Source organism: Schistocerca serialis, chromosome 9 (assembly GCF_023864345.2).
Source record: "Schistocerca serialis cubense isolate TAMUIC-IGC-003099 chromosome 9, iqSchSeri2.2, whole genome shotgun sequence".
NCBI classification, from domain to species: Eukaryota; Metazoa; Arthropoda; class Insecta; order Orthoptera; family Acrididae; genus Schistocerca; species Schistocerca serialis.
Window position 1 is genome coordinate 404,098,806 of NC_064646.1, and position 72,089 is coordinate 404,170,894.

The following is a 72,089-nucleotide window of genomic DNA, read 5'->3' on the forward strand; positions in this document are numbered from 1 at the left end:
CCGCAGAATTCAAATGTCCCAGGTCGGAGTCCCTTTCCGACAGACAGTTCTGCTTTACCAGAAAGTGACAAATCAGCGCACACTCCTCTGCGGAGTGAGCATTAATTCTGGAAAGCAGTGGTTAATCAGTGAAGACTGCAAGCAACGCACAGAAAAACGACGCCAACAGCATACAGGTTGCTATGTTGTAATCTGCGGCGACTGAGTGTTGCGTTACAAAGCACCGCACTGTCCCGAGGCCGGAAAACGCGAAGGGAACGTGACGTGAACGCGCTTGCGTTCAGTGTCCTCTGTCACGCATGTGGCTCGCGATTTCCGGACGAGGTCGCGAGGGCGTGGCCTGCAATAAAACTACCGTGTGACGCGCAAACACACACACACACACACACACACACACACACACACACACACACACATATGTGCACGTGGTGTGTTTAGCGGCGGTCGTTAAACGGGCCGCAATGCCCGCAACATTGATTGCTCTTTAAAGTCGACGTGACGCGTCAAACAGCAGCGAAGCGCGAACGGTAATGGAAGTTGGCGTTACCACAGAGAAAGTGATACAATTTATTCGAAATATGTCTGGTGTAGAGTGACAGCTTCAGTGCACCTCTACTTGCGTTACATCGTGTTGTTTTTGTACTGGTGGTATACTGACTTCTGACTGTATTAGAGGGAGTCATTGAAATAGAGACCTGTTTCTAAAACGAATGCCTGAAAAAGCATACTCGTCGCTTTGTACCGCTTCAGATGATGTAGGTAGCAGGCAGTACCGGTGGCGCAAGTCATGGCAGAGATGTGGAATGAATGATCCAGTCGATTGCATGGAATCATTGATGTATATGTGCAGACTAAAGCGACGAAAGATAATTTATGCCAAGGCCAGGATTCGAACCCGAGTCTCGTACTTACTAGGCTGATGCCCTAACCACTACGCCACCCTGGCTTTGCACAACTGCACAGTCTACCAAGGCATGCCTCCCTTCTCAATCCAAATTCCTATCCAAGCCTTAGCCCACTTGGTATTCCTCTGGAATAGCGCCTCGGCACTGAACGAAGTGGGCGATTTTTATTCGTTTAATTTGGTTGTGAATGCAATTCTCTTCTTACATTTAATTTCTGATCCTTGAATAATCATTTCAGTAATTACATTTATTTTATTATTGTACACAAATATAAGCAAGTGAAATCGCTTAAAAATGTGATTAGTGTAAGGCAGTGTTTATATTTTCTCGTAGTGCGAAATGAACGTATGTTTCAAATGGTTATTTGACGATAACCATCCAAGGAGCCCGCCCTGTTTGCCGTGCTGTCTAACGCACGGCTTTCCGGATTGGGAAGGAGCGCCTGGTCCCCAGCACAAATCCGCCCGGTGGACTTGTGTCGAGGTCCGGTGAGCCGGCCAGTCTGTGGATAGCTTTTAGGCGGTTTTCCATCTGCCTAGGCGAATGCGGGCTAGTTCTCCCTATTCCACCTCAGCTACACTATGCCGGCGATTGCTGCGCAAACAAGTTCTCCAGGTACGCGTACACCACCATTACTGTACCACGCAAACTGGGGGGTCAACCGGGGACCGAACCGCACAGTAACCCTGGGTTCGGTGTGGGACGGCGGAGGGGTGAAGTGGACTGCGGTAGCCGTCGTGGGGTTGTGGACCACTGCGGCTGCGGCGGGGACGGAGCCTCTCCGTCGTTTCTAGGTCCCCGGTTAACATACAACACAATACCACTTGACTGCATCTGTCGGTATAATGGATCCCATACTATTGCATATACAACGTGCACAACTATTCCAAGCCGGCCGGTGTGGCCGTGCGGTTAAAGGCGCTTCAGTCTGGAACCGCGTGACCGCTACGGTCATAGGTTCGAATCCTGCCTCGGCCATGGATGTGTGTGACGTCCTTATGTTAGTTAGGTTTAATTAGTTCTAAGTTCTAGGCGACTGATGACCTCAGAAATTAAGTCGCATAGTGCTCAGAGCCATTTGAAGCCAACTATTCCAACCGACAATGTTACTTTTCCTATGAATACCAAGCCTCTATACTGGTTTCCAATAGTGTAGCAAAGGAGTGTCATGCAGTTATTTTGAAGTGTGTATATGACCACATAATATATACGTATTTATTGAAATGACTACAGACTGTAACCAGGGCAACCTGCATTTACTTACGTTGTTTCTGGCCTCAACAGTCGCACCATTTCTCCAAAACCTCGTGTGAGTGGTTCATGTACGTGAACGTTAGTTACAGGCACCGGCCAATGACGGTCAACATGTGTCGATGCACTTATGGAGGCTAGTTTACAGTCTGCGGGGTGAGCGCGACAGACTGCAAACCCAAGGGGCCCGGGTTCTACCCCGGCCGGGTCGGAGATTTCCCTGCTCGGAGACTGGGAGTTGTGTCTTCCTTAGTTTCGTATCGTTATAACTGACAGAAAAATTGCCTGTTTGGCGTCACATTTGACCCAAATGAATCTCCTGAGTTGTCGTAACAGACAGTCATATCGCATTTCCACTGTTGAGATGGCTGTATGGACACGTCCGAAAGCCAACACCTTTATTTTATTTATTTTCTAAAAAAAAAAAGGCTAATTACAAGATGACTTTAAGTTGCGGAAACAATTTGCTTAAACCAGTATCACGAATCTAGTTTCGTGTATGACCGTAGGCACAGCGACGCCAATGTACATTTCACTAACCTCCTTTGGTGAATACCGGAGTCGTCTTCAAAATAATTGATCTTTTAACACGATTGTCTGCCATAGAGCAAACCAGTTGCAGCCATTGTTTTGTAAAACTTAAATTTTGTGTCTTTTCTCGTATGTTTCTATGTGATTTTATTTAAAGTACAACATTTGTGTGAAAATTATTAATTCTGTTCTGTGCGTAGGTATCTTTATATGAGTCCATAGCTTGAAAGTCTGAAACTGTTGATCTGTCCCATGACCTCTTCTTAAATGAAAATTTCCGATCGGACTGGATGTTTTCCGTAATGAGCCATATCGTTAGTTTTAGCGGTAGATATTTTCAGACTGTAATATCTAAGTTTGCTTTCTTATTCTGTACGAAGACTATATGATCTGCATGCACACCCGGTTAGCCGTATGGTCTAACGCACGGCATTCCGGACTGGGAAGGAGCGCAAGGTCCCTAGCACGAATCCGCCCGGCGGACTTGTGTCGAGGTCCGGTGAGCCGGTCAGTCTGTGGATGGATTTTAGGCGGTTTTCCACCTGCCTCGGTGAATGCGGGCTGGTTCCCCTTATTCCGCGTCAGCTACACTATGTCGGCGATTGCTGCGCAAACAAGTTCTCCACTTACGCGTACACCACCATTAGTCTACCACGCAAACATACCGGTTACACTCGTCTGGTGTGACAGGTTCCCTGGGGGGTCCACCGGGGGCCGAACTGCACAATAACCCTCAAAAGTGGTTCGGTGTGGGGCGGTGGAGGGGTGAAGTGGACTGCGGTAGTCGTCGTGGGGTTGTGGACCACTGCGGCTGCGGCGGGGACGGAGCCCCTGTTTCGTTTTTAGGCCCCCAGTTAAAATACAATACCATCCAAGGAAATGTACATTTCTTTACCAAAGTAAAGTTTCGTTTTATCCTAAAATTTGAGGCCTAAAGCAAATTATAGACCTCTTCCTAACATTTAATACGGGCCCCTTGTTGGCTTTTCCAGCACTGGCCAGTTTTTCCAAGAGATTTTGCGGGCCGGCTGTTGAAGGGGTTCGTGATGTGTAAGAGTAAAAACTGAGGAGTATGACTAAAATTTGATTCAAGCGAATGTAGGTTGTAATAGTTATGCAGAGATGAAGAGGCTTGCACAGGATAGACTAGCGTGGAGAGTCCTAGGACTCTAGACCACGGCTGCAAGAGCTTACCTTTCTGTGGTCTAGTGGTTGGATTACAAGGTCCCGTCTCAGTTCTTCCGAAGCTATTATCTCCCAACGTTGCAGACGGCACGACGGCGAATCCCGGGCCACTGAGCCCTCGCTAGCAGGTGGCGCTGGGCCTTTGTATGGAAATACCGGCGAGGACGCCCGCTCCAAGGCTCGTAAACATTGCCCGGCTGTCCTCTTGCTTCTTATTTGGCGCCGCGTATTGGCCCTCCGGTCTGCCTTCTGCGCTTCCTTCTATCCTCCACTTCCCAGCACCACGCTGCCGAATTCTTAAGCACCGTTAACACGGCCGTATTTTACGGCTGCAGTGGTGGTGTCGTTAATATTGCTGTAATGTGGCTGCACTACACGGCACTATTACGCTACGGCTGAGCAGTATGTTTCATAGAGCTGGCTGTTGCTACTAGATGCCGAGGTATGGCCGGTGTTGCCTTGTGTACAGAATTTTTCGTACGGCTGGTGCCACGTCTAGCTCTGTCTTTAGAGTAAAATCATCCCTCTCAGATTTGCTTCCCCTTTTTCACGCCGACAGCACTACGGATCCAAGTCACGTAATATCGGCGGGGAAAGAACATTATTTCGCTTCAATTATAAACCTGGTGCCCGTAGATAGAGGAACAGAAACTACACTCCTGGAAATGGAAAAAAGAACACATTGAAACCGGTGTGTCAGACCCACCATACTTGCTCCGGACACTGCGAGAGGGCTGTACAAGCAATGATCACACGCACGGCACAGCGGACACACCAGGAACTGCGGTGTTGGCCGTCGAATGGCGCTAGCTGCGCAGCATTTGTGCACCGCCGCCGTCAGTGTCAGCCAGTTTGCCGTGGCATACGGAGCTCCATCGCAGTCTTTAACACTGGTAGCATGCCGCGACAGCGTGGACATGAACCGTATGTGCAGTTGACGGACTTTGAGCGAGGGCGTATAGTGGGCATGCAGGAGGCCGGGTGGACGTACCGCCGAATTGCTCAACACGTGCGGCGTGAGGTCTCCACAGTACATCGATGTTGTCGCCACTGGTCGGCGGAAGGTGCACGTGCCCGTCGACCTGGGACCGGACCTCAGCGACGCACGGATGCACGCCAAGACCGTAGGATCCTACGCAGTGCCGTAGGGGACCGCACCGCCACTTCCCAGCAAATTAGGGACACTGTTGCTCCTGGGGTATCGGCGAGGACCATTCGCAACCGTCTCCATGAAGCTGGGCTACGGTCCCGCACACCGTTAGGCCGTCTTCCGCTCACGCCCCAACATCGTGCAGCCCGCCTCCAGTGGCGTCGCGACAGGCGTGAATGGAGGGACGAATGGAGACGTGTCGTCTTCAGCGATGAGAGTCGCTTCTACCTTGGTGCCAATGATGGTCGTATGCGTGTTTGGCGCCGTGCAGGTGAGCGCCACAATCAGGACTGCATACGACCGAGGCACACAGGGCCAACACCCGGCATCATGGTGTGGGGAGCGATCTCCTACACTGGCCGTACACCACTGGTGATCGTCGAGGGGACACTGAATAGTGCACGGTACATCCAAACCGTCATCGAACCCATCGTTCTACCATTCCTAGACCGGCAAGGGAACTTCCTGTTCCAACAGGACAATGCACGTCCGCATGTATCCCGTGCCACCCAACGTGCTCTAGAAGGTGTAAGTCAACTATCCTGGCCAGCAAGATCTCCGGATCTGTCCCCTTTTGAGCATGTTTGGGACTGGATGAAGCGTCGTCTCACGCGGTCTGCACGTCCAGCACGAACGCTGGTCCAACTGAGGCGCCAGGTGGAAATGGCATGGCAAGCCGTTCCACAGGACTACATCCAGCATCTCTACGATCGTCTCCATGGGAGAATAGCAGCCTGCATTGCTGCGAAAGGCGGATATACACTGTACTAGTGCCGACATTGTGCATGCTCTGTTGCCTGTGTCTATGTGCCTGTGGTTCTGTCAGTGTGATCATGTGATGTATCTGACCCCAGGAATGTGTCAATAAAGTTTCCCCTTCCTGGGACAATGAATTCACGGTGTTCTTATTTCAATTTCCAGGAGTGTATAATGAAGAACCAGACTAACTGGTACACCTGCCTAATATCGTGCAGGGCCCTCGCGAGCACGCAGAAGTGCCGCGACATGACTGAAGTCTGAAGTAGTGCTGGAAGGAACTGACACCAATAATCCTGCAGGGCTGTCCATAAATCCGTAAGACTACGAGGAGTTGGAGATCTCTTCTGAACATCACATTGCAAGGCATCCCAAATATGCTTAATAATGTTCATGTTTGTAGGAGTTTGTCGGCCAGCGGACGTGTTTAAACTCAGAAGAGTGTTCCCGGAGCCACTCTGTAGCAATTATGAAGGTGTTTGCTGTCATACTATACTGCTGAATTTCCCGTCAGATTACACAATGGGCATGAATTTACGCAGGTGATCAGACACTATGCTTACGTACGTGTCGGCTGTCAGAGTCGTATCTAGACGTGTCGGGGGTCCCATATCACTCCATCTGCACACGCCCTACATCATTACAGACCCTCCACCAGCTTGAACAGTCCCTGCCGACATGCCGGGTCCATGGATTCGTGATATTGTCTCCATACCGTATACGTCCACCGGCTCGATCAATTTCAAACGAGACTCATCCGACAAGACAAAATGTTTCCAGTCACTGACAGTCCAATGCCTATGTTGACGGGCTCAGGCGAGGCGTAAAGCTTTGCCTTATATAGGCTTTGCGACCGCCGCGCCGTATTCTGCCTGTTTAAAAATGGTTCAAATGGCTCTGAGCACTATGGGACTTAACATCTGAGGTCATCTGTCCCCTAGAACTTATAACTACTTAAACCTAACTAACCTAAGGACATCACACACATCCATGCCCGAGGCAGGATTCGAACTTGCGACCGTAGCAGTCACACGGTCCCGGACTGTAGGGCCTAGAACCGCACTGTCACCACGGCCGGCCTGCCTGTTTACCATATCTATATTTCAATACGCATGCCTATACCAGCTGCTTTGTCGCTTCAGTGTATTTTTTGTCTACTGGAATTTAGAACTGGGGTCAAGAGAGGAACATGAATTTGACAAACTTGATACACTACGACAAAGCTGTGGAACGTAGAAAGTAACATATAAACAGATTGCACTGGGAAAAACGCCGATCTTGCTGCTACCATCGTAACAGAACATATCAAGCAATGCTCAAAAAAAAAAAAATGGTTCAAATGGCTCTGAGCACTATGGGACTCAACTGCTGTGGTCATAAGTCCCCTAGAACTTAGAACTACTTAAACCTAACTAACCTAAGGACATCACACACATCCATGCCCGAGGCAGGATTCGAACCTGCGACCGTAGCGGTCGTGCGGTTCCAGACTGTAGCGCCTTTAACCGCTCGGCCACTCCGGCCGGCAAGCAATGGTCAATAACTATAGTTTACGAAGGGTAGTAAAATGTAGAAGAAACAGATGGACTCCTTCTTCTAAACTGTTGGAAAAGTCTGGTGCGAAGCGATGAGAAGTTCTCTTTAAAGGTTTACATCAAACTTCTTTATGTTTGTGAGTGACCAGTAGCCAAAAACCGAATCATGACCGCCTGTCTAGTTGCACATGCTATACAGACTTTCATGCTCCTATATTTCCAACACTAGGAGCAGTTGCTTTTACTATATATTAAAATCGGTCTAACGCACGGCTTTCCTGGCGGGAAGGAGCGCCTGGTCTCCGGCACGAATCCGCCCGGCGGATTTGTGTCGAGGTCCGGTGAACCGGCCAGTCTGTGGATGGTTTTTAGGCGGTTTTCCATCAGCCTCGGCGAATGCGGGCTGGTTCCCCTTATTCAGCCTCAGTTACACTATGTCGGCGATTACTGCGCAAACAAATTCTCCACGTAGGCGTACACCACCATTAGTCTACCACGCAAACATACCGGTTACACTCGTCTGGTGTGACAGGTTCCCTGGGGGGTCCACCGGCGGCCGAACCGCACAATAACCCTGGGTTGGATGTGGGGCGGCGGAGGGGTGAAGTGGACTGCGGTAGTCGTCGTGGGGTTGTGGACCACTGCGGCTGTGGCGGGGACGGAGCCTCTCCGTCGTTTCTAGGTCCCCGGTTAACATACAACACAATATATTAAAACTGTGTTCAAACGTTCTAGAGAAGACATGTATCCAGCATCAGTTCACTACTTAAAGCTTAGGAAGTACTTCGATGACTTAAAAAGCAATGCATTCACACAGACCAATTACTAGATCAGTTGCTAACTCTTTTCTTTTTGGTATGCAAAAGAATGAAAGCCGTCTTCGCTTACAGCAGCCAGGTATCTTCCGTGCTGCTAATATTTCCCAGAACCAATTGCCAGCAACGGTGCTGGACATGTGGCTGCTTTTCGTGTGGCTGGGAATGTTGCAGAAACTTCACAGGGCTACACTGATAGGTGTACTCGGTATGCAATGGTCTTTGTAAACGCATCTTTAGCCTGGTGGCGTACTATTGCACCGCTTTAATATTTAATACCAACTGTCCACATGGCGACTCAAAGATTTTAGGTCAACATTACGCCGATAGTAAAGGATGCTAACCTGAGTGTTTTGGCACTGGGAACCAAGCTCGAAAATGTATTTCAGGCGGTACAGAGTTTTGCGTAGATAATGCACCTGAATGGTGTGATTTTTACGTTGCGTGTGTTCCATACTGAAAGTTCTGGTTTCAATTCTGGTTAGAGGCGACGATTTTGTGCCGTGCCGAATAGAATAGTATGGCAGCACTCACCCTCTACTCGGGTCAGGGCTTGCGCCTTAGACTTTATCTTTACCTCCAGTAAGATGAGAACTGACGCATCGGCACTGACGGCTCTGCCATGAATAACTGTGGAGATTAGCACTGTTTGTAGTTCGTGAATGTGTAAGCAGACCGGCTGTCAGTCGGCTGGGATTCACTTACCATTTGTTAAGGTTTTGGCGTACTGTTAGTTCACCAATCAGCAACCTGCCGCCTCTTAGGTAAGTATCAAGAGCAAGAGGCTGCAACGGGTGCCTCTTTACTTACCTGCTGCAAGTGACGTCGATATGCTCACAAAAATTGTTCTTCCCCTACAGTACTCTCAAAAAACTACACTGACGGGAAAAGAATCCCAACGCCAAGAAGAAGTTGTTCTACATAAACGAAAGTAAATAGGCGTGTTTCTTCTCCTGGAAGGTGGTGTGTATTCAACTGTCGCGCCAGTCGCCTGAGAATGTAGCTAGGAGTACCACTATGAGGATACAAATCTTGTTTGCTTTAGATACACGCTGTGACGGTCGTGAGCGTTACTTGCCTTTGAGATTGGACGTGGTGAGGTGATGTTACTCACCAATGTCTTTAAGGGGATAAAGACGCCATTGTTAACACCCCACTGAACTTGAACGGAGTCGTGTAATAGGGCTACGGGAGGCTGGATGTTCATTCTGCTATTCTGCAGAAAGACAGAAAGGAATGTAGCAACTGTACACGATTGCTGGCAGCAGTGGTCACGAGAAATTTCAGTCGGAAGAAGGTGGGGCTCTGCATGGTCACGTGACGCCACCGAGAGGGAAGACCAAAATCATTCTGGGTATTGGTGTGGCGCATCGTACTGCATCTGAAGCAGCAATTTTAGCAGCTGTTCGCACCACTGTGGCACAAATAGCTCACAAATCGGTTACTTCAAGGACAACTCCGAACCAGATGCCCTGTAGCGTGCATTCTACTGACCCCAAACCAGCGCTGTATGGGATCTGAGTGGTGTAAAGCGAGAGAGCTCATTGGAGGACAGGGTGCAGGTCTGTTGCGTTTTCTGATCTCAGCCGGCCCTGCCTTGGTCGCAGTGATGGCCGTATTTTGGTTAAGAGAAGACCAGTTGAAGCCCTGCAATAAACCTGTCTGCATGCTAGACACACTGGACGGAGCACCTGGAGTTATGATCTGGGATTTGATTTCGTATGACAGCGGGAGCACTCTCGTGGTTATCCTACACAGCCTGACTGCACGTTTGTACGTCAGTGTGGTGATTCGGCCAGCTGTGTTGCCATTCATGAACACCATTCCAAGAAATCGTTTTCCAACATGTTAACACTGGCTCACATACCGCTGTCTTAAGCCAACATGCTCTACACAGTCTCGACATGTTTCCCTGGCCTGCTCGATCACCAGGTCTCTGTCTTCAGACGACCACATATGGGACATCCTCGAACGAACACTCCAACGTCATCTAGAAGCACAATTAACTTTCCCTGTATTGACAGACCAAGTGCAACAGACATGGAACTCTGTTTCGCAAACTGACATCTGGCACCTATACAACACAATGAATGCACATTTGCATGATGACATTCTACATTTTCGTGGTTGCACCGGTTATTAATGTTCCAACACTTCACATTTGCAATAGCTTATCTCACTCCTACATTAACCTGTGATATTGCAGTCTTAATATCTTAAATATTTTACCTTGAGAAATCACCTACTTTTTTTGTTACTGCCTATGTCCCACATCATGCACAGGGTGGGCAGGGCTAAGTACGGATTTGGCATGGTTAATTTTAAGGGGTGGTCAGAAGACCTTCCTGACAGTACAGTGATTGATTTTAACAAGCAAAGTCACACAGTAGCTCCGATACAGTCAACTTTAGCCAAAACTGCTCAAGACGGACAACATAGGCCGCTTGTATGCAGAACGCTCAATTGCCAACTATACTCGGAAAGTTACGTTGATGTCGAAACCTCAGCAACTTCGTCAAACAGTTACAATTAAATGAAAGTATATTAGACAGCCAACGGAAGGTAAGCTGTCCAAAGCAGCGAGAGCTCAGTCTTGTAACCTACTCCGACCAAAAGGCGAGAGCCGACTCTGCCAAGAGCACCCGTACAAGCCGAACACAGAACATTGCCACCCCCACCACAGTGGCCGTGGATGAACGTGCCAATCAGCTACTCGAAAAGCGGTAGAAAATTTCACTCTATTGCCAAAGCACTACTATTCCACCAATGGAGATACTTGGCGCCAATTTCTGCACCGATTTTGCTACGTCACGGAGCGATCCCCTGGGCAAGCCAATCACAGTTATGATTTTGCAGAAAACGCGGGAATTTGCCCGCCAAGACTGCCTGGGAACACAAATCATTCCCACGCCTCGCTGGTAGCCTGTCAGAAAGTGTTTTCACTAAGTTTCTGCGAAGTAACGGAATGTCTAACCCCAGCACTCCTTCAGGCCCTTGTGGGCGTGTCGCCCCCGCTCTTATGACAATGTCGGCGTCTGGACAGCATCAACTCGACTCCTTCATACCCATCGGCGTAACCCTTTCGAGATCAGCAGTTCCAGCCTGTCACCGGACCACCCGGGTGACGATAGACGCTGAGTGGGAAGTCTGTGTGTGAAGGAACAGCAACTTTTCACTGCATGAAATTAGAGAGGAAAATATTCATATCTTCTGACTTCTCAATACTAGAATTGTAAAGACTGTACTTGGCTATACTTCCGCAAATCGAATTAATCAGAGTAAGATATAAATATGAGAGGGGGACAAGTCACTACGTGCATCGTAAAGGCATGCCACCTCTCTCCATTCTGTCTGTTCAGTTATTTTTCTTATTCTGTCGCACCTTCCTCTCTTCAGCCAGCAGGCAGCTGCTCAGTGGCGAATTGGAATATCTATAGGGAAAACTCCCAGTACACGCAAAGTGCCTCAATCGAGGTCGTGTCGAAAGCCTCCGAGATTCTGAGTAGAACGTTCCTCTGGCCGCGTCCCACAATGATTTCATGCGTACCTAAGCATAATCGATGTGCCCAAGCACTAGCCGCAAAATAAGTTATTGACTCGAACATTGCTGTGTAACAGGTCCTGCACAATAAGAAACAGACCGCGGATGGCGCTGAACGGTTGACGATAAAGCAGAGTAATTAGGGGACACTTGCGGCGGCAGGTGAGCTCCGCAGCCTTAGCGGTCAGCAGCAGCAGCAGAAGCAGCAGGAGGTGGCTCCTCTAATGGCCAGACCAGACCAGACCGGGCCGGTAGAGGCGAGGCGGCCTCCGAATTATTTAAGGGGCGCGTGATTTCCCGGGGGGCAGCAGCGGCAGTGGGGATGCTCCGCCACCACTCATCTCCGGCGCGGGGAAACCCACCGCCAGCTCCACAGCGCGCCAGCCAGCTCGTTCCGAAACAACACGAACACCGAGCCCCCACTCTCATTGTCCCTGCCCTCTCCCCTCATATTCATTTCCTCTACGCTGTATCGTTACACACATAGAAGTTTGCGACTATTCGAATATCTGCATTAATAATTACTTTTTTACTTAAAAGTTAAAGGGTGATTTCAGTATTTTGGATTTCGTCAATTTGGGTTACTTTCCACCGACCTTAGTAATAAAAACAATAATAGTAAAAGTAGTGAACAGGGTGGCGCAGGGAAATGTTAAATTGTTTTGAATGTTAGTGCTATAAACACTGGAGTTGTTCGAAGCGATGCATATTTGCAGTGAACGCATTCTCTTTCGGTAATCATGCTGCACTGGAGTGGTGTGAAACGTGTTATTTAGGATTGCCACATTAAACTGACAAAATTACCGAACATTCCCTGGAGAAAGCATTTGCTAAGCTGCGGTCTGAGGATGAACGAACGAAACACTTGGTAAAAATTAACAACTATTTTTATTTTTATTAGTCACAGCTTTGAAAATTTTTTTATCTCCTTCATGTGTTTGCCGGCCGAAGTGGCCGTGCGGTTAAAGGCGCTGCAGTCTGGAACCGCAAGACCGCTACGGTCGCAGGTTCGAATCCTGCCTCGGGCATGGATGTTTGTGATGTCCTTAGGTTAGTTAGGTTTAACTAGTTCTAAGTTCTAGGGGACTAATGACCTCAGCAGTTGAGTCCCATAGTGCTCAGAGCCATTTTGAACCTTCATGTGTTTTGCACGCTGCAGACTTCAAGTCGCAACGAATGCATAATCCGCGTTTACGGTATGGACACTCAATTTCTTTCTTGCGTCAGACCATAAATGAATCATGTGACTGAAGACTCCTTCCACGCCGGCCGTTGTGACCGAGCGGTTCTAGGCGCTTCAGTTTGGAACCGCGCGACCGCTACGGTCGCAGGTTCAATTCCTGCCTAGGCATGGATGTGTGTGATGTCCTTAGGTTAGTTAGGTTTAAGTAGTTCTAAGTTCTAGGGGACTGATGATCTGAGATGTTAAGTCCCATAGTGCTCAGAGCCATTTGAACTCTTTCCACTAAGGCCTTCCTGCATGGAATTGCTATTACTCTTTTCATAATTTCTTATATTAGGCGTTTCTTCTCCATTTAAAAACATTTTCTCCGAAAACTAGTAATTGTTCAAAAATTTTATTTAGCGTATGGATCTCTTCGTATGAACTATAGTGTGCACATGTCTAGACCAGATATCCATGCGATGCATTGCACAAAGCAATGTCAAAACGCAACTATGTTCACCTCTGAGTTTCCGTTGATTAACGGGTGCGCAGCGTAGTCTGGCGGACGGCAGCAGCTGAATGCAGAGAAAGAAAGAGACGGACAACAATCAATCAAGGTCGTGAATATAGCACGCGTCGGCTTGCAACAGTGCACTAAATTTTTGCTGACTTGATTTTCCAAACCATTAAATAAATTAGTCATATTAACCGAACTCTAAATATACTGAACCACTCATACATCAGCAACGATCACCGATCGCGGGGCTGAATAAACTCCTGGCAACCAAGGTGCTGTCGCTGTGACAGCGATTTTACAGCCAGGGTCGTGATCTGACTGCTGCGCATAGGGTATTTCGACAACATTACCAGCTAGGACTTCCTGGACGGGTTCCATCTTCTCATGTGATTACAATGTGGGTGTGTTATTTTGAAGAAACTCGTTCGACCTTGAAAATGAAGCATCCAGCTGGCGTTCTAACGGCAAGTACACGAGAGTACATTGCAGCCCTTCGGGTTTCCTATGAGAAGAGCCCTTAGCACCCCGTTCGGCAACGTGCATGTGCATCAGAGATTGAGCGACGAAGCGTGGAAAGAACACTGCAGGAATTAAAGTTCTTCCCTATAGGTTACAGACTATGCAGCAATTAAAAATTTGTGGTTAGATAGTATGGGACCAAACAGCTTAGGTCATCGGTCCCTAAGCTTACACACTACTTAATCTAACATAAACTAACTGTGGAATAGACACACACCCATGCCCTAGGGAGGACTCGAACCTCCGACGGGGGGAACGCGCGGACCGTGGCTAGACGCCCAAGACCGCGCGGCTACAGCAATGAAATCCACGAGAGATTGTGTCAAGTACGGATGTTGGCGAGATAATGTTGGCTAAAATCAACAAGGACACAACATTTATTAACATAATGTGGAAGTCAGACGAAGCTCACTTTTACCGTCACAGATATGTTAACAAGCAGAATTTAGGTTTTTGGACACTGGAAAATTCTTGTGAGTTTCACAAGCGTACGTTTCATAGTGCCATGGTTACAGTAAGGTGTTGTTTATCATATCACGGTGTCATTAGCCGCTACTTTCTTCAACATGAGGATAGCATTGCAACAACAAAACACTCGTTCGACCTATACTTGAGTATTGCTCATCAGTGTGGGATCCGTACCAGATCGGTCTGACGGAGGAGATAGAGAAGATCCAAAGAAGAGCGGCGCGTTTCGTCACAGGGTTATTTGGTAACCGTGATAGCGTTACGGAGATGTTTAATAAACTCAAGTGGCAGACTCTGCAAGAGAGGTGCTCTGCATCGCGGTGTAGCTTGCTCGCCAGGTTTCGAGAGGGTGCGTTTCTGGATGAGGTATCGAATATATTGCTTCCCCCTACTTATACCTCCCGAGGAGATCACGAATGTAAAATTAGAGAGATTAGAGCGCGCACGAAGGCTTTCAGACAGTCGTTCTTCCCGCGAACCATACGCGACTGGAACAGGAAAGGGAGGTAATGACAGTGGCACGTAAAGTGCCCTCCGCCACACACCGTTGGGTGGCTTGCGGAGTATCAATGTAGATGTAGATGTAGATTCACTCGGCATGTTTATATGCTTGAAACCTTCTTTACAGTGAGACTGCACGACCTAAACATCGAAAAAATGTGGCTACAGCAGGACATACTGCTCGACAATCGATGGAAACCGTTCGCAAAGTGTTTGGAAGGCGCATCATTTCACGTAACAGTGACATTCCATGGCCAGCGAGAACTTGTGATCCTAGTATATGGGATCTCTTCCTGCGGAGACATCTTAAAAGCAACGGGTACCGCACACGTCATGCAACTATCCATGAACTGAAACAGATGCCTGAAGACTATTTAAGTGTGAACGCTCAAAGGGAACGCGTCTTTCCGATGTCATCTTTAATAAGTAAAGAGACATGAAACTTCCAGGCAGATTAAAAATGTGTGCCCGACCGACTCGAACTCGGGACCTTTGCCTTTCGCGGGCAAGTGCTCTACCATCTGAGCTACCGAAGCACGACTCACGCTCGGTACTCACAGCTTTACTTCTGCCAGTATCTCGCCTCCTACCTTCCGAACTTTACAGAAGCTCTCCTGCGAACCTTGCAGAACTAGCACTCCTGAAAGAAAGGATATAGTGGAGACATGGCTTAGCCACTGCCTGGGGGATGTTTCCAGAATGAGATTTTCACTCTGCAGCGGAGTGTGCGCTGATATGAAACTTCCAGGCAGATTAAAACTGTGTGCCCGACCGCGACTCGAACTCGGGACCTTTGCCTTTCGCGGGCAAGTGCTCTACCATCTGAGCTACCGAAGCACGACTCACGCCCAGTACTCACAGCTTTACTTCTGCCAGTATCTCGCCTCCTACCTTCCGAACTTTACAAAAGCTCTCCTGCGAACCTTGCAGAACTAGCACTCCTGAAAGAAAGGATATAGTGGAGACATGGCTTAGCCACTGCCTGGGGGATGTTTCCAGAATGAGATTTTCACTCTGCAGCGGAGTGTGCGCTGATATGAAACTTCCAGGCAGATTAAAACTGTGTGCCCGACCGAGACTCGAACTCGGGACCTTTGCCTTTCGCGGGCAGGTGCTCTACCATCTGAGCTACCGAAGCACGACTCACGCCCGGTACTCACAGCTTTACTTCTGCCAGTATCTCGTCTCCTACCTTCCAAACTTTACAGAGCACTTGCCCGCGAAAGGCAAAGGTCCCGAGTTCGAGTCTCGGTCGGGCACACAGTTTTAATCTGCCAGGAAGTTTCATATCAGCGTACACTCCGCTGCAGAGTGAAAATCTCATTCCCGTAAAGAGACAGCTTGTGTCTGTTTCTAATGCTACTTGAATGACATCCTGCATACGTCCACTTTCGTCAGTAAGAAATGTCTTCCCTGTGTTTTTATTCGTGCAAATTACATTACTTCAAAATTACCTGTCTCCCCACCGCATCCTGTAATACTGTACATATAATTTCTTCTGACTGATTTGATGCGACCCGCCAGCACTTCCTCACCTGTGCTAACCCGTTTTTCTTACTAAAACTTGCCCCCGACACCCTCAGTTATTTGTTGGATGTATTATAATTTCTTTCTTCACCTACATTTTTTACCCTCTATACTCCCTCCCCCTTACTTTAGTACCAAGGACGTTTCTCCTTCATGTCTTATCACATGTCCTATCATTCCATCCTTTCTTCTTGACAATGTTTTCCACATGTTCCTCTCCTCAGCGAGTCAGCAGACAATTTGTTGATTCCTTACCAGTCCACCTAATTTTCAACTTTCTCCTTCAGCCCCGAATCTGAAACACCTCGATTCACATCTGTTCTGGTTTTCCCACAGTCCATGATTCACATCAAGGTAGTGCTGTACATTTTTAGAAATTATTCCTCAGATTAGGACCGAGTCTTGAGTGATGGCTTGTTTTAGCCAGGGATGCCCTCTTTGACTGTACTAGACTGCTTGTTACATCCTCCCTCGTTCGTCTGTGATCGGATATTTTGTTTCCTACGTAGCAGAATTTCCTGCGTAGCAGGATTCCTTCACTTCGTGTACTTAGTGGTCAAGTTTATCACTAATCTCATTTCTGCTACTTCACATTACTTTCACATTTCTTCGATTTACTCTGAATCCCTAACATGTGCTCATTAGACTGTTCGTTCGATTAACAGGTCCCACAATTCTTCCCCACTTTTATTGAGGGTAGTAATGTCATCAGCCAATGAATAATTGATTTAAGTCTCTGTTATTAAGCACTTAGGCAACGGCCTTGCCGCAGTGGATACACCAGTTCCCGTCAGATCACCGAAGTTAAGCGCTGTCGGGCGTGGCTAGCACTTGGATACGCTGTTGCCGTTTTTCGGGGTGCACTCAGCGTCGCGATGCCAATTCAGGGGCTGCTCGACCGAATAGTAGCGGCTCCGGTCAAAGAAAACCATCATAACGACCAGAACAGCGGTGTGTTGACCACATGCCCCTCCTATCCACATCCTCAGCTGAGGATGACACGGCGGTCAGATGGTCCCAATGGGCCACCTGTGGCCTGAAGATGGAGTGCTTTTATTACGCATTTAGGATGGTGTGTCACTATATCAACTTGGGTCCACAGTCTTTTCTTAGCTGAATGTATTTTAACTCTAGCTGCCCAGCTACTTACCTTACTACATTGTTATTTAATACGATCACAAATTGAATATTCATTTAATTCTTTTATGGCGAAGTTTCGACATTCCCACTCTTTATTATTACTCCAAATTACATGGTCATGGACACTTCCTTGTTCTGATTATAATTTTTTGTCTATCATGTGATATAACGGTCTTATTCTTAGGACGTAAAATATTGACAAATCTGTTTCACTTGCAGTTTTACGGAAATTCATCACTGAAAACAGATAAATAATGACTAGAGATTCCCAAATAACCAATTACAGAAATAAGTGAGGTTTTTATCTTCCTCTGGCATCAGTTGACTGTTGTGCAACTGCGAAGTCATTCACACAATGGAATTGCTGTAGATCAGCATCCTCGTATCTCAAAATTTAGAGATGAATGCCTGTCTCTTAAGGGATTTATGTGTAGGGAAATGTCCAGTTTCAATACTGCCTCATAGAATTTGGCCTGCTGCATGGGGATTGCGCGCTGTTCTGGACATCGACAAGTTCTAAAGATGTCGACACGATTTCCTCCACAATTCAACGTACATCTTATTTATGTAGAACCAGTAACTACTTTACGTCTCATTCAAAAAAAATGGTTCAAATGTCTCGGAGCACTATGGGACTTAACTTCTGAGGTCATCAGTCCCCTAGAACTTAGAACTACTTAAACCTAACTAACCTAAGGACATCACACACATCCATGCCCGAGGCAGGATTCGAACCTGCGACCGTAGCGGTCGCGCGGTTCCAGACTGTAGCGCCTAGAACCGCTCGGCCACTCCGGCCGGCCACGTCTCATTCATTTCTCTTTCGTTAACTTTAACAGAATTCATGTACGTAATTTTCGACATCCACACGAAGGTACATGAAAGTTGTTCTAGGGCACCTCATCCTTTGAAGAAAGCTTCATCATAGGTTTAAGAGTAGTTGAATCATAGCTGATAAGGAAAAGCTGAACGAAGCGAAAAAGAGCGTAAAGAGAGCAATGAGAGAAGCATTCAACGAATTCGAACATAAAACATTGGCAAACAATCTAAACAAGAACCCTAAAAAGTTTTGGTCATATGTAAAATCGGTAAGCGGATCTAAATCCCCTATTCAGTCACTCGTTGATCACGATGGCACCGAAACAGAGGACGACCGAAGAAAGGCAGAAATACTGAATTCAGTGTTCCGAAACTGTTTCACTGCGGAAAATCGTAACACGGTCCCTGACTTCAGCCGTCGCACGGACGCCAAAATGGAAAATATTGAAATAAACGATATCGGAATTGAAAAACAACTGCTATCACTTAGTAGCGGAAAAGCATCCGGACCAGACGAGATACCCTTAAGATTCTACAGTGATTATGCTAAAGAACTTGCCCCCTTTCTATCAGCAATTTATCGTAGATCGCTGGAAGAACGTAAAGTACCTAGCGACTGGAAGAAAGCGCAGGTCGTTCCCATTTTCAAGAAGGGTCATAAATCAGATGCGAATAATTATAGGCCTATTTCGCTTACGTCAATCTGTTGTAGAATAATGGAACATGTTTTGTGTTCTCGTATTATGACGTTCTTAGATAATACAAATCTCCTTCATCATAACCAACATGGATTCCGCAAACAGAGATCATGTGAAACTCAGCTCGCCCTATTTGCCCAAGAAATTCACAGTGCCGTAGACACTGGCGAGCAGATTGATGCCGTATTCCTGGACTTCAGGAAGGCATTTGATACGGTTCCGCACTTACGTTTAGTGAAAAAAATACGAGCTTACGGAATATCGGACCAGGTTTGTGATTGGATTCAGGATTTCCTAGAAGAAAGAACACAACATGTCATTCTTAACGGTTCAAAATCTGCAGATGTAGAGGTAATTTCGGGAGTACCGCAGGGAAGCGTGATAGGACCTTTATTGTTTACAATATACATAAATGACTTAGTTGACAACATCGGTAGCTCCGTGAGGCTATTTGCAGATGACACGGTTGTCTACAAGAAAGTAGCAACATCAGAAGACTCGTACGTACTCCAGGAGGACCTGCAGAGGATTAATGCATGGTGCGACAGCTGGCAGCTTTCCCTAAACGTAGATAAATGTAATATAATGCGCATACATAGGGGCAGAAATCCATTCCAGTACGATTATGCCATAGGTGGTAAATCATTGGAAGCGGTAACGACCGTAAAATACTTAGGAGTTACTATCCGGAGCGATCTGAAGTGGAATGATCACATAAAACAAATAGTGGGAAAAGCAGGCGCCAGGTTGAGATTCATAGGAAGAATTCTAAGAAAATGTGACTCATCGACGAAAGAAGTAGCTTACAAAACGCTTGTTCGTCCGATTCTTGAGTATTGCTCATCAGTATGGGACCCTTACCAGGTTGGATTAATAGAAGAGATAGACACGATCCAGCGAAAAGCAGCGCGATTCGTCATGGGGACATTTAGTCAGCGCGAGAGCGTTACGGAGATGCTGAACAAGCTCCAGTGGCGGACACTTCAAGAAAGGCGTTACGCAATACGGAGAGGTTTATTATCGAAATTACGAGGGAGCACATTCCGGGAAGAGATGGGCAACATATTACTACCGCCCACATATATCTCGCGTAATGATCACAACGAAAAGATCCGAGAAATTAGAGCAAATACGGAGACATACAAGCAGTCGTTCTTCCCACGCACAATTCGTGAATGGAACAGGGAAGGGGGGATCAGATAGTGGTACAATAAGTACCCTCCGCCACACACCGTAAGGTGGCTCGCGGAGTATAGATGTAGATGTAGATGTACCTCCGCTTCATGACCTGACTCCAGTTTGCGTATCACATACGACATGAATACTACACGTCATGAATTCAATGAACCTCTAAGTAGTGTACAACGCAACGTTATTACACTGAGAAGTGTAGCACGTTAACTTGATTTACAACCAGAATATGAAAAATGTTTGAAGAAGGGGAGTTCGTTTTGGATTATCGCCAAATTGGGGGAGACCGTGTTACCTATCATTGGCCCCAATCATTGAAACAAAGATTTCTTCGTTACTGTGCGACCTTTCTATGTCATTAAAATCAGAATCTTGTTCCTTCGAACGCCAAAACTTTTGCTGAACCTCCCCTAATAGGGAGAAATGATAATCATGATAGAACAGAAGACATCAGAGATCACCCGGAAAAATTAAGGTGTTCAATTTTCCCCACGTAGTTTTCGAGAGTGGAACGGAAGAGAAACACGTAACTGTAAATTACAGAGTAATCATGTGGGTGTAGATGCAAATTTGATATACGAATTACATTACAAATATATGACTTTCTGCAGTGTGTGACAACTTGGAACGACTTTATTTGACTTCCCAGTTTTGCGGAAATATACCGCAGAGAAATTCACAAATTTCGGTTACAGTAATTACGACAAAACACGGGCGTGTTTTATTGTAATGAAATGTGATGGTGGTCGCGCTCTGTGTCCTTCGTGAGTAAAATTTAAGTTACGAGGTGCGGCTTAGCAGACGAGACTTACGAGCAAACGCAAGCCCGTAGTCAGAGCGCCAGCGAACCGAGCGGATTAAAGTGATTTAAAAGATTTTAATATCCGCGGATGCGAATAGAATACTTACAGATGGTGACAAGGCACTTGCGTATGCGAAAATAATGAGGATAGCGTTTGCCTTAACCGTGCAGATCTCTTATCTAATGAGCAGTGGTTGCCGCGTGGGGATAATCATTTTCTGAAATGTAAAATGAAATTTTCCGGTTAAGGAGAAGGTTTTCTTAAAACCAAAAGAGCTCTATATTGTTCACTGATAAAACCAAATTGTTTTTAAATAATTATTTCTGTTATGCCAGAGAACACGAGACGCAAACAATTAAAATAAGGTAACACAGTGGGCAAAGCTGACACCATTCACAAAAAGTTGGCGCACGCGACTTTCCTGCCTTAGGTTACCTTGACGACCGTGGCTTCAGGGAGGACAACCGCACACAAAATTAAATAACAAAATTAAATCTGACATGACAAAATCTGGAAAAATTGGACCTAGTATTGGACGGAATAAACGTCAGGGAAAGCTGTATGTACTGCGTCTCTCTCTTAAGAGTCATAAACAGCACGTCCTGTGATGTTTCGGCAGATACATGAAATTTATTTTTTGCTGTGTGTGCATGGACTCAGCCAAACAAATACAGCTCATCGTGCGTCAGTGAAAAGTTTCTACTCGTTTCTCGATACCAACACTATTTTTCAAAGTGTAGTTTACTAGTGCAGCCATAAATTTGTGTAGTGCGGTAATAGGTTTATCGATATGTGTTGCCAGGAACAGAAAATCACGAAAAATAGCCAGCATTCCAGCAGGGACTGAGTATCGCTCCTGCATGGGCATGACAGACGGATAGCTCAACGCGGGCCAGCAAATAAAACGGAGAAAAAAAATTGAAAACGAATGTTTCACGATTTTGATAAAATGCAGGAATTAAGCCTTCTGCTGTGTTTTTGAGCACTAAAACACTGTAAATTATCGAAGACGCTGTATTATCGTTTCGGATACCTACATTGCAACAGCAAGATACTGTAACGCGAGGTATTAGTACTGTGACGTCATTACTCGCTGGCTAGAAAAGTAGAAAACAACAGACACCAAGGAGCGGCAAAACTTTTTCAGAAGTTCCTTTTCGGACTTGTTCCCTTTTGTTTTTTGAGCCGGCCAGCGCTACGGCTAAGGAGTGGCGTTACCCAAACGCTGCTGGAGTGCCGGGATGTTCTTTGTATAGTAAAGGGGTTGGACAAAAACATGGAAACAGAAAACGCTGCAAAACACACTCCAGTAGTCTCGGAATGGGTAACTACAGATTCCTTATGGTTTTCAAAGTAATATTATGCCATTCTTCCTGGACTGTACTGGTAAGTTCGGATAACGATGGATAGGGATCACTAACCCTCTCTCCGAAGTAGACCACAAAGTCTCAATAAAATTGAAATCTGATGACTATGACGATCAGGGAAGATGTGAAAATTCACCATCGTGCTCATAAAACTAGGCCTGTGCCGTGTGAAAGTGGGCCATACCGTCTTGGAACACAGCTTCACCTTTCGCGAACAAACGTTGTAATACGGGATTGACCTGATCAGTCAAAATGGTCTAATGCTTGGCAGTAGTGCGACGTCTCCGAGTAACTATGGCGCCCATTCAGTACCACAATATGGCTGTCCAAAAGATCACCGAAAACCCTCCATGTTTCAGTCCTGGGACGAAAACTCGCCAGAAGTTGGGAATCGTGTGCGGCAAGATTGTCCGACCAAATGACTTACATCCACTGCTCTATAGTCTCGGTTTTATGGCACTACGTTTTCCGGTACGGTCATTTGCAACATTGATGATGACTTCGGAATTCCAGCTCGCCCTCGAATTTCCTGTTTACGGCGCTTCCCCGGTGTTGTCAAGGTGCTGACAGAGTTAGCTAGTTCAGTGCAGTGCGACGTTGAGTTCTGCATTGACTTTTGCAGCTGCCGTCCCCTTATCGTTCGTTACAATCCTCTTCGAGGACCGTTTGTCACAATCATTCAACACACACCTTCTTCCGCGTGTGTTTTAGCATATGATGGTATTCCGCTTTCCCTGTTCGCGGTATAAATCTTCGATACATTGCCTCCTTGTAACACCAAACACTTCAACTTCCTTGGTTACCGAAGCTGCGGCTGGTCCCGGCGGAGGTTCGAGTCCTCCCTCGGGCATGGGTGTGTGTGTGTTTGTCCTTAGGATAATTTAGGTTAAGTAGTACGTAAGTTTAGGGACTGATGACCTTAGCAGTTAAGTCCCATAAGATTTTACATACACATTTGTTACGGAAGCAACCATCATACAATCTTCCACAATTTGCCCACGTTCGAAGTGATTTAGCTCCAACATTATACCTCACAACTGCATACAACACTATTCTGACAACGACTGACGTTTGCAACGTGTTGAGAACAGTGCGCAGGTGCTGTTAGTGCTAACACAAAGGGCGTTCAAAAAGTTTTGGAGAGTGGTCTCTAACTCTTTTTTTTTTTTTTTTTTTTTTGTTTTTGCAGGAGGAGAATGAAATTTTTTGTGAACATACTTGAAACATTTAGTTATACAATTAGCCTACTCAATGTAACCTCCATCTGCTGTGACGCATCTGGCCCAACGTTGTTTCCATGATGTAAGCAGGCCGGAGTGCCGTGCGGTTCTAGGCGCTACAGTCTGGAACCGCGTGACCGCTACGGTCGCAGGTTCGAATCCTGCCTCGGGCATGGATGTATGTCCTTAGGTTAGTTAGGTTTAATTAGTTCTAAGTTCTGGGGGACTGATGACCTCAGAAGTTAAGTCCCATTGTGCTCAGAGCCACTTGAACCATTTGAACCATGATGTAAATGCACTTTGGTAAAATTCTGGGGATTGACTTTTACACCATCGTTTGACACAGGAAATAAGGTCTTTCTCACTATCAATGTTTTACCGAGCAGGTGGGCCTTCCAACGACCAAAGAGGTAAAAATCAGGCGGAGCGAAGTCCGGACTGTAGGGAGGATGCGGAACAATTTTCCAACCAATTTTCCTGAATTCCTCCTTCGTCATAATGGCTGTATGGAGTTTGGCATTGTAATGGTATAGTCTGATAAGCTGACACTGAAGCTGTGGTCTGTGGGTCTTGGTGGTATGCCGCAGCGCGTCCAACGACAAACAGTAAAGTCCCAGTTAATTGTGTAGCCAGGTTCCAAAACGTTAATGAAAGTGGCACCACACTGATACTAGAAGAGGGAGGCCATCACCTTTCGGCCTGCTGTTTCTGGAAGTCATGGTTTCTTCTTCCGAGGGGAACCCGGATGACGCTACTCCATGGATTGGATTTTGCTCTCAGGTTCGGACAAAAACAACCATGTTTAATGCTGGGTAATGACGCCGTCAAAAGACTGTTTCCACTGTTCAGTAAAGGTCTTCATGAGACCCTCACATACATTCTTCCTCATCGTTTTCATTTCTCTTGTCAATAATTAGGCACCCAACGTGCACAGATTTTTCTGTACCCTAGTGGCTGTACCAGTGATACCACACTACCCAATGACAAACGAGTCATTTCAGCAAGCTGTCGTGTCGTCACACATCTGTCATTTTGGATTTGATCAGTGGTCTCCTTAATCACATCACTCACTGCTGTCGATGGTCTACCGCATCGTGGATTGTCCAGTAGAGAGAAATCACCTTCTTTAAAACTCTGCAACCACCACTGGATACTGTTGCGATCTACTGTGTCCTCCGCATAAACAGGGAGCAACTTATTGTGAATCGATGTGGCAGAGTCTTCGCTGGTCTTGAATAGGAACTCCATCACCGACCGTTGTCGCAACCTGACATCTACTTCACAGTCCATTATGGCTAACCTGTAAATGAAAGAAAATACTTTTATATACCAACTTATAGCTAAATGTTCCAAGTATGTTCACAAAAATTTCATTCTCCTCCTGCAAAAAAAAAAAAAAAAGAAAAAAATAAAAATAAAAAAATAAAAATTATAGACGACTGTGCAAAACTTTTTGAATGCCCTTTGTAGAACAGTGCACCGTGCAGGGTTCAGTAGCATCTGAATTTATGTTGATGCATGCATTTCTTGTCGTGTTTCTATATCTTTGTTGAATATCCCTGTTAATACGTTAAACCGGATATTTCTCTGGGCAAATCTTGCAATGTACTAGCAAATGGTCAAATTAAATTTCCCTATAAAACATTTTCTTTGTAACGAGAAACGTATCGACGTCTTCCGTTGACACGGAACGTTGTATAAAACACCTGATAATCAACATTTGTTTCGGCTGACGATATCAGCACATAGCAAAAAATTAATTTTAAAAATTTGGCTGAAGCAACAAGAGAAATGCCCCTTATGACATTTTGGAGACACATCCGTACACACACACACACACACACACACACACACACACACACACACACACACACAATGATGAGTGAAAGACAATTACAACCTCAGCCTACGGCGACACTGAATACCTGCTCGTGGCGTTGCGGACAAGCGAAGACAACAACTGATCTCATTACTCCTCTTTTATTTTAGCTATTAGTTTATTCGTTTCATTAAACATGCCGCAAGGCTGGCAATGTCTTATACAGGGCGTCCCAGGAGGAATTGCCAATATTCAGGGACATGATAGGAATGATCGGTCAAAGCAAAACGGCCCATTAAACATGGCTTCTAAAAGGCATGCCTTAAAAGCTATGAGCACTTCTTTTTGGATACTGTGAAACAGATCTCTTCTACTGCAAGCTCTTTGCTTTCCGCATTTTAGGACGAGGTAGTATGGACTTAAAAACGAAAAAAAATGTGTAGTTAACGTGTCCTCTATGTGAGCCTTGAGAGCTATGAACACTTCTTCAGTAGGAGAGATTTGTTGCACAGTAGCGAAGATGAACAAGTGCTCATAGCTCTTTACGTATGCATTTTAGCGCCCGTGTATACCAGCATTCTTTGCTTTGAATGTTCGTTGTTCCCATCATTTGCCTGAATATGGACCATTTCTCGTGAGACACCCTTTATAAGTGGGGAAGCAATCAAAAGACTATACGGCCGCGCTTGGAGAAATCCACTAACATAAACGTGTCCGAAGGCCACAATCGTTGTATAGCGTTTTAAAGAGTATTATAGCGAACTTACATTGGTGTACTGACCACCAAACGCGTCTGTCTGAATCCGACGCAACACAGTAGGGACTCTATCAGGTACGAGCTCTACGCCCACAATCCACCGACCCGAAATTTATGGAAAATGCGTGACCAGTGCGTAGACATTTGGTGCAACATACCTCAGGAAAACGAGGAAGGGCTTGTCGAGTACAGGCGATGCAATTTCGCTGCTGTATTACGTTCCTAAGGTGAATCAGCACGCTCTTATTTATATGGTCATAATGTTTTGGATTATCAGTTTAGGTTGAAACCACACAAAATTAGACGACACATTTCTCACCTCCGAAGAAGAAAACACACTGTCTGACAAATTGCAGTCCACAAAAGTCCTATAGCCACGAAAATAAAATCCAGGGCGCAGCAATAGATTGATTTTTGATAGGAATGATGTTTATCATATCTACATTTATGTCTGTTCTAGAGATATGACACAACTATAACATGACCACACTTCTCTTCAGGAAATGTAGCTATATTAAAAATGATTCATCTTGAACTTTTTCAATTGCTATTTAACACGACAGTACAGTTGCTTCTCGCATCATAGTTTCCAATGCCTACCCTCATCTTTCCAATCAACCGTCTACAAATTGTTCTCTGACACAGCTCTTCTGACTCCCTCTTCCAATATTTTTTCCGGCCTTTGTCTTCTTGCATTAGTTGAAATACATTCGATCATCTTCTTGGGCCATTTGTCCTCACTCAAGCGGCATACATTCTCATGCCACCTCATTCGTTTTGCTTCGATTATATCCGTTACAGTGGTGCCCAGATTATTTCTCTTAGATATGTATTCATTTTTAATTTTATCGCGTAAAGTCAGCCTATAGCAACACCTCCACAATCCTGTCTCCGTTTAATTTCTTCATTTTACATGGTTCTGTTCCATATGTTGCTATACTTTCTGTCATATTTGTAAATACATTAGACTTGGTTTCTGGTGTAATTCGTGCGCTCCAGAAAAGTCCATTCAACTGTCTGGTTGCTTCTCTACCTTGCCCAATGCTGTTTTAATTACGCCTTTACTAGATTCACCAGTTACTAATGACTCCTAAATCATCTTGTTCGGGTTGGAAGCTCATGTTGACGTTTTTTACATGTTTGCGAATTATATTTGTGTTTTTTAAAATCCTCCTTACGCAAACGAAATGTATTTTTTTTTCAGTTACCCATACATGTTTCGATGACACACATGTGTCGAAACATGCCTGGGTAACTGAGGAAGAAATGGTTTGTGTTTACCTAAGGCAGAGTTTAAAAAAACTAATTTGACTCCCCGATGTACTATGTAATCGTTCCACAGACCTTACTATCCAAAAATCGAACGTCAGGTCTTGACTCTTCTCCAGTAACCAAATATTCCATTTTCTTTCTGTTAATGGTGCAACTTTCTTACCTTGTAGTTCATGTCATCCTTATCCTCCCGTAAAATGACTTGGCTGTCAGAAAAATGTAAATTGAAGAGGTTGTCATCATTTATAGACACACTCAAACTATTAAAATATTAATACAGTGCAACAAAATTCATGCATTTTACGCCGCATAGGCCTAAAATTTCACTTTGTTCCCTTGCTTATTCCTCCTGGGAAGGTTACAAGCACAACCGCAACTACGCAGTGTACCACATGAGCCGTAATTGAATAAAATCAATGAACACTCTTATGAAACGACTCTACTTCATCGTTGCATTCTGCCTGTTTTGTAATACTGGGAAAAATATTTTAGTTTTGAGAAGGTAATGGTCAGTACTATATTGTGCACCTCTATACGCTGTCACGTCGTGAAATTTTCAAAATTCCAGTACTCCTGGTTTGCCAGGAGAAGTATTGTTCCTGCGTAGGCTGTTCCTTCGTTTTAAAATAACACTTCGTCATAAATACGTCGTTTTCCTGCGTAGACTTTTATATACTTTTAAGTAAAAACTTTCTTATAGTAATGAAGGAGAGTGTTTATCTTAAAATTAAGGAAGAGTTTTCCTAAGGAAAACGTCTTATTGTTAGAAATTTACAGCGGCTGTAGACCTATAGGGGAACTCGGGGCAGAACGGGATAGCGGGGCGCGGTGGGAAATTGCTCTTTTCTAGATTGTACAGTGCTGCAACGCGTTGTATGGGTATGTAATTATTTCTGCGAGTGGAAGGGAAGTGAGGGCAGCCATTTTGATTTAGTTTGAAGTGCGAGATCTGAGTGAATTGTTGTCCGTCACGTTACAGCTTGCGTTGTTCTAATGTTTGGTGAATTTCAACGCCAGGTAAGCTGTTAATTGTTAATTGTATACCCTAAAATAATACATTCCCTTAAAGTGCATGGCATTTGTTATACTTTAGTTTTTTAATGTGTTTAAATGCGTCAGTCGTTACAGTCCGTAAAAGTTGTTAACCTCAAAAGTGCTCTTGGGGCGGAACGGGTCAGGGCACAATGGGATAGTGTCCCGTTCTGCCCCGTCATATTTTGATGCAAGTAGAAAGCAAACCCAGCCTGGATGTTCGTGGATGCCAGACTCTTCCAACCAGCTATGTTCGCCGAACAAATCGGCTTTCCAGATATCGCCCGAGGCTGTCATTCCAATCCCACTAATCTGTCAAAATACTCTGCGGACTACAAGATGAAAAGAAAAAACCGTCGTATTAACTGATTCTCCTTGCAAGAAGGAACTGCAGAATGCTGTCGCACTTGAAGTAGGCCTACGGAAAGGAGGAGGGTGCACAAATCTGAACAATGTCAGGACAGAGACGTCAGGTGCAATGCAACTTAAGGCAAAAATACCAAACTGGACACCCAAAAAAAAAAAAAAACCAAAACAGTGGGTATCAAAGACCTTAAGAAAAATAAAAGGAAGAAGATGATGGAGAAGAGAGAATCAGAGGGAGAGGATGCTGAGTGTCTCTACTGTGGGGACTTCTACTCCGTTTCTAATGAGGGCTGTGTCGCATGCCAGAGTGGGCACACAATTCATGTGCTGGCATAGACAGTGAAGATGAAGAGGAAATACTGATTTGTGACTATTGTCGAAAGGGCTAGTAGTTAGTGGTTTGGTGATTATTAAGCATTGTACATTTTTCAGAATGACATTAAAATATTTACTTATTTTGAAGAATGACTTTTTAATTGTTTAAATTGTACATTCCTTAGTCTGAATTGCCTTTTACACAACATTTTGTCATAATTTAATACGATATTCGTAATTCAAATTAAACGTTTATGCAGAAATTTAACAAAAATTAACCTTATCTCATTCTGTCCCGTTGTTGGGGCGGAACGGGAAAAATGCAAGACTTTCTTTGAAAAATTGCAAAAAATGCTAAATGTAGTGTTTTAAGTGATTTTAAAATAAGGTACGTTAGGTTACACTACAAGGTGTTTTTTATAACTTTAAGAAGTGTTTCCTTGTGTGCCCTTATTTCATAGAAGTTGTTAAACATTAAGTATCCCGTTCCGCTCCGAGTTCCCCTACATACAAAAGTCTAAGGCCGTTCCGCTGTTTGGTGAACACCTCCCCACCTTGTGGGAGAAGACGTGTACAGGGATGGAACCCAGCTGTGGCGGCCCTCGAAGGAGCTCTTCGGCCAGTGCTTCTGCCGTTCGCCCTCTGCCGTACGTGTGGTCTTCAAAGGAAGCCCTCCCACCAACCGCCCAGTTTCCTTCTAACGAGATGGAGTCTGCGGCGGCCTCTGCAGACGCAACTGCGAGCTTCGGAAGAAAAGCACCGCTCCTGAAAGCAGCGAGAGCGCCCGAGTGCGGGATAACGAAGAGGCCGCGCCCTAATCTCGTTACGGGCCTCCAGCGAGGCTTAGGTTTTTACACGCTCCGCCGGCGGTGTCTACCGGGAGGCCAGAGAAATTGCGAAACGAGGCAATCTCTAATGAGAAACGAACGTCCCTCTTTCTCGTCCTTACACGCTTGTTTGGACTCTGCTTGGGGTTTTACAACACGTGTCCCCGCTCCCACCGTGCCAGAGTAGGTGTAGTTAACAAATATGCTGCATTCGCGATCGAGAGGAACAACCGTCAATATATAGGTTTGGAAAGGGTAGGGCCGAATTTCCTCTTCATTACTTCCCCATTTCGTGCCTCGGCTCTGTCACTAATGACCTCGATGTCGAGGCAACGTTAAACCGTAACGATTCTTTCAATACTTTGCCCCGTATACAAACTACCGTTTCTACGAGTTATACAGTTCCCTCTGATGCTTTGAAGGAATGCTGCGGTGCCTTCTTCCCTTGCTACACGCTTTCACTATCGTTTAAATGGGGAAGATATAGGACAAATATTGTACGTGGCTGTGCTCTGCAGCACTTTGCCCCACCATCCTGCACTGTAACCATGCGGCAGTTCCAGAAACAATCAAGTGTGAATTAGTGCCTCTCGGCTCGTGAACATGAATAATTTTCAGTAGTCTAGACGTCAGTGCCTGGGAATCTTCAAGACATGGTTTTCGGTTTCGTCCTGAAGCAAGAATGGGGAAATCGATAATTCCACTTTCAATATCTAGTCTGCCAGACATTATCCACTCTTTGACCTACAAATCACGAAATTTGCGACCCTGTATTCCAATGACACCGTCAAGGGATGACGCGCTAATTTGTACAGTACAAATATGATTGTTTTATTTATTTTACATTCCTTACATGTCTTATGTCCAAAGGGAAGACACGCTGCATATTTGATGCAATTCTAATTTCTTCCTTTTTCCATTTTATTCTCCTGTGTTTTTAATATTATGTCACTTTCTGTACATGCGTTCATTCTTTAATCTGTCTGTATGTGTTTTTAATATTACGTCACTTTCTGTGCAGGTGATCATTCTTTCGCCTGTCTATTCCCTGTTTCTCCTATTCTTTTCAGTGGATGTATCGTACTAAATTTTGTATTTAATTTCTAAAAACGTTTTTTCTGTTAATACCTATTCGCGAATATTGTGTCATTACTTTTTTGGTTCAAATGGTTCAAATGGCTCTGAGCACTATGGGACTTAACATCTATGGTCATCAGTCCCCTAGAACTTAGAACTACTTAAACCTAACTAACCTTAGGACGTCACACAACACCCAGTCATCACGAGGCAGAGAAAATCCCTGACCCCGCCGGGAATCGAACCCGGGAACCCGGGCGTGGGAAGCGAGAACGCTACCGCACGACCACGAGCTGCGGACTACTTTTTTTTTTTTTTGTTTCTGTAATTCAAGTTATTGTTAATTTCTGTTTCCAAAACTGTTTCCCTTTAATCTGACGTAATTTTGTCGTGTAAAAACGTCCCGGAAGGTCAGTCTTCTATTTCTCATTAACTATAATCTATTAAAATTTCTCATTTTCCGTTCACCTTTTGTCTGTTTCTATTATTATTATTATTATTGTTATTATTATTATTATTACTATTATTATTAATACTATTGATATTGCTAATTTACTTGCTTCTTGAAGGTGGGAGAAATTTTCTTCGCTAATACCAAGCTGGCACGGAATGGAGGTCGTGGCATTAAGTTCATGATCGGTAGAATTTGCGCCAATGTCCTTCATTACATTCCATTCATCTCTTTAGTGGACTGAGGAAATAAGACCCTGTTGACAATGATGATCGTTTCGTTGGATATGGACGTTAACCTCAGGTCATCCTCTTTCAGCCATTCTTTTTTCCACCAGGCTTTCATCTCTCTTTCGATGTCCCTTTACCTGCATTTTCATCCTCCTACTGAACCTTTCGTTTATTCTCAGCATTGTTTCTCCGATACACAAGTTGCACAGTACGGAAACAGACTGCTGCATCCAGCAATCCGAGCTCCTGTTTGTTGGTCTTCGCTTAATATTGTTTTCTCTTTATTCTCGAGAATAGTGCACGTTACCCTGTCCCAGTAAGGGAGGGCTAATTATCTGACATACAGGGCGCTCAAAAAATACGTCGAATACTTTGAGTGGTGGTAATACTCATCGAAACAAGAAAAATGCATACTTTCTGAGATAAGTCCAATGAACATAGTTCCGGAAATGCAAACTTCCCGCGATAGACATGTGCTTACAGGAAGTATTCAGTGTTTCGTCCATTCACGACAATGCACCCCTCTGCCCTCCGGCGTAAGGAATGACGCACCCTTTGAATTATACCGGATTATTGCTGTACTTGCTGGCACGCACTGGAGACGCGACCTTGTAGTGTCTGCACGTCGTTGATTGGCATGGCGTATACCAATTTCTTCAAGTGTCCCCAAAACCAAAAGTCCAGAGGATTGAGGTCGGGAGGGAGAACGAGCAGGCCAAGGTGTGGTACCACCCCCCCCCCCCCCCCTTACGCCCCTCCCGTTGATTGAGAATCGGTGTTGATGCCCTCTTCTCTGAATTACTTGGGGATGTACAACTGCCCATACATGCTGGTCATGGAAATTCACAACACCATCTCTTGTTAACCATGTCTCATCGGTAAATAAAATCTTGGGTCACGTCTCAACCCATCTCTACCAGAGAATCACTCGCCCACTCCATTCCCTCCAGCACTGTCATAATGCCGAGAGCTTATGTTTCGAGAAGACTCGGGTAACGTATTATTTCCTCCAACACCGGCCGTCTGGAATTTTACGGCTCAACCAGGGGCTCAGTGACAGTCGCTCTATCCACTAACAGTTTTAAAAAAAATGTTCAAATGTGTGTGAAATCTTAAGGGACTTAACTGCTAAGGTCATCAGCCCCTAAGCTTACGCACTACTTAACCTAAATTATTCTAAGGACAAACACACATACCCATGCCCGAGGGAGGACTCGAACCTCCGCCGGGACCAGCCGCAGAGTCCATGATTGCAGCGCCTTAGACTGCTCCTCACCGTTTCAAAATGAAACACGGAAGTCGGGGAATGGAAATGTTAGCACCTCAACAACATCCCGTAAGTGGGCCTGAGTAGTATAGAACCACAAGTAAAATGTCCAGCGTGTATTCGTGGCAAATGGTCGCAAACTTCGCGAGCAAAGAAACAACTAGGCACCCTTTGTTCTGCTACTCCTTGTTGGCGTTTCGCCGTGTGGCAAGGAAGACGGCAGTCGCTACGTCGCAGCCACAGCGACCTCGCACATGCTGGCGGGTGCTGAACTTTTTTCTTTTCCCTCGCGAGGGCAGCCCGGCTCTCCGCGCTGACCCAGTGGCGGAGGACACGCGACGCTCCCGTGGGACTGACCCCGCCTCGCACACACCTGTCCGCGTCCGGCCAGAGGCGCACTTTGGTGGCCGACGTCCACTGCCCTCCTAGGGCGGCGCTCTCAAATATTCACGACGGGAACTGCGCGCTCCACAAGGGACCAAGCTGGCGGCCAGTGGCTGCTGTCTGTATCGATTACAGAGGGCGCCCTCCGTCTACTTTTATTTACTTATTACTGCTTACAGTTTCGGCACCCCCCCCCCCCCCCCACTTGGAATACCTTGTGGATTGTATTTTCACCTAGCTACAAAAAGTTGCATTTTTTTAGTCATATGTCTTCCCGCTGGTTTGATGCGGCCCTCCACGAATCCCTGTCCTGTGCCGACCTCTTCATCACAGAGTAGCTCTTCCAAACTACGTTCTCAATTATTTGCTCGATGTTTTCCAACCTCTGTCTTCCTCTACAGTTTTTACCCTCTACAGCTCCCTCTAGTACCATGGAAGCCATTCCCTGGTGTTTTAACAGACATTCTGCCCCTTCTCCTTGTCAGTGTTTTCCACATATTCCTTTCCTCTCCTATTCTGTGCAGAACCTCCTTATTCCTCACCCTATCTATAACTAAACCCCTCCTAACAGGCCTTGGAAGGCCCAATTGTACCGACCGGCTGCCGTGTCATCCTCAGCCCACAGGCGTCTCTGGATGCAGATATGGGGGGGGGGGGGGGGTGGGCATGTGGTCAGCACACCGGTCTCCCGCCCGTATGTCAGTTTACGAGGCCGGAGCCGCTACTTGTGAATCAAGTAGCTCCTCAGTTTACCTCAGAAGGGCTGAGTGCACCCCGCTTGCCAACAGCGCTTGGCAGACCGGATGGTCATTGATCACCCATCCAAGTGCTAGCCCAGCACGACAGCGCTTAACGTCGGTGATCTGACGGCAATCGGTGTTGCCACTGCGTCAAGGCCGTTGGCTCCTCACCTTGTAAGTCCACCTAATTTTCAACATTCGTCTGTAGCACCACATCTCAAATGTATACAACGGTAATTAACATTCATTCTAGACTTCTAGTACACACTACTGTACAAAACTTAAGGTCGAGATACAAGCTGACATTGTAGTTACCAGCTTGGTGAAAGACATGAAAGAGCACGAGCATGTTGCCAGACCTCTTTCAGTCGTGCATGGAAAGCTGCTACATGGTCCGGAGACTCGTTCCATGACCATGGAGATTCCTCCTTAATTTGGTCCCACGGAACAATAAATAAATAAATAAAACATATCCACTGTTTCTGGTCGTCCTCGAGTAGGAATTCACTTTAGCGACGACTGTGATTTTTCGGTTATACTCACTTCACTTTCAGCAATCACTCCAACATTGTCACCCACAATCGGGTTTTCTCTTACAGTATCTTATTTCCTATATATTTTATAAGTTCCCTCCCCTCGTCTTGCGTGTAGCACCCAACTTAAATGCGACACGAATGGTATGTTAGACAAACTGTACCTCAAATATTTTACGTAACAGTGGCACGACTATAATTCAAGCCTAGACTCTGCACAACGAAATGGAAGATTTGATTCTTGGTGAGTGTGAAGAGCAAGATGACACTGATCGCAATGGGCTCATCTCCCGGGACGGAAACAGCCAACAAACGTCCTACTTCACCAGCCCGTGAACTTCGCATACAGGGCACCTCACATCATCACAACACATCTCACTACAGCTGAGTGTCAACGTCTTCTACAACTATCGAGATTCCTTACTGCTTACTGTAGAGAGTGTGAGTTTGGAGAGTCAAGTCTGAAAATAGCGGAACTTATGTAATATGTAATAAGATTGTGCCGCGAGGAGTGGCCGCGCGGTTTGAGGCGCCCTGTCACGGACTGCGCGGCCGCTCTCACCGGAGGTTCGAGACCTTCCTTGAGCGCGGCTGTGTGTGTTGTTCTTAGCGTAAGTTATTTTAAGTAGTGCGTAAGTCTAGGGGCCCATGGTTCAAATGGCTCTGAGCACTATGGCACTTAACTTCTGAGGTCATCAGTCCCCTAGAACATAGAACTACTTAAACCTAACTAACCTAAGGACATCACAAACATCCATGCCCGAGGCAGGATTTGATCCTGCGACCGTAGCAGTCGCGCGGTTCCAGACTGTAGCGCCTAGAACCGCTCGGCCACTCCGGCCGCCCTAAGGGCCCATGACCTCAGCAGTTTGGTCTCTTAGGAATTCACCCACATTTCATTGATAAGATTGTATCATTGGCAAAGGCTAACTCGGAATCTAATGTGCTAGCTCAATCATATATCGGTTTTCCGAATATGATGTGTTTCACTGTTACGAATCATGTCTGTGAGTCAACTGTTGCCGGCCGTTGTGGTCGAGAGATTCTAGGCGCTTCAGTCTGGAACCGCGCGACCCCTACGGTCGCACGTACGAATCCTGCCTCGGGCATGGATGTGTGTGCTGTCCTTAAATTAGTTAGGTTTAAGTAGTTCTAAGTTCTAGGGGACTGATGACCTCAGATGTTAGAAGTCCCTTAATGCTCAGAGCCATTTGAACCAAGTCAACTCTTCCTATTTCTTAGCACGATGAAGTGAGGTTATAAGTACCACCGTATTTAAAAAAAAAAGAAAAGAACAGAGTAAGAGTTCCAAAGAAAGCCGACAGAATAGTGCTTTAGAAAAATGAGATTAGCGTCGAATTTAGTATCAAAACTGGAGACAAGGCAGTAGACGAAGCGATAAAATATTTGAAACGGGAATAAGATATGACAAACAAAGCAAGGAGAGCGTTGGAAGCAAGCGCATTACCACAGGCCAAGAACATTTCTCGCCAAAAGTAATCTACTAATATAAAGCATAGATATTACTATGATGAAGAAATTTCTGAAAATGAACGTACTTTCAGTCGTAGTGTTATAGGAGGATCCTGATAATTCACTGAGGTGAAGGAACGAAACAATATAGATAACTTTTTTTTACTCTAACATCTTGGAGGCTCTAAAATGTCATAACATTTCCGAATGAGGAAAGATACATTTTTATTCTTGTGTACAGAATTAGCGAATATTTTGTCTCTCGCCAATGTTAGAGTACGACAACGCTTGCCACAGAAGATGAGTTGAGTACAGCAGTTTACCAATTGAGTCGTAAGAGACCGATTCGATGTTGCTGTCTCAGCACAAATACCTACATCTATGTACCCCGACCAAATATTAATAACATATTTCTCTTTAAAAATTAAAAAAAAGGGTGAATGCCTTACTAATAAGATCAATACATCTTCACTTCCTCCAGTTCATATAAAATCACTTTAACCATATTAGTCAGTACTTTAAAGAAACACATAGTAACTTAATAATCCAGACTCAAATGTTATTGAACGTATACATGCATGGAAGCAGATTTTAGAAACTGTAGTCAAACATCAATTTAACATTTTCACAATCGATACTGAAGCGATACCAGGAAATTCGTTTACAGAAACCCATTTGATGGATAGCAGTTAAGGGATATTAATTTAGGGTGTGTCCACTTTTCGTCTTTAAGTCAGTTTGGGAAAATTTGTATGAGGTGTCTCAATGGATGTGGAGGAATGGCAGCTCATTGTTGCTCATGAGCCGAAACGAGAAAAGATATTGCTGTTTGGCGCTGGGGTCTCCTACGAAGTTGACTTTCCAACTTATCTCAGAGATGTTCCAGTGTGTTAAGACCGGGTCTCTTGGAAAGACCAATCAATTTCAGGAATGTCATTGTCCAGAAACGACTGTTCAGACATGCTGCTTTCAAACACAATGCGTTGTCAAGCTGATACAAACAACGTTTCCAAACTGTTTGTCTACTGTACGCAGAACACACTGCTGTAAAATGTTGCCAAATCCTGTCGCATTTAGCGCTTTCTTAATGGGACCACACTGTAGCCACGAAAACACGCCCATACCGTAACACAACCTCCGCCATACTTCACTGTTGGCACTAGGAATGACGGCGGGTAACGCTCTCCATGCATTCGCCAAACCCAAACCCTTCAGTCGGACTGACACAAGATGTTTCGTGATTCATCACTCCAGCCACTCGTTTGCAGCGTTCTACTGTCCATTACCGATTTACAGGCGAATATGTCCAGAACTGTTCATGACTGTATTTGAAAATTTACTGAGTAATATAAATATATAATCAGAAGCTTGATTATTCCTAAGCGATTGTTATGGAATATAGCGTGGAGTATGTCTGGCGCGTCCGAATCTCTCCATTATCCAGACAATAAATTTTATCTGATGGGCGCTGATGACCATTATGTTGGCTGTGCTGCAACCATAAGTCACCCAACCATTCATCGTCTGAATAACTAAACTGTCACATTTCTGTGTGCAGTAAGGAAGCTTTCATTCCCAAGACATAAAGCTCTACTTGATCTCTACACTATTCAGACTTCATCCTCAATTCTGCTCCGTTTCATTCCTCATATATCAGGTGCGTAATTGACATTAATTGCGGACGGAGGCGCCCGTGAATATTTGATGTAGTGTGAGCCGCGAGCGACCTGTCAAAGGAGCTTCTCTGATCTAAGCAGCCGAGCGTACCGAATGCTTTAACCTTTCGGTATCCGTCCGCAGTGGGTGGCTCACATACGGTCGTTGATGGATCACGGTTTGTGCCACCACAGCCGGCCGAAGTGGCCGTGCGGTTCTAGGCGCTGCAGTCTGGAACCGCGAGACCGCTACGGTCGCAGGTTCGAATCCTGCCTCGGGCATGGATGTGTGTGATGTCCTTAGGTTAGTTAGGTTTAACTAGTTCTAAGTTCCAGGGGACTAATGACCTCAGAAGTTGAGTCCCATAGTGCTCAGAGCCATTTGAACCATTTGTACCACCACAGGGGTCGGGAGAAGATTGTAGTGCATGTTTCCTGCGGCGCTGAGGGTAAGAACTAGAGTGGCAAGTGGCGCTCTCTGTTTTGAATTACACTCTCAAGTTCTCGTCGCCATGCCGTTTACCTCACGTCTGCAGCTTAGATACAAGGGTTACTGCTGTGGTTGATTACTTTCTCTTTTTTTTTTTTTTTTTAATTTTGGTTTTCGGCTACCGCCAACTAAAATTCGATCGTTTGACACTCTGGCACGCGATAAATCCAGTGCCTATACGACGACAGAGATAAAGCGTGATTCATACTGTGGTGTAGTGTAGCAAGACTATATTACTTCAGGAGGAGGTCGAGCAGGTACTAGGACACACCCACAAATTATTAGTGATTTACGAAAACTGAGTACGACAAAAACATAACTTTGGGAAAAAATATTATCCTCAGAGATGACATGCAGTTGATACATGGAATGTGTTAGTAGGTGCGAATATGGACAACCATCAGCTGCTCAGCTTTATAATGGATGATGATAATGAAAATTTTTGCCAGACCGGAACTCGAAACCGGATTCCCCGCTTATCGCGAACGGTTGCCTTACGATTATGCTATCTAACAAGGGAACCTCCCCATCGCACCCCCCTCAGATTTAGTTATAAGTTGGCACAGTGGATAGGCCTTGAAAAACTGAACGCAGATCAATCGAGAAAACAGGAAGAAGTTGTGTGGAACTATGAAAAAAAAGCAAAATATACAAACTGAGTAGTCCATGCGCAACATAAGCAACATCAAGGATAATTTTATCGCAGGAGCGCTATGGTCCCGTGGTTAGTGTAAGCACCTGCGAAGCGAGAGGTCCTTGGTTCAAGTCTTCCCTCGAGTGAAAATTTTAATTCTTTATTTTCGTAAAGTTATGATCTGTCCGTTCGTTCATTGACGCCTCTGTTCACTGTAATAAGTTTAGTGTCTGTGTTTTCGCGACCGCACCGCAAAACCGTGCGACTAGTAGACGAAAGGATGTGCCTCTCCAATGGGAACCGAAAACATTTGATCGTAAGGTCAGAGGTCAACCGATTCCTCCACAGGAAAACACGTCTGATATATTCTATACGACACTGGTGCTGTCATGTGCTTCACATGACAGGAAGATGTTGTCGTCCCACGTAACTTGTACACTTGGCGAATGGGTAAAAGATTCTTCTACCTTGCCCGATTTAGGTTTTGTTGTGGATGTGATAATCACTCCCAAAAAGTGGTGAAAACATAAGAGTTTGTCACATAAACTGCAACAAATGAATGCAACAGTTTCACAGTCGCAGTTTTCCCTGTGCTCTGTCAAAACATATGTTTTTAACGTTTTCAAATTTTTCCGTGTGTAGACCGTCAAATCCTGCATATGTGCAAGCAAACCTGAACATGTCCTGGAATTTTGGAGAGCGAAGTTGATTATGTGTGAGTGCCTGAACTTTGATAATTATCTGAAAACAAAAAATTAAACTTCTCGCTCGAGGGAAGACTTGAACCAAGTACCTCTCGTTCCACAAGTGCTCACGCTAACCACGGGACCACGGCGCTCCTAAGCTCACATTATCCTTGATGTTGCCTATCTTGCGCATGGACTACTCAGTTTGTATATTTTGCTTTTTTTTCATAGTTCCACACAACTTTTTTCTGTTTTGTCGATTGATCTGTGTTCAGTTTTTCGAGGCCTATCCACTGTGCCAACTTATAACTAAATCTGAGGGGGGTGCGATGGGGAGGTTCCCTTGTAAGTACGACTCACGACTAGACCCAGTCTTCCATATGTCGTCAACCAAGTGTCTACAGCCTGCACTCGTACAAGCATTATGGCCTAGTGGAGTCTACAAAGATTATACGAAAGAACTTACTCCCCTTCTAGCAGTAATTTATCGTTGATCGGTTGAGCAACGAAGGGTCCGTAGCGACTGGAAGAAAGCGTAGGTAATTTGTTAAGAAGGACCCTAGGAACGATGTACACAATTATAGACCTATATCGTTGACGTCAATCTGTTGTAAAATTATGGAACAAGTTTTATGCTCAATAATTATGTCGTTCTTCAAGAATGAAACTCTCCTCTATAAAAATCAACATGGATTCCCCAAAAAGGACCCCGCGAAACTCAACTCGCTCTGTTCCTCGATGAGATCCACAGTGCAGTTGACAATGGCGCTCAGTTTGATGCCGTGTTCGTTGACTTCAGGAACGCATGTGGCACCGTCGCGCACTGCCGTTTAGTGAAAGAAATACCAGCTTATCGAATATCGGAGCAGATTTGCGACTAGATTCAAGACTTCCTTGAAGACAGAATATAACACCTCGCTCTTAAAGGAACAGAATGACTGATGTAAAGGTAGTTACTGGTGTACCCCAAGGAAGTGTGCTGGGACCGTTAATGTTTACAATATATATAAATGATGTAGTAGAAAGCCGTGGTTGCTTTATGAGGCTGTTCGCAGATGATGCGGTTGTCTGCAACAAAGTAGCAACGATTTGTGGAATGACCTCCAAAGAAATTATGAATGGTGCATGTTCAAATGGCTCTAAGCACTCTGGGGTCATCAGTGCCCTAGACTTAGAACTACGTGAACCTTACTAACCTAAGGACATCACACACATCCATGCCCGAGGCAGGTTTAGAACCTGTTACCGTAGCAGCAACGTGGTTCCGGACTGAAGCGCCTACAACCGCTCGGACACAGCGGCCGGCTGAATGGTTCAGTCTCTGGGAGTTAACCCTGAACGTAAATAAATGTGGTACATTGAGCATACATAGGAAAAGAAATTCACTACTGTACAGTTACACTATTGATGACAAATCGCTGGAAACAGTATCAGTCGTAAAATATCTGAGAGTAACTATCCGCAGCGGAATTATCATATAAAACAAATAGTGGGAAAAGCAAAAAAAAAAAAAAAAAAAAAAATGGTTCAATTGGCTCTGAGCACTATGTGACTTAACATCTAAGGTCATCAGTCGCCTTGAACTTGGAACTACTTAAACCTAACTAACCCAAGGACATCACACACATCCATGCCCGAGGCAGGATTCGAACCTGCGACCGTAGCGGTGGCGTGGTTCCAGACTGAAGCGCCTAGAACCGCTCGGCCACACCGGCCGGCTGGGAAAAGCAGATGCCTGGCTCATATTCATAGGGAGAATCTTAAGGAAATGTATGTCATCCAGGATGGAAGTGGCTTATAATGCGCTTGTTTGATCTAGCCTGTTGTTCATTTATCTGGATTCCCTACCAGATAGTACTGATAGCAGAGAGAGAGAGAGAGAGAGAGAGAGAGAGAGAGAGAGAGAGAGAATGATAATGATTAGTTTGTGGTGCGCTCAACTGCGCGGTCATCAGCGCCCGTACAGAGTCACATTTTTTTTCATAGTACAGTTTTTTACGCAATCCAATCTAGCCACTGTCACGAATGATGCGGGAAGAGAACAGAGAGAGAGAGAGAGAGAGAGAGAGAGAGAGAGAGAGAGAGAGAGAGAGTCATGTGATCGTTTAGTCGGCACGAGAGCTTTAAGGGGATGCTCAGCGAATCACTTGTTAGATGTTATAAGAGAGGAGTTGAGTATCACAGAGGGATTGACTTCAGACATTTTGGGAGAGAACGTTGCGGGAAGAGTCGAGCGAACATATTACTTTCCCCACATACGTCTCGATTAATAACCATGAGAAGAAAATTCGAGAAACTAGAACCAATACAGAGCTTAGCGACCATCATTCTTCCCAAGCGCTATTCGCGAGTAAAGCGGTATTGAAGGGCTCAGTTAGTGATATAAAAAGTGTCCTTCGCCACACACCATCAGGTGGCTTGCGGCGTATGATGTAGATGTAAATGAATGAAAGCAAACGCTCGAGAAATCCTTGTTCGAGTCCCGGTCCGGCACAGATTTTCGTTGTTGTCAGCCATCGTACACCTGATGGCTGTCCATATTCCTGGTTGGAAATACATTTCATGTATTCCAAAAAATTTTCAAATATGTGTGAATTCCTAAGGAACAAAACTGCTGAGATCATCGGTCCCTAGGCTTACACACTACTTAAAATAACTTACGGTAAGGACAACACACACATCAATGCTCGCGGGAGGAATCGAACCTCCGGCGGGAGACGCCACGCAATGGCCCCCGTCAACCGCGCGGCCACTCCGCGCTCCCACGCGGTGCCTGTAAAGGAACTTTGCGTCGTACTTCTGCACAACACAGGTGGTGGTGGTGGTTAGTGTTTAACGTCCCGTCGACAACGAGGTCATTAGAGACGGAGCGCAAGCTCGGGTTAGGGAAGGATTCGGAAGGAAATCGGCCGTGCCCTTTCAAAGGAACCATCCCGGCATTTGCCTGAAACGATTTAGGGAAATCACGGGAAACCTAAATCAGGATGGCCGGAGACGGGATTGAACCGTCGTCCTCCCGAATGCGAGTCCAGTGTGCTAACCACTGCGCCACCTCGCTCGGTCACAACACAGGCACTGTAATATCGTATGTATTTGATACTATCACTAACACTTGTAACATTTAGCAGTCTGTTCATTGCAGGATGATAGTTTCACATCTGAGTACAATTGTCTGTAACTTGATATAAAATTGTGCATAAATGTTCTATTAGCATGCAGCCGGATCTGTGATAGAACGCAATTATCGCCGTAAGCTATGATTACAAGTGGCCGCTGATTACGTAGATACTGGGCTATTACATACATACTGGAGGTGAGCGGTTCTGCGCTCGGACATAAATAAGTTTCTGGCTAAGGCGGCGAAACGAGACACTTACCACACATACAGTAAGTACCTGAGATCTAGATGCGATTGTATGACCAAGGGGCGTGTCGCGACTGTGAACAATGAGAAGGTCAACCAACTGGCAAGAGACGTAGCAGGAGAGGAATACAAGATATGTCGAATCGCTGTAGACAGACAGATGAGCAGAGGTGAACGGAACAAACAGTGCTAGTCCGAAGATCTGCACAAAGGCACCTGGTACAGACAAATCAAACCGCATACGTATTTCTAAGATACAATGGTACGCTGGAAAATATGATCTGAAACGTAACATTGATGTTAAAGGGATTACAGGTAGTCCGTAATGACAGTAACCAAACTGAAATTCAGCCACGGGTTCTACTGACAACACTCCCACAGAATTCGCATCATCCCACCAACATACTGCGACTGTGGAGTGAGCCAGGTATCAGACTACTTACCTACAGAGCTGTTTAAAATGTAGCAAGGATATCACTCGACTATATTGATACTCGTGGCAACAGTAAATATGAACATTTATTAACTATTCAAGGAATTCTTGTTAAATTTGCAGTTAAAGTATAACTGCTTATTTTGCGTTAGGGGTCTTGACGTTTACACAGCGCAATAACTGACCCGTTAAATTTCGGACGTGCAACCGCATAAACCCTATTTCTTCTGATGACATTACGGCGTCTACATTTCGGCCATCTTCGGAGTGAGCCTGCTGATTGCAGTTACATCCTTTTAAACCCGGGGACCACGCCACTGTGCATGCGGTCACAGATACACAAGCGCCAGAGATATTGACAGGCGGCAAAAAAATGTGCATTAATTAAAACTGTGGCCACACGGTCGATCCATGCGAGGACACCGAAGTCTTTGCAAGTTTTTTGTTATTTCTCGGGCAGATCGCCAGTGCAACCCATGAAAGATGCACAGAAGATCGGAGGGACACTCGGCTGTTACAGCTAAATATAACTGTGGCAGAGCACTTCATCGGCAACGATCATTCTATGCTGTATGAAAATTTCGAGAGTATAGTGTCGACTTCATCATTTTGAGGCTTGATGTTGAAAGAAGCAGATGAAGTTCGTTCGGCGAAGAATTCAAGTAATATATATATATTATGTGATCAAAAGAATTAGGACACCTGGCTGAAAATGACTTATACGTTCGTGGCGCCCTCCATCGGTAATGTTGGAATTAAATGTGGTTTTGGCCCACCCTTAGCCTTGATGACATCTTATACTCCCGCAGGCATACGTTCAATTATGTGCTGGAATGTTTCTCGGGGAATTTCAGCCCATTCTTCACGGAGTGCTGAGCTGAGGAGAGGTATCGATGTCGGTCGGTGATGCCTGGCACGAAGTCGGTGTTCCAAAACATCCCAAAGGTGTTCTATAGGATTCAGGACAGGACTCTGTGCAGGCCAGTCCATTACAGGGATTTTATTGTCGTGTAACCACTCCGCCACAGCCGTGCATTATGAACGGGTGCTCGATCGAGTTGAAAGATGCAATCGCCATCCCCGAATTGCTCTTCAACAGTGGGGAGCAACAAGGTGCTTAATACCTCAATGTAGGCCTGTGCTGTGATAAAGCAAGCCCCCTCCATGAAAAACACTACCATACCATAACAACACCGCCTCCGAATTTTACTGTTGGCACTACACACGCTGGCAGATGACGTTCACTGGGCATTCGCCATACCCACACCCCGCCATCGGATCGCCACATTGTGTACTGTGATTTGTCACTCCATACAACGTTTTTCCACTGTTCAGTCGTCCAATGTTTACGCTCCTTACACGAAGCCAGGTGTTGTTTGGCATTTACCGGCGTGATATGTGCCTTATGAGCAGCCGCTCGACCATGAAATCCAAGTTTTCTCACCTCCCGCCTAACAGTCGTAGTACTTGCAGTGGATCCTGATGCAGTTTGGAATTCCTGTGTGATGGTCTGGATAGATGTCTGCCTATTACGCATTACTACCCTCTTCAGCTGTCGGCAGTCTCTGTCAGTCAACAGACTAGGTCGGCCTGTACGCTTTTGTGCTGTACGTGTCCCTTCAGGTTTCGACTTCACTATCACATCGGAAACAGTGGACCTAGGGATGTTTAGGAGCGTGGAAATCTTGCGTACAGACGAATGACACGAGTGACACCCAATCACCTGACCACGTTCGAAGTCCGTGATTTCCGCGGAGCGTCCCATTCTGCTCTCTCATAATGTCTAATGACTACTGAGGTCGCTGATATGGAGTACCTGGCAGCAGGTGGCAGCACAATGCACTTAACGTGAAAAACGTATATTTTTGGTGGTGTCCGGATACTTGATCATATAGTGTAGCAATTTTAGTGTGGAAAAATTAGGAAATCCGGCGCTTTCTTTAATAGAATTGCAACGATGTCGCTTCAGTGCACATCGTAATGATACATCAATATTCCAAAGTGTATCGAGCGCGTAGGCACAGATTCAATTTGTGCACACTTCTTTGCCACTGAACAATCTCTGTGACGCTTGTGTATCTGTGGTCGCATGCTCAGTGATACTGTCTGCGGGTTTAAAAGGACGTAGTAAGTGTTGTGGCGTCGATCTGTCGGCTACGTCTGAAGACGGCCGGAATGTATGCGCCCGAAATATTTGCGGAAGAAATATTACTTACAAGGAAACCTCCCCATCGCACACCCCCTCAGATTTAGTTATAAGTTGACACAGTGGATGGGCCTTGAAAAACTGATCAATCGAGAAAACAGGAAGAAGTTGTATGGAACTATGAAAAAAATTAGTAAAATATACAAACTGAGTTGTCGATGCGCAAGATAGGCAACATCAAGGAGTATGTAAGCTCAGGAGCGCCGTGGTCCCATGGTTAGCGTGAGTAACTGCGGTACGAGAGATCCGTGGTTCAAGTTTTCCCTCGACTGAAAATTTTACTTTCTTTATTTTCGCAAAGTTATGATCTGTCCGTTCGTTCATTGACGTCTCTGTTCACTGTAATAAGTTTAGTGCCTGTGTTTTGCGACCGCACCGCAAAACCGTGCGATTAGTAGACGAAAGGACGTGCCTCTCCAGTGGGAACCGAAAACATTTGATCGCAGGGTCATAGGTCAACCGATTCCTCCACAGGAAAACACGTCTGATATATTCTATACGGCACTGGTGACGGCATGTGTGTCACATGACAGGAATATGTTGTCGACCCACCTAACTTGTACACTTAGCGGGGAGGGTAAAAAGATTCTTCTACCTTGCCCGATTTAGGTTTTCTTCTGGATGTGATAATCACTCCGAAAAAAGTGATGAAAATATAAGAGTTTGACACATAAACTGAAAATAAAAAAACTAAATTTTTCACTCGAGGGAAGACTTGAACCTAGGATCTCTTGTTCTGTAGCTGCTCTCGCTAACCACGGGACCACGGCGCTCCTAGACGTTCTTTCGCCTAGGTGTTGCATATCTTCACATGGACTACTCAGTTTGTATATTTTACTAATTTTTTTTCGTAGTTCCACACAACTTCTTCCTGTTTTCTCGATTGATCTGTGTTCAGTTTTTCAAGGCCTATCGACTGTGCCAACTTATAACTAAATCTGAGGGGGGTGCGATGGGGAGGTTCCCTTGTTAGCTATTTGTGGGAAAGAAACTCTTTGTCTTCAGTTCAAAAGCTAGCATGTGAATCTGTGCTGGCTGTATTGGTGTACACACAGGTGCATTAAATAAATAATGTGCTACTATCTTTCTTGACCGATCTGCTCTCAATTGTTACACCAACAGTTGGTACAAGTTAAGACATCATCCGAGTAGCGTGATCCGACGTATTGTTTCCACGACATGTGACAGGAGTGCTTTCTCAGCAATATGGCTTCTTACTTTGAGTTTCCAGTCACAAAATAGTTTCCAAGTAAGGAGCAGTATAAAATGTACGTGAGAACTTCAAGAACGCATATCAGAAAGGGCCTGCTAGCAGTGGAAAACCGTTTTCTAGAGAAGTGGGAGCTCGGTTTTACAGCGGTCATTTTCGCCGGAGTTGCCGTTATTCTCTTTATGGCCTTCGACGGATATGGCTGTCGGCTAGCCGCTGCATTTCCACCTTAGCCAAACGACACACTGTGCTCTGCTCCCTTGGCATTAGCGGTAGATTACCACTGTTGTTAGTGTTAAGCGCTAACATCTCTCAAGAGTTTGAGACACGGTAAATCATTCGTTGAGAAGGACATCACAATCAGTTTGACGTGTAAGGTTAAAAGTTTCTGGAGTGCGCACAAGTTGTCTACTGATCAGTGTATGAGTAACAGATAAAATGTTTGTAGATGAAGTTTATTATCCGTCGAGGCACTCTCATCGCGTCACTGGTTTCTATATCAGGTGCTATCCTTGGTTCCTCATTGTGAGCTATGGTGGTTGTGCAGTGGTAGCTGTAGATATTGTAAAGATACCAGTGTAGTGGTGGGCATCACTTTACGGTCGTCAACAATATCACATAAACGGAATACTAACCGGAAACGGAGATGGCATGTTAGTATTCGTACCACGAATTCCACTCATTTAAACTAATTTTCAGCTTTAAAGGCGCCAGTCTCTTGTAAGATTAACACATGGTGTGACTTTAAGTAAGAAAACTATACGTAGCATGTTCGTGTGTGAGACAGCCACAAACCATTCGTGTTTGCACCAGAGTGGAGAAAATACCATGCGTTGCGGGTCATTTTCAGTTGTATCAAATATTTACATGAAACTGGGAAACATATTCTTAAAATTACAAATGCATCACGCAGCAATGAATAACATCGCTGAGAGTTTAGCATCTCCACGTACAATTTTTTATTGAAATACTTGCTAATTCCCCCACCCCCCCACCCCCGCCCCTCCCGCCGAACCATGGACCTTGCCGTTGATGGGGAGGCTTGCGTGCCTTGTGCCTCAGCGATACAGATGGCCGTACCGTAGGTGCAACCACAACGGAGGTTGAGAGGCCAGACAAACGTGTCGTTCCTGAAGAGTAGCAGCAGCCTTTTCAGTAGTTGCAGGGGCAACAGTCTGGATGATCGACTGATCTGGCCTTGTAACACTAACCAAAACGACAGTGCTGTGCTGGTACTGCGAATGGCTGAAAGCAAGGGGAAACTACAGCCGTAATTTTTTCCGAGGGCATGCAGCTTTACTGTATGGTTAAATGGTGATGGCGTCCTCTTGGGTAAAATATTCCGGAGGTAAAATAGTCCCCCATTCGGATCTCCGGGATGGGACAACTCAAGAGGACGTCGTTATCAGGAGAAAGAAAACTGGCGTTCTACGGATCGGAGCGTGGAATGTCAGATCCCTTAATCGGGCAGATAGGTTAGAAAATTTAAAAAGGGAAATGGATAGGTTAAGGGTAGATATAGTGGGAATAAGTGAAGTTCGGTTGCAGGAGGAACAAGACTTTTGGTCAGGTGAATACAGGGTTATAAATACAAATAATATAAATACAAATAATGCAGGTGCAGCTTTAATAATGAATAAAAAAATAGGAGTGCGGGTAAGCTACTACAAACAGCACAGTGAACGCATTATTGTGGCCAAGATAGACACGAAGCTCATGCCTACTACAGTAGTACAAGTTTATATGCCAACTAGCCTTGCAGATGATGAAGAAATTGATGAAATGTATGATAAGATAAAAGAAATTATTCAGGTAGTGAAGGGAGGCGAAAATTTAATAGTCATGGGTGATTGGAATTCGAGAGGAGGAAAAGGGAGAGAAGGAAACATAGTAGGTGATTATGCATTGGGGGTAAGAAATGAAAGAAGAAGCCGCCTGGTAGAATTTTTCACAGAGCATAACTTAATCATAGCTAACACTTGGTTCAAGAATCGTAAAAGAAGGTTGTATACATGGAAGAAACCTGGAGATACTAGAAGGTATCAGATAGATTATATAATGGTAAGACAGAGATTTAGGAACCAGGTTTTAAATTGTAAGATATTTCCAGGGGCAGATGTGGACTCTGACCACAATTTATTGGTTATGAACTGTAGATTAAAACTGAAGAAACTGCAGAAAGGTGGGAATTTAAGGAGATGGGACCTGGATAAACTGACTAAACCAGAGGTTGTACAGAGTTTCAGGGAGGGCATAAGGGAACAATTGACAGGAATGGGGGAACGAAATACAGTAGGAGAAGAATGGGTAGCTCTGAGGGATGACGCAGTGAACGCAGCAGAGGATCAAGTAGGTAAAAAGACGAACGCTAGTAGAAATCCTTGGATAGCAGAAGAAATATTGAATTGATGAAAGGAGAAAATATAAAAATGCAGTAAATCAAGCAGGCAAAAAGGAATACAAAAGTCTTAAAAATGAGATCGACAGGAAGTGCAAAATGGCAAAGCAGGGATTGACAGAGGACAATTCCACTAGGGGCAAGATAGATACTGCCTACAGGAAAATTAAAGAAACCTTTGGAGAAAAGAGAGCCACTTGCATGAATATCAAGAGCTCAGATGGAAACCCAGTTCTAAGCAAAGAAGGGAAAGCAGAAAGGTGGAAGGCGTATATATAGGGTCTATACAAAGGCGATGTACTTGAGGACAATATTATGGAAATTGGAAGAGGATGTAGATGAAGATGAAATGGGAGATACGATACTGCGTGAAGAGCTTCACAGAGCACTGAAAGTCAAAACAAGGTCCCGAGAGTAGACAACATTCCACTGGAACTACTGATGCCCTTGGGAGAGCCAGTACTGACAAAACTCTACCATCTGGTGAGCAAGATGGATGAGACAGGCGAAATAACCTCAGACTTCAAGAAGAATATAATAATTCCAATCCCAAAGAAAGCAGGTGTTGACAGATGTGAAAATCACCGAACTATCAGTTTAATTAGTCACAGCTGCAAAATACTAACGCGAATTCTTTACAGACGAATCGAAAAGCTGGTAGAAGCTGACCTCGGTGAAGATCAGTTTGGATTCCATAGAAATATGGGAACACGTGAGGCAATACTGACCCTACGGCTTATCTTAGAAAATAGATTAAGGAAAGGCAAACCTACGTTTCTAGCATTTGTAGACTTAGAGAAAGCTTTTGATAATGTTGACTGGAATACTCTCTTTCAAATTCTAAAGGTGGCAGGGTTAAAATACAGGGAGTGAAAGGCTATTTACAATTTGTACAGAAACCAGATGGCAGTTCTAAGACTCGAGGGGCATGAAAGAGAAACAGCGGTTGGGAAGGGAATGAGACAGGTTTGTAGCCTCTCCACGGTGTTATTCAATCTGTATATTGGGCAAGCAGTAAAGCAAACATAAGAAAAATTCGGAGTAGGTATCAAAATCCATGGAGAAGAAATAAAAACATTAAGGTTCGCCGAAGACATTGTAATTCTGTCAGAGACAGCAAAGGACTTGGAAGAGCAATTGAACGGAATGGACAGTGTCTTGAAAGGAGGGTATAAGATGAACATCAACAAAATCAAAACGAGGATAATAGAATGTAGTCGAATTAAATCGGGTGATGCTCAGGGAATTAGATTAGGAAATGAGACGCTTAAAGTAGTAAATGAGTTTGGCATTTGGGGAGCAAAATAACTGATGGTGGTCGAAATAGAGAGGATATAAAATGTAGACTGTCAATAGCAAGGAAAGCGTTTCTGAAGAAGAGAAATTTGTTAACATCGAGTATAGATTTAAGTGTCAGGAAGTCGTGTCTGAAAGTATTTGTATGGAGTGTAGCCATGTACGGAAGTGAAAGAAGGACGATAAGTAGTTTGGACAAGAAGAGAATAGAAGCTTTCGAAATGTGGTGCTCCAGAAGAATGCTGAAGATTAGATGGATGGATCACATAACTAATGACGAGGTATTGAATAGAATTGGGGAGAAGAGGAGTTTGTGGCACAACTTGACAAGAAGAAGAGACCGGTTGGTAGGACATGTTCTGAGGCATCAAGGTATCACAAATTTAGCACTGGAGGTCAGCGTGGAGGGTAAAAATCGTAGAGGGAGACCAAGATATGAATACACTAAACAGATTCAGAAGGATATAGGTTGCGGTAGGTACTGGGAGATGAAGAAGCTTGCACAGGATAGAGTAGCATGGAGAGCTGCATCAAACCAGTCTCTGGACTGAAGACCACAACCACAACAACAACAACTTACTACTTCACAAACCATCGCAACAAATATGAGACGTCCCCGTAGAAAAATTAATGAATTACTGTGCTGATAAACCTCTTACGTTATTTGATTTTCAAACAGCTGAGCAGAACTGAAAGTACTCGGACATTTCGCTCTTTACTTATTCTGATCAACACTAAACTGACACACAATATTTTTAGCGCAACGCAAAATGGTTCAAATGGCTCTGAGTACTATGGGACTTAACATCTGTCGTCATCAGTCCCCTATAACTTAGAACTACTTAAACCTTACTAACCTAAGGACATCACACACATCCATGCCCGAGGCAGGATTCGAACCTGCAACCTGTCACGCGGTTCCAGACTGAAGCGCCTAGAACCGCACGGCCACACCGGCCAGCTAGCGCAACGCATCTTACTTTCAATAATTCCTACAAAAGAATGGCCCTGACTAACAATAACCTATACCTTTCATGAATCACTTACAAAAATCTTCGTTACTCGAACTACTGCAATGCAGCGAGCGCAAATACTGCCAGCTAAATAAAAGATTCTAACTACTGTAGGCACTAACTATTGATAGGCATAGTTAGCAAATGAAAGATTTTGATCGAGAACAAACAATGTATTTACCTTAATAGTGTTCAAAAGTCGTCATATATATACTCAGTTCATGATAACCAATGTTACAAATTTACTCCTTCTGATGGACATACGTCCAGATCGTCCGCTCTCAAAATTCTGCCATCTCTCTTCCCACATCCACCACTGCTGGCGGCTCACCTCCAACAATGCAAACCAGCCACAGACTTCACACAGCACAGTCAGTGATTTTCATATAGAGCGCTACGTGGCATTACCAACATAAAAACCTAACACAACCTACTTACTAGCCGCTCTAACCGTCGGCAACGGGTCGTGTGAAGGCACTATTGTACACTACACGGGTTTATTCAGTTTCTAATACAGAGCTGCGGAAGGTGATTTTTCTTATTCTTCTTATGCCTGTCCATTAATGTATGTTGGCGACCATGCGATGCATCTTTATTCTATGGACCAGAGTATTATAGTAATTGATCTGTACTTGGTATCCTACCAGCCGGCCGCTGGGGCCGAGCGGTTCTAGGCTTTCAACATTTCTCGATGTTTGTGCATTCTTCGCAATACATCGGTGTTAGTTATTCTTGCTGTCCATGGTCTTTTCTGCATTCTGCAGTGAATCCACACATATAAGCCCTCGATCTTCTTTGCTATTCGTGAAGACAAGCAGCAGAAACTCTCGCTGTATGCAGGCAGGCTTTATTTTGCCAAAATGTGTGCCCAGGAGTCCTTGCCATGAATGGGCACATAACGGGGCGTAGTATATCACCGACGTACCACTGTGCTATAAGGGTGCCGCGAATGACAACCAAAGGGGTCCTGCTATGAAAACAAATGGCATCCCAGACCATCACTCCTCGATATCGGTTCGTATGGCGGGCGACAATCAGGATGGTATGCCAATGCTGTCTGGGTCGTCTCCAGACACATCTTCGGCCTGGGATCTTATTGAATGGAGTGTAACTGTGTTCAGCGAAGAGTCTCGCTTCTAAATGAGCCTCGAAATCCAGAAACCAGTTGAGAACGTTTGGAGCATTAGTGGCAGGACCCTCGTACCAGTTCGGGATTTGGACGATGTAACGCGGCTGTTACACTGAATTTGGCACACTGTCCTTCAGAAAGAGGCAACGGCCTTGCCGCAGTGGATACACCGTTTCCCGCCAGATCACCGAAGTTAAGCGCTGTCGGGCGTGGCCCGCACTTGGATGGGTGACCATCCGGGCTGCTATGCGCTGTTACCATTTTTCGGGGTGATGTCAGCCTCGTGATCCCAACTGAGGAGCTCCTCGACCGAATAGTAGCGGCTCTGGTCAAAGACACCCATCATAACGACTGGGAGAGCGGTGTGTTGGCCACACTGCCGTCCTACCCGCATCCTCATCTGAGGATGACACGGCGGTCGGATGGTACCGGTGGCCCACATCTGGCCTGAAGACGGAGTGCTGTCGTTCAGAAGGACATTCAACAACTCTTTCAATCAGTCGCCAAACAGAATAACTACTTGCTTAAGGGCCAGAGGTTCATCAACGCATTCTTGGCTTGTTCGGTTTGTGAAGCTCTTTCTCGTGAATAAATCATCCAAATTATTCTGAAATTGTGATCATTTCTTTTCTGTACATGTACATCGCATCTTCCGATTTCCATCCCACTAGGATAATTCCTTCGTGGTGCGCTTTTTTTTTGTTTTAATTTTCTTTAATTTCGTGAAAACATTCTCTGTCCAACATTTTATCTACATGTCTAATCTCCAGTCTTTACAGAACATGTTCTGAAAATAATATAATCATAGTATCAAAGAGCCACTGAATCATAATTTGCACTTGTGAAGGAATCGGGCTTCCATGTGACAGTCAAAAAATTTTGTAGGTGTTAATGATGACACCTAGATTACAGCTGTTATCTTCCACCATGCTGAAAATCTTCTAAACTAGCAGCAGTTAGGACTGTATCAGCGAATATTGTTGATGAAGATTCCAGTAACCTTTACGCCGTTTTGTTTATCACCAAGCGCTTCGTCCAGTGGCTGGAGGGCCGGCATACCATACCTTGTAGAATCATGTGGGTGCGATATGGAGGGACATGGGGTCAGCCGCGCGGGATTAGCCGAGCGGTCTGTTGCGCTGCAGTCATGGACTGTGCAGCTGGTCCTGGCGGAGGTTCGAGTCCTCCCTCGGGTATGGGTGTGTGTGTTTGTCCTTCAGATAATCTAGGTTAAGAAGTGTGTAAGCTTAGGGACTGATAACCTTAGCAGTTAAGTCCCATAAGATTTCACACACATTTGAACATTTTTGTCATGGGGTCAGCACACCACTGTCCCGTCCAGTATGCCGACTTTCCATACAGTGGAGCTTCTATTTATCATTCAAGTATCGTGAGGCTGAGTGCTGTCTTCCCACCAACGAAAAACCCTCGTCAGAACCGGGAATCATGTCCGGATTCTACACATAACAGCCATCTCTGTTGACCACTCAGCTACGGAAGCAGAGTACTCTATCAAAAGCAGTAAAATATGCTGATGGTAGCATTTTTGCACTTGAATTTGTACTATAACTTGTGGTGTCACCGCCAGACACCACACTTGCTAGGTGGTAGCCTTTAAATCGGCCACGGTCCATTAGTATACGCCAGACTCGCGTGTCGCCACTGTCAATAATTGCAGACCGAGCGCCACCACACGGCAGGTCTAGAGAGACTTACTAGCACTCGCCCAGTTGTACAGCCGACGTTCATAGCAATGGTTCACTGACAACTACGCTCTCATTTGCCGAGACGATAGTTAGCATAGCCTTCAGCTACATTTGCTACGACCTAGCAAGGCGCCGTATTCAATTGATATTTAATATTATGAAGCATGTATCGTAACGAGAGATGTTCTACAATTGTGGATTAAAGTTAAGTATTCTACCAGTTACCTCCTGTTTTGCTAGTCTTATTTCTCTGACCTGTTCCAGACCTAACGCCAGTCAGCGTGTAATTAAACGCGTGCATTTCGGCCTCCTCTAGAAAATCAGTGTTGGCTCTTCTGCCGACACTTCATAACTACGTATTGCTTCCCTAGTACCTAAATCTTTTCTAAACCCCAACTCCGTTTCACCAATGAATTTCTCACGTCTTTCGTATGAAATTAAATGGCTCGCTTCCAGTAATATTTTCGACGAATAGCTCATAAGAGTACGTAACCTGGGTTGCTACGGTTGTCAGCCTGTTGATAGTAAGTTACACTGGATGGTAAATCATGGTACAGCAATAGTCACATACACAGATGGTGGTAGTACCGCGTGCACAAGCTGTAGAAGGGCAATACGTTGACGCAGCTGTTATTTGTTCTCACATGATTTATGTGAAAAGATTCCTTACGTGGTTATGGCCACATGACGTGAATTAAGAGACTCTGAACACGGAGTGGTAGTTGCAGCTATACGCATGGGACGTTTTACTTAGGTAATGGTTTGGGAATTCAATATTCCGAAGTCCACTGTGCCAGGAGTGTGTCGAGAATACCAAATTTCCGGCATTACCTCTCACCTCGGACAACGCAGTGGCCGACGGCATACACTTAACGACAGAGAGCAGCGGCGTTAACGTAGAACTGTCAGTGCTTACAGATAAGCAACAATGCGTGAAATAACCGCAGGAATCAATGTGGTGCATAAACGAACGCATCCCTTAGGGTAGTGTGGCGAAATTTGGCGTTAATGAGCTGTGGCAACAGACGACCGACGCCAGCACTTCTGCTAACAGAACGACATCGCCTGCAGTGCCTGTCCTGGGCTCCTACACATATCAGCTGGGAATTAGACGACTGGGAAATTGTGGCCTGATCGACTGAGTCTCGGTTTCAGTTGTTGTGACCTGATGATAGGGTTCGAGTGTGGCGGAGACCTCACGTGCTGGCCACGGTGGCCGAGCGGTTCTAGCCCCTTCATCCGGAACCGCGCTGCTGCTACGGTCGCATGGTCGAATCCTGCCTCGGGCATGGATGTGTGTGATATCCTTAGGTTAGTTAGTTTTAAGTAGTTTCTAAGTCTAGGGGACTGATGACGTCAGATGTTAAGTCCCATAGTGCTCATAGCCATTTGAACCATTTTTTCAGACCCCACGTAGCCATGGACAAATTGCCAACAACGGACTGATCGAGCTAGTGCTGGCTACATAATGTCACGGGCTGTGTTTACACACAATGGATAGTGTCCTCTAGCCCGATTGAACCCATCATTGATTGGGTATGGTTGTATTCGGCCACTTGGAGATAATTTGCAGCCATTCATGGATGTACACTGAGGTGACAAAAGTCATGAGATGCCTCCTAATATCGTATCGGGCTTCCATTCTCCCACATAGTGGAATGGACCCAAAAAGTAGATGGAAGTCTCCTACAGATATATTGAGACATGCTGCCTCTATAGCAGTCAGTAATTGCGAATAATTGCCGGTTGCAACGAAAATACACTCCTGGAAATTGAAATAAGAACACCGTGAATTCATTGTCCCAGGAAGGGGAAACTTTATTGACACATTCCTGGGGTCAGATACATCACATGATCACACTGACAGAACCACAGGCACATAGACACAGGCAACAGAGCATGCACAATGTCGGCACTAGTACAGTGTATATCCACTTTTCGCAGCAATGCAGGCTGCTATTCTCCCATTGAGACGATCGTAGAGATGCTGGATGTAGTCCTGTGGAACGGATTGCCATGCCATTTCCACCTGGCGCCTCAGTTGGACCAGCGTTCGTGCTGGACGTGCAGACCGCGTGAGACGACGCTTCATCCAGTCCCAAACATGCTCAATGGGGGACAGATCCGGAGATCTTGCTGGCCAGGGTAGTTGACTTACACCTTCTAGAGCACGTTGGGTGGCACGGGATACATGCGGACGTGCATTGTCCTGTTGGAACAGCAAGTTCCCTTGCCGGTCTAGGAATGGTAGAACGATGGGTTCGATGACGGTTTGGATGTACCGTGCACTATTCAGTGTCCCCTCGACGATCACCAGTGGTGTACGGCCAGTGTAGGAGATCGCTCCCCACACCATGATGCCGGGTGTTGGCCCTGTGTGCCTCGGTCGTATGCAGTCCTGATTGTGGCGCTCACCTGCACGGCGCCAAACACGCATACGACCTTCATTGGCACCAAGGCAGAAGCGACTCTCATCGCTGAAGACGACACGTCTCCATTCGTCCCTCCATTCACGCCTGTCGCGACACCACTGGAGGCGGGCTGCACGATGTTGGGGCGTGAGCGGAAGACAGCCTAACGGTGTGCGGGACCGTAGCCCAGCTTCATGGAGACGGTTGCGAATGGTCCTCGCCGATACCGCAGGAGCAACAGTGTCCCTAATTTGCTGGGAAGTGGCGGTGCGGTCCCCTACGGCACTGCGTAGGATCCTACGGTCTTGGCGTGCATCCGTGCGTCGCTCTGGTCCGGTCCCAGGTCGAAGGGCACGTGCACCTTCCGCTGACCACTGGCGACAACATCGATGTACTGTGGAGACCTCACGCCCCACGTGTTGAGCAATTCGGCGGTACGTCCACCCGGCCTCACGCATGCCCACTATACGCCCTCGCTCAAAGTCCGTCAACTGCATATACGGTTCACGTCCACGCTGTCGCGGCATGCTACCAGTGTTAAAGACTGCGATGGAGCTCCGTATGCCACGGCAAACTGGCTGACACTGACGGCGGCGGTGCACAAATGCTGCGCAGCTAGCGCCATTCGACGGCCAACACCGCGGTTCCTGGTGTGTCCGCTGTGCCGTGCGTGTGATCATTGCTTGTACAGCCCTCTCGCAGTGTCCGGAGCAAGTATGGTGGGTCTGACACACCGGTGTCAATGTGTTCTTTTCTCCATTTCCAGGAGTGTAATACAATAAAATATGGTCAGACTATCATTACGGATCGCTGTTTAAAATCTCGACTCAGAAGCCTTGCGTCTGTTGCCAGCCGCTGATCGAGACAACAGTCTGAGTGTGGAGCACGAAGAGATCAAATCCTAGCATTGTATTCTGATCCTTCTTTGTCTCTCCAAGCGAATTCGGGGATTGTTCTTTAAGGACCACTTTGCGCCGCATCGTATCCAATATACACGGGAGCGCCAGAGAAACTGATATAAGCATGCGTATTCAAATACAAGTCGGCCGGCGTGGCCGAGCGGTTCTAGGCGCTACATTGTAGAACCGCGCGACCGCTACGGTCGCAGGTTCGAATCCTGCCTCGGGCATGGATGTATGTAATGTCCTTAGGTTATTTAGGTTTAAGTAGTTCTAAGTTCTAGGGGACTGATGGCCTCAGAAATTAAGTCCCATAGTGCTCAGAGACATTTGAATTTTCCAAATAGAAATATATGTAAACAGGCAGATTACGGCGCCGCGGTCGGCAACGCCTATATAAGACAGCAACCGTCTGGCGCAGTTTTTAGATCGGTTACTGCTGCTACAATGGCAGGTTATCAAGATTTAAGCGAGTTTGAACGTGGTGATATAGTCGGCACACAAGCGATGGGACACAGTATATCCGAGATAGAGATGAAGTAGGGATTTTCCCGTACTACCATTTCACCAGTGTACCGTGAATACCAGGAATCCGGTAAAACATCAAATTTCCGACATCACGGCTGCCGCAAAAAAGATCCTGCAAAAACGGGTCCAACGATGACTGAAAAGAATTGTTCAACGTGACAGAAGTGCAACCCTTCGGCAAACTGCTGGCTATTTCAATGCTGGGCCATCAACAACATTGGACTGTTGATGAGTGGAAATTGTCGCCTGGTCGGACGAGTCTTAGTTTCAAATTATATCGTAGGGATGCATGTGTACGGGTATGGAGACAACCTCAAGAATCCATGGACCCTGCATGTCAGCAGGGGAATGTTCAGGCTGATAGGGGCTCTGTAATGGCATGGGGACTGTGTAGTTGGAGTTATATGGGGCCCCTAATGCGTCTAGATACGACTCTGACAGCTGACACGTACGTAAGCATCCTGTATGATCACCTGCATCCATTCGTGTCCATTGTGCATTCCGATGGACTTGGGCAATTCCAGCAGGACAATGTGACACCCCAAACGTCCAGAATTGCTACAGAGTGGCTCCAAGAACGCTCTTCTGAGTTTAAACACTTCCGCTGGCCACCAAACTCCCCCAGAAATGAATATTATTGAGCATATGTGAGATGCCTTGCAACGTGCTTTTCAGAAGAGATCTCCACCCGCTCATATTCTTACGGGTTTATGGCCAGCCCTGCAGGATTCAACTGTTAATGTTTTATCGTAATTACCCTCTATACAGACACGGTTATTATGACACCTAACAAGTACGTTTTGCCCACAATCTGTTGGTGACATCGTTTCCCCATGTTTGTCACATGTAGTAATTGTGAATACTTTATTTTACATGAAAGATATTGATATATTTTAACAAATTGTTATACTTTACGTACTAAGATGCTACATTTGAGATTCGAAATTAATTACATCGTTTAATAATATATTATACTGTATGGATGTAAATAGTTTTTATTGAATCCATAAAATATGTCTCGGCATGTGTTTTGTAATGGCGCTTACGTGTGACTGATTTATTTGTATAATGTTTTTCATGTAACTATTACTAAGAGACAGAGATATTTTTGAAGTCGTGCCGACAGTTGTAAGATCCTTGTATTTTTATTCTCTGACTGGGAGTTAAAATTTTTCCCATACAAACTGCACGTTTAGCAGCTCGTTTAGTGAGTGTATACCATGTGTTTCGTAGGATATATTGCAAGGTTTGTTTTCTTAGTGCTTCTGGCTGTATGTTAACGTGATAATACTTTCTCTCATAAGCAGTTTCATAACATGCACAATTAAATTTTAGATGCGAACCTTTGACGACCGTTCTGTTCGATTTTTAATTAATGACGAAGATGTTGCTACATTTGTTACTAGAGGTAAAATATTATCTTTGTATAATGGTACGTTCAATGTAATTACATGATTTGTGTTATGCTTTTTTTTTTTTTGCTGTGGTGCGTAGTTATGTTTAGTGACCCACTCGAGAATGGGCATAGCCGGAAATCGATAGTGTGAAAAATAAAGTTTTATACACAGTCTGATGGAAAAATATCGTTCTTTAAATCTATTGAGTCTATGGAGCCCAAGCAGATGAAAATGAATTCCGTTTTACTTTTTTTTTCAGTATGAACAGTTTCTGTATTTGATTTAGTACTTTATTGCTGTGTAACTGTGCGTCAACGACGTAATGTCTCATGAATTTTTTTCGTGTTTCTTGCAGGTTAGTACTGTCAGCGCGATGACAATCCAGGATTTGTGCCACGGCAGACGCAATTCTTTGGTAAAGTATTCGCTTTCTCTTTCCATTTCAGACACTATAGTTTGCACAAATTTCATACAGTAAGACAAGTTGCTCAATCAAGAGCCTGCAGAGAAAATTTCTCGCAAGTGTCTGTCCCGTTGTTTGGCTGTGTTGTCGTGCTTCAGCATTCTGTTGACCTAGCAGCTTTCGTCTGAGTAACAAGGTTACGTACTCTGTACACTGTATATCTTTGCACAGTTGCAGTGTGCGACAGAAGAGACTGAGATATTCAGCCATGAAAATCTTTGACCCCCTACCCAGTGATGTAAAGTATTTAATAGATAGTAAAATTAACTTTAAACGAAAACTGAAATGATTTCTGCTTGACAACTCTTTTTATTCGCCTAAGGAATTCCTGACTGTGCAATAATTGTAAAAATAGCTCAGTTCACAACATAACGAGAGTTCGCAATTATGAGTCACGGAATATGCAGGTATCTAACCAGTTACTTTCTCCGTTAGTACAGGTTATTAGATTGTTTGAAGCAACAGACTACTCCATCTCAGACCTCAGACACACAGTATCGACGGATAGCTCCCTGAGAAAGAAACTAGCGCTAAGCATCACAGTAGGCTGCTACAGCGTGCCAGTACACTTTCGCGTTTACTGTTACATGTTGTTGGTTGGGTTGTTGTGGGGAAGAAGACCAGACATCGAGGTCATCGGTCTCATCGGATTAGGGAAGGACGGGGAAGGAAGTCGGCCGTGCCCTTTTGAAAGGAACCATCCCGGCATTTGCCTGGAGCGATTTAGGGAAATCACGGAAAACCTAAATCAGGATGGCCGGACGCGGGATTGAACCGTCGTCCTCCCGAATGCGAGTCCAGTGTCTAACCACTGCGCCACCTCGCTCGGTCACTCTTACATGTAACCCTCGATAGAGCCACGCTATTATGAAGCGGCCGGCCGTTGTGGCCGAGCGGTTCTAGGCGCTTCAGTCCGGAATCGCGCGACTGCTACGGTCGCAGGTTCGAATCCTGCCTCGGGGATGGATGTGTGTGATATCCTTAGGTTAGTTAGGTTTAAGTAGTTTCTAAGTCTAGGGGACCGATGAAAAAATGTTCAAATGTGTGTGAAATCTTATGGGACTTAACTGCTAAGGTCATCAGTCCCTAAACTTACACACTACTTAACCTAAATTATCCTAAGGACAAACACACACACCCATGCCCGAGGGAGGACTCGAAGCTCCGCCGGGACCAGTCGCGCAGTCCACGACTGCAGCGCCTTAGACCGTGTCGGCTAGGGACTGATGACCTCAGATGTTAAGTCCCATAGTGTTTAGAGCCATTTGAACTATCGTATGACCGAGCGAGGTGGCGCAGTGGTTAGACACTGAACTCGCATTCGGGAGGACGATGGTTCAATCCCACGTCCTGCCATCCTGATTTAGGTTTTCCGTGACTTCCCTAAATCGCTCCAGGCAAATGCCGGGATGGTTCCTTACAAAGGGTACGGCCGACTTCCTTCCCCGTCCATCCTTAATCCGATGAGACCGATGACCTCGCTGTCTGGTCTCCTTCCCCAAACAACCCAACCCAACTATCTTATGAATCGTATCTGTAGCAATTCGCAAAGCGTCGTTTTGGATCCTACAACTTGATGCAAAATAAATAAAGTTCATTCGTAATTACTACTGTCTGAATTTAAGACAATATTTCGAGTCTGACAGACTTGTGAAATTAATCACCTTAAAATATGTTAAAATTGGAAATGAATTCCTATCTTTGTTTATTATCCTGGGCAGTCCTCTAGCTAGTTGCCAACTGCGTCCGACTGTGGTATATGTTGAACTGCACAGCAGCTGTGGTCACTAGCATACATTATTTGACTTGTCACGGCTTCTGGCAGCTTGTCTTTCTGCCCTTCCATTATACTGGGACCAAAGCGCGCACCGCGCATGGACTCCTGCCGTTCAACTGACCCACTCCATGTATGCATTAAACAGCGAGGCAGATACCTGCCGAACACGGAAGCTTCGTTAAGACGTCATAAACAGTGCCACTGGCTACTGTGAGAGTCAAGAGTAGTAGCACCATTAAATAAGAAACCGCCTCAGATTTATACAATTTTTGAGACGTTAATGTACTGAGGACTGTCAACCCCCGTATAGTAACGTGACGCTTAACCGATCATAATTTGGATTTCATAAGATTTGCTGTACTGAGACAGCAATTTATACTTTCCCTGAGAACATAATAAAGCTTTTAAATGACAGAATATTACCAATCGGAATCTTCTGCAGCTTAACGCAGGCATTCTATTTTGTCAGTCCTAATACTGTATTAGAGAAATTAAGTTTTTGTGGGATGCATGGTTCAGCACATACCTGGTTTAGTATCCATTTAAGAATCAGTCCAAAGGAAGTTACGTTAGGATGCTCGAATAATACAAACACAGAGGCCACTTCATCTTTATAGGGAGAAATTACAAACGGAGTTCCACAGAGTTAGCTCACAGTACGTTCTGTTCTTGCTGTATGTTAATGATATAACATTTTGTTTGAATAGTCTTTTTGTAGATGATTCAAGGCTTAATTCCAAGCAAAGCAAGAAAGTCTCCAAAACTGAAACAGGAAACATATTTTTGTTAAATTTATTAACTTGGTTGCAGAACTTGAAAATCTTTAAACCATGAAGAAAATCAATCATCGAGGTTTTTACTGTTGAAAATATCCCACTGCCCATTAAAGTAGCGATACAACCATAAATAATAAAGTGTTTACGAGTTTGAAGTTCTTGGAAATGGATGTTGATAAAATGGTTCAGGTGGCTCTAAGCATTATGGGATTTAACATCTGAGGTCATCAGTTCCCGAGACTTAGAACTACTTAAACCTAACGACATCACACACATCCACGCCCGAGGCAGGATTCGAACCTGTGACCGTAGCAGCTGCGCGGTTCCGGACTGAAGCGCCTAGAACCGCTCGGCCACAACGGCCGGCTGATGTTGATGACAATTTAAAGTAAAAGAGCATATAGGAAACTTGTTAAACTTATTAGGTTCAGCTACTTTTGCCATAATAACCATTGCCAACTTTGGGTGACATAAAAATCAGCAAGTTAAAGTATTTTGCATACACAACAGGAGTCCTGGGTAACTTCTGACTCGAGCAAGAAATGTTGCTTACGCAGGCGTTTTCTATCTTCTATACCACCTCTTTAAGCAATTGGCAATATTAGTCAGATCCGCACAGTACATTAATTCAATAATGAAATATCTTGCTAACAATCGAATGCTTAGTAATTTAGTTATTCGCAAATACAAAGAGAAAAAATAATGTGCACTTCGCTCCATTGCAAACAAATCTGGGGCAGAAAAGTGTTAAATAGACAGCTATAAATTTCTTTCGCCATTTACCCAGACAGCAACAGTGTTTCCAAGTGTTTATTAAAGCCGTTTCTTCTTAAAAAATCCTTCTGTGCCCTAGAGGACTTCTTGATTAGAAATAAATAGTAAATCACAAAACTGGAAGTGACCAGCGTTTAGTTATATCAATGCATATTTCTGAAACTGTGTTTTCTGCGTTCTCTTGTTCGATTGACGTTCCACATCATAACGTTAACCGTGAATGCGATCTATGAAACATGTAAGTACGAGGCTAACCACAAAGCGTTATCATCAGATAAGAAAAAGCTGCGACTACGAAACAGTGTTGCCTTTCTCTACATATTCACCCTCCAACGTGCCCGTTTTTCCCAGCAAGTGATGACAAGGCTGAGATCTTTGTTGTAGTTAAGTCTGCATTTTGGCTCTTCAGAGCACGTTATGCCTTGAAAATAACCTCTTTGTCAATCTGGAAATTCGTGCATGCATTACTTTCTTCACCCGAGGAACGAGGAAGAAGTCATTGGGTACCATGGCATGAGAACAAGGGGATGAGTCAAAAATGGCGGACCTTAGCAACACCGTGTGTAACTCTGCTCAGTACAGGATGAACTGTGGGACTGTCATGAAGCAGGAACATCTCCACGAACAGCTTCTCGCGACACTTTGTCTTCACTGCATTCCGTACGCTCGTCAGGAGATTTCGGTAATATGCTACTGTGATGGCTTGCCTCTTGCGAGCGTGATATGTTAGAACCACACAATGACAGTCCCAAAGACACACCCAGCCTTGCCTTGCCTGATGATGCTTGGATCTTCGCCACTTCCGGCGATGGGTGTGTGCTTTGATGGGAAATTGAATTGGAAGATCTACTGAAACGGTTAGGTTCAGCTACTTATGCTATTAGGGTTATTGTAAATTTTGGTGATAAACACATCAGTAAATTAGCCTACAATGCCTGTTTTCATTCACTGCTTTCATATGGCATCATATTTTAGGGCAATTCGTCATTAAGAGAGACAGTGTTCATTTCGCAAAAGCGTGTAATCAGAATTATAGCTGGAGCCCAGACAACATCACCTTGCAGACATTTATTTAAGGAACTCGGGATATTCACAGTACCTTCGTAATACATATATTCACTTATGGAAATTGTCATTAATAACCTATCCCAATTAAAAAATAACAGCAAAGTGCATAGGTACAACACTAGAAGAAAGGATGCTATTCACTATTCTGGATTATCTCACTTTGGCACAGAAAGGGGTGAATTATGCTGCCACAATAATCATTGGTCGGACAGACAGACAGCCAACATTTAAAAGCAAATTAAAAGAATTTCTGAATGACAACTCCTTCTACTCAATAGATGAATTCTTAGATATGAAGTAGTAAAAAAAATTACTTACAAGGGGAGGCCGCCAATTGTAAAATTCAGATTCGATTCATACTGCGCATAATAAAAGCCCATGGCCAGAGGTGTAATGTGGCAAAGTAGCAAGATGCACTTCTCAGCCGTTGTCGAGAAAATCGACAGTTAAAAGAAACCTTTGCGGTGAAATACTCTCTACGATTAATAATTTTCCACAGCGTCGTGGCGCAGTGGTAAGCGCTCGGGTTTGAAATCCGAAGGTCGCCGGATCGAATCTCGCACCATGCAACTTTTTTTTTAGTATTTGTTTTTTGTAATTCAAATGTGTATATATATACACACACACACACACACACACATATATATATATATATATATATATATATATATATATATATATATATATATATATATATATAATTCCCGGCAATCAGTTGCAACAATTATGCATATAATAAGTTGTTGAAAGTCGTTTGTCGTGGAATAACTGGCGACTTCGAACATTATTATCTTTTCCGCAAACAAAGTTGTATTTCACGAATGTTATTAATTGTCTTCATAATGTTAATCACGTATAGTTAACGGAAGACGTAGAAACGATATTCCGAAACGAATACTTATAGCGTAAGTCAAACGTTCGAATTAGAATAGAGACCCCACGAACACAAATTCGCTGTGGCAGGTATGAAATATAAACTCCGTTACTCGCTCGTTACACTTGAAGGACAGATGTTGAATGGGCCGAAACGAGCCGCCGCATAACAGCGTAGTTCCCTGCTAACTTCGAAAGAAGGTAGATGCGGTCCCTAGCGCAGCTTATAACATCGTCGAAAATCAGTGCAGACGGGAGAGCTTTGGTACACCCGGTTAAAAAAACGGAAAAATGGAGGCGGTACAATTGGAGAGCGATCGGCCTTCACCAACATGCATAAGCAATTCATCAATAGTTTATATATATATATATATATATATATATATATATATATATATATATATATATATATGAATTACAAAAAACTAATAATAAAAAAATTGCATGGCGCGAGATTCGATCCGGCGACCTTCGGATTACGAACCCGAGCGCTTACCCTTGCGCCACGACACTGTAGAAAACTATTAATCGTAGAGAGTATTTCACCGCAACGGTTTCTTTTAACTGTCGATTTTCTCGACAACGGCTGAGAAGTGCATCTTGGTGCTTTGCCACATTACACCTCTGGCCATGGGCTTTTATTATGCGCAGTATAAATCGAATCTGAATTTCACAATTGGCGGCCTCCCCTTGTTAGTCATGTTATGTAAAGAAAACTTATGTTAAAGTGACACGTTCCACATCATTACGAAATGTCGTATTCATGATCTATGGAACAACGATTAATTTATGTATGTGTGGTGTATTTAAATGGCTCTACTGCTTACTTTATTCCTTTGTGTCGATTTTCGTGGCGATTAAATGGCTACAGAAGTCGTAAGTCGACGTGGGTCGGGAAACCTAAATGTATGCGTATTCTTCTTGTTATCTGATATAAATTATTTAGACACTTCAAAATGATGAATTAAAAATTTAATGACTACTAAATGAAACAAGACTCAAATTAATTCTGTTTATTACATTAAGGTGACTCATAAATCATCTGACAAGCAATAGCAAATGTACAGGGAAACCTTCGATCATCTGACGAAAGCCTCTGGGTAAGAGGCTAATAACTGCATGTCAAAGTGAAACACGTACATCCGCGAAGTTGTACCATGTTTGTCTTTATGTTAGTATAAAAGCCGGACAGCACAAGAGAAGGGAATCCTCTGTGTGTACTGTTCATGACAGTACTCTGATTATTCGAAACTGATCATAAAAATATACTTGCAACTGAAATCCTGAAATAAAGGATAACTTTTTTTTACATTTCAACACTGTTACGGATTCTCCTGTGACAAATATGTCAGCAACAGTGAAAACGGAAAATTAATTATGTAACTTGGTAACTGGGTTGATAACGTGCCACAGTTATATACGGACGCTATAATGCGTTACACCTGCGATCTCACATGTAGCTATGGACAAAATTAAAGTTCTCAGTTCGTCACTCTACGACTGCACTAGTATGCGAAACTTAAGGACGAAAGTAACATCTGCATGACGTATCACTGCCAAGTATCACAGCTCGATGGAACTTGTACCACACATAGAAAGAAATGGCGCAGTATAACACAGAAGGTAACTGAAAGAAATAATCTGTGAGACAAACGGAGAAGACACTTTTATTCAAAGACAATCGTTTCAGTGAAGACACCGCGGTTTATGATGGTTTCCTGGAAATTATAAAAGACGGGACATGGTTCTTAATACTTTGCCATCCGCACGTCTCGTACAAATGTATTCGTTTGGAGCCGGTGTGCTAATTCGGATTACTCGGCTTGCCGCCGGCCGTTATTGACATTATCGGGAGATAATAAATTTTTAAATTTTACTAATCTCATCGTTAGTTCTCATAAGTTCTCGACCCTCTTCTCCTACTTTCATGAAATGTCTAAGATATTCGTAGGTAAATAAATACAAAATTTGTTTGTTTCATATATTTGTTTATTTGCATTGTCTTTGGTACTTAGTATTTCTCTTTCATATGATATGCAGCAAAACAGTCTCCAAGATGTAACGCAGTTCCACAAGACATACACATTAAGTTTGTTGTTCTTCTTTTTTATTTTTGGAACATACATGTCAGTTTCTCCGGTTTCGTTTATTCGTTTCGGAAATAAGTATGAGCTGGTGTTGCTTTATGTGACCGGAAAGTCTGTCAACCGGATTGTGATGAGACGTACGCGATGTAGTGGCATCCCCCATGTTTTGCTCAGAAGCCGGTGCGTTGTCTTTTATCCACGAATCAGACACTTTCAATAAAAAATTGTGAAATCGGAGACTCTTGTGTTCTGTATTGAAATATTGACATGTACGGAATGCAATAAACAATGCGCAATGATAGAGGTGCACGCAAATCTTTTTTGACTATTTTATCGTTTTTATGTATATAGGGTAACAACTGAAATATTGGTCTGCCCGATCCAATCCGTTCATGTATTTGTTGCAGTCTAATAAACTTTCTGGTTTGTTTTATTGTGTAATTGGTTTTCCTTCATTTTCTTTGAGTGTCAGTCAAATTGACATTATGTATTGTAGAGTTCATGTTGTTGTTGTTGTTGTGGTCTTCAGTCCTGAGACTGGTTTGATGCAGCTCTCCATGCTACTCTATCCTGTGCAAGCTTTTTCATCTCCCAGTACCTACTGCAACCTACATCCTTCTGAATCTGCTTAGTGTATTCATCTCTTGGTCTCCCTCTACGATTTTTACCCTCCACGCTGCTCTCCAATACTAAATTGGTGATCCCTTGATGTCTCAGAACATGTCCTACCAACCGATCCCTTCTTCTGGTCAAGTTGTGCCACAAACTTCTCCTCTCCCCAATCCTATTCAATACTTCCTCATTAGTTATGTGATCTACCCATCTAATCTTCAGCATTCTTCTGTAGCGCCACATTTCGAAAGCTTCTATTCTCTTCTTGTCCAAACTATTTATCGTCCATGTTTCACTTCCATACATGGCTACACTCCATACGAATACTTTCAGAAATGACTTCCTGACACTTAAATCAATGCTGGATGTTAACAAACTTCTCTTCTTCAGAAACGTCTTCCTTGCCATTGCCAGCCTACATTTTATATCCTCTCTACTTCGACCATCATCAGTTATTTTGCTCCCCAAATAGCAAAACTCCTTTACTACTTTAAGTGCCTTATTTCCTAATATAATTCCCTCAGCATCACCCGACTTAATTAGACTACATTCCATTATCCTTGTTTTGCTTTTGTTGATGTTCATCTTATATCCTCCTTTCAAGACACTCTCCATTCCATTCAACTGCTCTTCCAAGTCCTTTGCTGTCTCTGACAGAATTACAATGTCATCGGCGAACCTCAAAGTTTTTATTTCTTCTCCATGAATTTTAATACCTACCCCGAATTTTTCATTTGTTTCCTTTACTGCTTGCTCAATATACAGATTGAACAACATCGGGGAGAGGCTACAACCCTGTCTTACTCCCTTCCCAACCACTGCTTCCCTTTCATGTCCTTCGACTCTTATAACTGCCATCTGGTTTCTGGTTTCTGTAGAGTTCATATGCATCGTTTTAGTTTTCGTAGCTCTCCATACCTGTGCGAATACTTCACCTTTCCGTTGATGACAGGCTTCAAACACATTGACTCTTGCGCGCTTTAATTTTTCCGGAAATCCTCTGTTTTGCCGTTTATTTTCAAGTAACTTCTTGAAAGTTCTGCACTGTTATAATAATTATCCATGTAGAGGTAATGCCACTTTCCATAAGAAGGTGTCAGTAGTTCCATCACTGTTTTTGCTAAAGGCTCTCGAGCGCCGGAATATATCTTGATTGAGGAAATGTATCCCGTACTCGAATCACTCAGCATCCGAAAGAGTAATCCATATTTCGTAATTTTCGACGTATTGTAAACTTTAAAATTTAACCGTGCGCGCCACGGTATCATTCCTTCATCAGTTGAGATATTTTGACTTAGATTAAAAGTTTATTTAAACTTTTTGTAAAAATAATCGATCACGAATTGCACATTGTAAAGCAGGTCGGGATTATCAGGTTTATTGTTGTTGTCGGAAAAATGTAAAAATGATAATATTTGTTGCGAGACATCGTTTTGCGAAATATCGGTGTGTCTGTCAAAGGATTCCTTGACCAATAATAATCGATCCTTGCTTTTCTTTTTTTACAATTCCCATAAGGATAGCAAGCTGAAACCATTTTCTAAGTTCGGGTCCTGTAACATCGACTAATAGATTCAAATAGATCGTTCCCAATATATACTTGTACGATATCCTCGACGCTCTGTGTATTTTTGGGAAATATATTTGGATCTGGAGATCCTTCGTATTTATTATTGGTCCTCGGTAAATCAAAGTCTGATCACTGTGCAGTGTCTTCTTCGTCTGATTCATCCGAATCAGTTGGCAACCGTAGAGTTCGCCGAATTCTTCTTGGACGTGTTTCACTATCTTCCGACGATCCTGCTTTATTTTCAGTTTTTTGATATCCAATGTCTTCTTCCCAATCGGCCAAGTCGTCCAGAACGTCAGACAAGACGTCCGCATATTCATCGTATCGTCTCTTTCATCTGCTACGATGAAAGGGCACATGTGCTTATATCAACAGAAAAAAAACATGTTGCCGTGCTGTAACTTATTGTTACCTAAACAAAACACCAACAGAATGCAAAAGGTACTAAAGTGTTGTCGCCAGCCACTGCACAATACTATGCTCACGACACCACTGTGGTGTCGCCGGCCACTGAACGATACTATGCAGACGACACTACTGTGGTGTCACCGGCCACTGAGCGATACTATGCACACGACACCACTGTGGTGTCACCAGCCACTGAGCAATGCTATCCATACGACACCACTGCGGTGTCGCCAGCCACTGAGTGGTACTATCCACACGACACCACTGTGGTGTCGCCGGCTACTGAGCGGTACTATGCACACGACACCACTGTGGTGTCGCCGGCCACTGAGCGATGCTATGCACACGACACCACTGCGGTGTCGCCGGCCACTGAGCGATGCTATCCATACGACACCACTGCGGTGTCGCCGGCCACTGAGTGGTACTATCCACAGACACCACTGTGGTGTCGCCGGCCACTAGGCGATACTATTCACACGACACCACTGCGGTGTCGCCGGCCGTTTACCGCTATTTCGCGCACACCACCGTGGTGTCTCCGAATGGCATAGTGTTAATAGAGTGTATGAGCGCCAAGGGCAAAAATGCATAATCCCACGCTGGCAAAGAGGTGGTAAGGATTCTTTGAGGTAGCAGGTTCCATTCCTCCACCAGCGCTGTTGATAACTGGTGGATGCTGGTTGCTACATGTGGATGTGCTGCATCCCAAACGTGCTCGATTAGATTAAAGTCGGGAGACGGGTAGGCCAGCCCATTCGCCCAATATACTCGTCCCAATGTAGTCTCCACCTATGCTATGAGATGCAGCCTCACATTGTCATGCATAAAAATTAAGTCAGAGCCGAAAGCACACATGGAGAAAAGCATATTGGGGATAATGCTGACCAGCGAGTGTACACTATGCCTCCCCACAACCTGAACCACCAAAGCGATCGTGTGTGACAATATACCTCGGCGCACTACGTGCTTCCTCCTCTCGCCGTATGAAGTTACGTCCACAATCACTTCTCAGACTGAATCTGCTCTCGTGCGAGAGGAGCACGCTAACCCATCCTCGTTGATCCAGTCCCTGTGCTCTTGACACCGTCGCAAACGGCGCCGCCGATGTGCGGGCGACAACGGAACACAGCGTGGAGGTCGGTGGGCAAAGAGGCGACCCCCACGCATTCGCTGTGCCAAAAAGGAGCGTGGGATTGCGCGCCTGTAAAATGTGGTCGCACAATGTATCAGCTGCTGCAGTTGACCGACTGTGGTCTACCACCTCATTTGCTTAGGCCAGCAGTGCTCACGGTTCTGAATGCTCCCCATGCACGTGAAACAATGATGTGAGCACTGCCAAATCCCTGGGCCACACTCAGCAGACTTCCTAATGTGAAGTCATCCAGAAGTTTTCTCCGTGCCATTTTATAATGAAGAACACTACCACAGCGCACCGCGACTGCTCGCTGAATGACAAACAGTGACTTTCCTCGTTCCTTCTGCTGCCTTGTGATGCGGAGCACCCTAACCTCACGTCATGTGACATCTAGCATTCTGTGCACGACGGGGACACCTCTGGCAATATGACCCCGCATTTCCGTTCATCTCCAGCGAGTAGTTAATATATTATGTTACTTCATCTATCTCGTCCTTAAGTTTTTCAGAGCAGTGAATTCATGTAAACATCAAATCTGTAGCTGTAATACGGAAGTCCTACCCCACGCGTTCATGCTGTCCCTTCCATACATGGCGTCTCAAACTTTCTGAGTCAGTTTGAAATAGGTGAGATAGAAAAACATTGATAATTAATTGAAACCCTCAGCTGCCGACAGGTGTTGTTGATATACCTCGATGGGAACAGTTGAAAATGTGTAACTCGACCGGGAATCAAATCCGGGATCTCCTGCTTACATAGCAAACGCTCTATCCATCTGAACCACCGAGGACACAGATGAATAGCGCGACTGCAGGGACTTATCCTTTGCATGCTTCCCGTGAGACCCACATTCCCAACTGTCCACAACCTACATACGTAATGTAACTAATAGATATTTGCCCAGCCACTAAGATGACGATTCCCGTAAGAGTTCAGGAAAC